This window comes from Girardinichthys multiradiatus, chromosome Y (assembly GCF_021462225.1).
Source record: "Girardinichthys multiradiatus isolate DD_20200921_A chromosome Y, DD_fGirMul_XY1, whole genome shotgun sequence".
NCBI lineage: Eukaryota > Metazoa > Chordata > Actinopteri > Cyprinodontiformes > Goodeidae > Girardinichthys > Girardinichthys multiradiatus.
In genome coordinates, this window is record NC_061818.1 from 3,320,766 (window position 1) to 3,392,854 (window position 72,089).

Consider the following 72,089-nt stretch of genomic DNA (forward strand, 5'->3'; position numbering starts at 1 on the left):
GTGTGTGTGTGTGTGGGTGTGTGTGTGTAAAGTTGGCTGGCCTTCAGCGGGTGCAGGAAGTGAGGCGCGGAAGTAGACAGACAGAGGCAGGAAGTGGCATGGTCCACAATTTTTAAATTCCGGCAGTAATCCCTATTTACAAAAAAATTGCACATGCCAAAGTTCCAGTGCAAATGGAGGGCAGAGGTGTCTTCTCCAGTAGCAGCCAAACAAGTGATGGAAACAGGCACCTTAAATACTGTTTCACTAACTGGTAAAACCACTAAGGACATAAAACTAACTAGAACCCTCCGTAAACTAAAACTAAAAACTAAACTAAAACTTTCCTTTTTGATAAAGCTTATAGTTAGAGTGGCTTAGGTTATCCTGAGCTATCTCTGTAGTTATGCTGCTATAGGCTTAGGCTGCTGGAGGACATAATGACCACTTTCACCCTCTTCGCTACATTCTCACACTACTCTCTAATTCTGCATTATTTGCTGTTATATCAGCTTTTAACTTTATGTTCTCCCTCTTTTCTCTTCCTAGAAGCTACACCTGGCCTGACCCTGTGTCTACCTGTGACACCTTTCTGGAGAGGGGCATCATCCAAGCTTGTGCTGGCAACAACTTAACACTCACCCTCTACCGATGATCCACATGGCCCTGTCTTTCAGTGTTTAACCCTTTCTCTCTCCTAGACATGGCAATTGACTGAGCTTTTACTGTGACTAACTCTATGTGCTCTCTTTCAGACCCTAACCTTGAAAACTGGCTCAGACTTTATCTGTTCTTTCTTTCTAGGTGAAACAACTAAAGGAGCTACATCCATTAACATTTACTTTTCTTTTCTTTTCCATAGAAAGGACTCCTGGATCAGTGCTTCTTTGCTCTCTTTGTGTCTCTGCTCTGTTCACTCAAACCCCCAGTCGGTCATGGCAGATGGCCAAGAAAGGGATGTCATCAAAGTTCATGTACATGTAAAGATAGAGAGACAATACTTTTGGCAAAACATTGTATGTTTTGGATCATCAAGTTGAAAGACCAGATGATTACCTATTATTAGTTTTCTGGCAGGGGCCACCAGATCTTCATTTTAAATCACCCAAGAAAAATAGATACATGTCATGAACTTTTACCAGGGTTTTCGGGGCCTTTGGTGCAGGGTATCACAGAGCCTGCACTAGATGAAGCAGTGGGCATGGGTTACTTTTCTGGATATTCATTCAATGTTTTGTAGCAGACCCACTTGGAGTGTTTGCTTTGTGTGACCAATTGACAGTTCCATTGAAAGTCCTAGGAGAGTTTAGCAAACTCCACTAATATTTATGACGTTAGGAGAGAAAGTTGTTTTGCAGCATGGGTGTAAAATGACCAATAGGCATGTAAGCTACACGTAGTAGTTGTTATGGTGACTTGGTGATACCAAGATGCCATTCTATGTGGCAATTTTTCAAAAGTCAAGTGGTCTTAACTTAGCAAAACGAGCCCCTGGGTCACGTATTTATACCCCATGGAAAGGGAAAGTAATGACCCAGTGATTAGAGAACAGGACATTTGGGTCCCGGAGAGGCCACAAGTACCCTGGTTTGGGGCTGGTGTGAGATGTGGCAGGACAAGAGATTCATACTGGTGCCTTAGTGCCCATTGTCTCCTCCCTTACATATGCAACCCAACACAGCAGTAGGGTACTGGGGTGTGGTACAATGGGCTTTGTGGGTATGGGGGGAGACATTGGCCATGTCCTGCACCTCAATTTTAATGTAAATCTCTGAATGCGCCATGGGGAGCCCAGTACAGGGCTGCCTGCTTTTGTGGGGTGTTGTTTGTATGGTTGTTCGGGTAATGTGGTTGGTCCCTGTCTAGTGCCCTATAGCTCCCAGAGATGTGTTGGGCTGGTTGAGGGCAGCAGGGGCTGAGCTGGGCCCTGGTGTGTATCCATCCTTCTAGACCTCTAGGGGACTGGCTCCCCAGGGTGAAATACAAAATACAATCTGCCCCTCCTAACTTGGTCCCTCCGGGTTCTAACTGCTGTGTTGAGCTGGTGCCTACCCAACCTGTAGGGGGCTCTGGGAGGTCTCCCTTGCTTGGTGCTGGGAAGTCTTGCTGCCTGAGCTTAGCACTGACCCTGAGTGGCTAGGGGGTACCGGTTCCCAGGCTTGGCCTGTGTGGCTGGGAGTGTGGCTGGGTCAGGGGGCCTTGGTGCCCTGCGTCTAGCCCTTTGCCTCTTTGTAAGTAAGTTCTGCTCTGTTGCGCTTATAGGCAGAGGCTGGGGTGGCACTGTATGTATGGGGAGTGTGATTGAGTGTATGATGTCCGTTGTTGTGTGTCTTTACATTGGGTGTGTGGGTGTTAATGTTTTTGTGTGTACGCATGATAGTGGGAATGTGTGATTGTGACTGTGTGTGCCTCTATTTGTGTAAAGTTGAGTCTTGGGCTATTCCCTCTCTTGGATCAGATTAGGCCTGTTATCAAATGTGGGGCTTATTTCCTCCAGCCACCGACCCCCTGCTGGTGGACAGTGTCTCTGCCCGCTAATGTATTGGTGGTTCTCGGTGTCCAGTGCTCGGTGCTTTGGTGTGTGCCGGCTCACTCCCGGTGGCTGTTTGCCAGAGCCTGGGCCCCCGGGCTCTGTCGGGCATCTGCTTGTGGATGATGTGCCTCGAGGTCTTTGGTCTCTGGGTCCATGGCTGGATCTGCTCTGGCATAAATGGCTGTTGGCGAGGCCTGTGGGGCTTCTGCACTGTGGCTGCTGTGGGGTTCCCCTGGGCATTAGCCGTAATGCTCCACTTGTGAAAGTAAATCTGTTAGGTTTCTTATTGGCACTCAGACAGCAATTTTGAGCACTACTCTGCTGGAAAGGCCACATTACAAAAACAAAAAATCATTAAGAATCCAAAGTGCATTCATAAATTCTCAAAATATAATAGAGGAAGCATTTTGTGACAGAAATACGATATCTCATGTCCTTAGACTGATGACTTTTTCAAAAGAAAAAAGGTAACTCCTATTTTGAGAGTAAACAGAGCACTTTAATGTAAATTCTATAAATTCAGAAAAAAATCCATGCTGTGCCTGAAAATTCTCAGAATATTTAAAATTGACCATGTATACATCTGCAATAATTTACATTGCTTATTATGTCTCTACATTTAATGAGTGTCATTAATACAACATAAGTCAATAATGACTAGAATTCGTCACTATTACTTGTATTTATTTATTTTTTTTACAAAATATTACTTGTTTCTGAGTTAGAGAAAACGAAGGAAAATATACAATTGAAAGAATTTCACCGTGTTGGCTTCATAATTATATTAAGCACATAATGGACACATCTATCACACTATAATGCTTTCTGTGTGCAGTGTTGATGATGAGGAGGAGGAAGAACAGACCTCCTACTCCTCTGAGGATACCAGTACTCTTGAGAGAGACAGATGGAGAGGGAGGAGTCAGCCACAAAACAGGAGCTGCAGCAGTTGTTTCACTGGCAAGCCAGTAATCGTGAACATGATCTGTCATAAGGCCTATAACAGCTCCACTGGTCAAATTGAAAGCTAATGTGTCTGTGCCACTATTGTGAATAGTTTATTGTAATAGTTTTTTTATGTTAATGTTGTCTTTTTGCATTGAACTTTTTTGTATCTTGATAAAAAATATTATTTGAATTTGTTTTCATACGTTTTAACAAAGTAAAAAACATTTTTTGTTGTTTATTGCACTTTTTACTGTTTGAAGATGGTCTTATGAACAATGTGCTCATAGGTATCTGGCACACTTAGAGATTTAATTGCTCTACAGTAGATAGTTTATTTTGATGTACATATTCTCTTTTCTCAAAATGTTTTTTTTTTCATCCTTAGGGGTTGCAATTCTTTGTCCAGACATAAACCTTTAGGGCTAATGTGCCCCCCTATAATTGAGAATGCATGAAACTAAATATATGGGCATTAAACTTCCTCCTCTATTATGATCTGGAAGTTAGTCCAAAATGAGAAAACATGGTAGAAATATAGTCAATTACCTTTTATGCTAGTTTGCGAAAATAGTTTGTGCCTGCATAGCTTCAATAACTTCAAAAAATGTGAACATTTTTCCATTTTGTTTTGTTTGCTGAACCTGTAGATGGTATGTACTGAGTTTCATCTCAATCAAGCTTAAATGAAGAAGGAGATAGGAGAAGATATGTTATGGAGTTTAAACTAAAATTCAACATGGAAGACTCACCATCACCTCCAGCTTCGTCTATTACTCCTCCATGCGGCTCTGCTCCACCAATGAGCGTCAAGTCCGCATTTCTCCCAGGCCAATCATCCTTCAAGGTTCCGCTTTATAAGATCTTCATCCATGGAACCCTCCGTTCTTCAGCTGAACTTTGACCCTCCTCCACCCCATCTCCACCATCTGGCTTTGAAATGCCTTCCAAATCTCCTCAGGCTTCCACTCCACCACCAGGATCGGATCCCAGGGGGATGACACCTATAATTCTAACCCTAAGAAGTTCATTGAAGGGCATGTCATCCTCAGCATTTACTTCTTCCACTGGGGTCCGAGAGCCAAAGAAATAAACATTCACTGATAAACTTTTCTAATTGCATCCTTGTCTTCTCTTTGTGAGTCTTTCCAGGTTGAATTGCCTTTGCTGTGACATAGCAAAACATTTTTGTTAGGTATTAAGTCACATGATGCAGAATCACCCAAGGAACATTGTGCTATAATGTTTTTGAGTGTGACCTATAGTTTAGGAGTTATAAGCCAAAACACATTGTTTTTCGTATTCGTGCTCTCTAGTTTTTGGGCGTTCTAAATTTTTATATCTGAGTAGCAGTCACGTTTTTTTATGCGCCTGCAGGATTGGAAACCCTAGGAATAAACAATAATGAAAATATTAATGATAAATACCATTTAAGTGCAATTTTGAGGAAAAAATAATGAAAGTGTGTGTGTGTATTCATATGTGTGATTAAGCAATAGTTTATTATGTTAGTATCCAGAAAAGTTTGAAAGAGAAAGCAAATAAGTAAATTAACCAATTAATGGAATTTTAAACTTATAAATTTATGTTTCTTGGAACACACACACATTTCTAGCATTTTTTCCTAAAAGTAAAAAATCCCTGAAAATGATTTATTTTTAGTAACTGAATTCACTAAGTGAAACACATATAGATTAATTACACACAAGCATTTTCAAACCTTTATTTCTGTTAATTATGATGATTTTCACACACTAATAAAAACATTAATGATTAGAATATTTTGTCAGATGAATTTTTTTTTTAAACAGTAATGTTTAAAAATGACTGAAAAGTATGTTTAAGACCTGCTTAAAATACATTTTAAAAGGTATTTTCTGACAAACAAGCTTCTTTGGAATGCAAATTCTAATTTTTTTAATTTGACAATATGCTGCAGCAATAAAGATGAACTGAATCATGGCTTTTTTCACATCTTTACCAGGGGTGTCAATATGTGCACTGCATGCACCTACTTGTTTTTTATTGTTAACTCTGATAACTGAGGTTATATTTGTATTCTTAAAAATGAACAAAGGGTGTTGGACCTGCCCAATGCAGTTTCCATATCGTTTAGTGCTGACTAAAACACTCTTAAACTGTTAGCTTTAACATTGGCAGTAGTCTTTGGATCAAGATCAAGTTCAAGAATATGCAAAAGTCCCTAAACCTGTTGTTTGTGGACATGGCATTGCCTACCAGAATAAACTTTTATCCTATACAGTAGATCCCCAAGCCTTAAAGTGGCTAATTTACACTTTATTGCAACTTCAAATTGCATTTTCTGGTTAATGTGTATATTTTTGTATCACAATTGATTGCTTAAAGGACTTTGTTTTGTTTGTAATTTATTATTTTATTATTTTGTTGTCTTCAGACATTCATCTTTCCATTGAAAAAGAAATCTATATTACTGAGAAACAGAAGACCTAATGGAAAGAGGAATTAGACAGGCAATCACGGGGTTGCTTAATGTTCAATACAACCCAATACAGTGCTACAAGCCTGGCGTCACCAGCACTCTCTGCTCATGTAAATGTCTGGCATCACTCAGGCAAGCCTGTTGTCCAAAACACTACTTCTGTCTCCATGTGTTTGTTTGTGCAAGTGTGTGTGTATTTGGTTGATTTAGATGGAGCCGTGGAGGTAGAGACACATAGTTGTGGCAGTTTCAGCTAAACTGCAAAATCAATACAAAGTAGATCTGAATGAAAGGAGTGAACACTCATCTGTATGTGTATTCCTATACATATGTGTTTGTCTGACTGTATTTGTGCTTTTGAGTGCATGTGAACCGGCCAGTAAGCCACATTGACATAGCAATACTGGTCATAACATCTCGACTGTCTGCAAGGAACAACAATAATGCAGTTGTCACCATGACTGCAGTCCCACTTGTTGTGAAAGACTGGAATTGGGTCAGAGTTACCATTGCAAAATGGGCAAAAAATATTAAAAAAACTGAAAGGGAAGATATTATTTACATTATTTTTCAAGCTTTTTTGTCCCGGTCAGTTTTAGTTTGTTCTTAAGGTTCTGTATTACTCTTGCAGATTTGAGTGTAGTTTTTAAATCTAGTAGAAACACAAACACATTTACAATTAATTATATTGATACAGTTTATAGGTATGAATTTCTCTATCATAAATGTGCAGAGTGAACTCTATGTAATTATACCCAACATGATGCTCAGACCTTGGAAAACTGTCATTGGTAACCAGTGGTCATTAGGTGCAGGAGCCAGAGGATATGCCTGACTTTTTCATTGTCTGTCATTTTGACTGACAGGGTAAAAAAATCATGTCTTTATCTATTTTTTCCTGTCATTTATTTTTTTTAAATGATTATAATTAATCATTCAATAGCATTAATTTTCATTTGTTTTAATATCTGCTTGTTCATGCATCATTGGCTTTTTTATACATATTGCAGAAAATGTTTCCATCCTCCCTCCTCAGCAAGTAGAACTCCTGCTCCCTCTGAACACTGTCCTCCCACCTAACATTCTTGCTACTGCTTGCTCACTCCATAGTTGCTGAGGGCTGACAGCTTGTTTGTTCTTCATCTTCCACTGGATCAGTCACTCTTTTTTCACCTATTTTATCAACACCATCGTTGTTATTGTGCGTTTGAAGAAACGTCTGACACTCAGCTGCCGTGACATTTTTTCGGGTGAAGCCATCAATGATATGCATCAACAGCTAATTAATGAGCTAATTCGCCACCAAGTAGTCAGGCATGTGAATTGCAACCTGTCAAAATGACAGATGGCCTTCAGATTTTTCCATCACCATTTTAAAAAAATTGTGAAAAATGGAAAATATACGATCAAGCCAACTCCTGGGTGGAGAGCAGCTTTTTTGGCCTATTTTGATTGATACCTGTTGGAATAATTGTAAATAGATTTATCTTATATTTTTTCCTTTTCTATTAACTTTACAATTTGATCTTTATAACCTTTCATGCTGTATGTGTGAGTAAGGTGTGATGAGTTTCATTTTACTCTTAATGTTACCCCGGTCCTATTTAGTGCCTTATTTTGATAAATGCACAATGCTTGTTTTATACATAACATGTAATCACCGCAACAGGTAAAAATATAAAAAAAAATTGAGTTAATAAAAGAAACAAAACCAACTAACAGGAAGTAACTTCAATGTGAATAAGCTTTTGCTGAAAAGCAAGATCTGTGCTTGCTGCAGTAATTTGACCTTTTATATAGAAAAGAAAAAGTTTGATTAATGTAGCTGACTCTTTTTTTCTTCTTCCAGCTGCCTTCTTTAAGGATGTCCGCAGTGGATCATCTGCCTCTTTTTGGTTTACCCTTAGCATTGCACTGTTACAATTTGAACATATCTTGTCCCTTGTCAGCCCTGTCAAATTTTTATTATTGGTTATTTCCTAAATGTTTTGATCAGATCTTTTACTTATTTGGATTATGGGTCCTCTTACAAAAGTTAACATGTGACATTGTAACAAATGAATAAGCTTAGATCTAAACTATTCCATCATCGTTTTGGCTGTATATTGAGAGTGGCTTTGTCACCCCTGTTAAAATGCCAGGTAGGTGTGTTGTAAAAAATATTTGACCATAATAGATAATTGAAAACATTTTTCCTTCTATAATGTAACATGTATCCTGTAGAATTAAACCGAACACATCTGTTCAGAGGGAAAAATGGGAAAATTAAAAAAGCTGAAATAACCTGGTTACATAAGTGTGCACACCATAAAATAATACTTGATTGAAGCACATATGAGTCTGTTTCAGCATTCGGTCTTTTAGATGTCACACCCTTCATCAATTATTGTGAATCTGATTAACTTGAAATAAAGTTCAGTTGCTCTAGTTAAATTTTTGTGAATTTTCTTGTTAAATTATAACCAGGTTGCAAGTTGAACTTCAAAAATGTTAAAAGAAAAATCAGGAAAGGACATTTAAACTCAAATAGGCTCTTCATCAGCTGATCAAACATTTATCACCATTACAGAGAGAAAAATAAATAGAACTAAGGACTTCCGTAATCTCCTAAAATCTTTCCGAATTTAAAGATGGAAAGCCTTTTTGCCCTTGCATCTGACGGCCATGGCAGTGTGATTGCCTGACAAACGACATGAAGCAAGATTTATACCAAGTTTATAACTTTTTGAACCTATGGCCTTAAACGTTTGATTAGCTGAAGAATAATCAGTCAGTCAGTCATTTTCTACCGCTTATTCCATAGTGGGTCGCGGGGAAGCTGGTGCCTATCTCCAGCAGTCTATGGGCGAGAGGCAGGGTACACCCTGGACAGGAAGAATAATCTGTTTGATGTTTAAATATTGTTTACTTATCTACGTAATACTTTTGTCTCTTGCTCCTGTTTCTTCCTTATAGATTCAAAGCTCTTACATACAACCTAATAAAATGCAAATACTTTGTAAGTTTTCCATTGCCTGGCCCAGCAAAAGCAGTCTTCAAGAGAGAAAATGTGGGACATCAATGACAATACAAAAGCAACATTTCTCTTAAATTTGTATCAAAGACAAAATAGAAACTGGTCAAGCAGGCTGCCAAGAAACTGACAACTAAATTTTAATATTTGGGTCAGAATTCCAAAGTAATTTTTACACAAAAATATCAGTGAGAAACCATAAAAGATAGCCACACCCCTTGTAAAATATGGTGCTGCTTTTAACCTGGTGCAATGACAATTTTGAATTATTTTATTTAAACACTGAATTTTTATTAGTCCTGATATTTCTCATTTCCATATTGATAAAGTAAATATAGTGATTTATGAAAGAAACATAGGAAAGACGGGGCTATTACAACGTTTGCAAAAATGGTTGTGTACATAATTTGACACTATCATCCTAGAATGGCTCTTAGTGTTTAAAAAAATTGGGAAGATTTTTTTTCATTCATTCATTCATCTTCTATACCGCTTATTCCATAGTGGATAACAGGGGGGCTGGTGCCTATTTCCAGCAGTCTGCGGAAACACCCTGGACAGGGCGCCAACCCATCACAGGGCAACACAGAGACATACAGGACAACCAACCATGCACACATCTATTTACACCTAAGGGCAATTTTGAGAGACCAATTTACCTAACAGTCATGTTTTTGGACTGTGGGAGGAAGCCGGAGAACCCGGTGAGATTGTTTTTCATTCTGTGTAAAGAAATAGTTAACCAATCAAAAAATATTTGATTTTACTGTGAAGGAAACATCCAGAGATTCTCAAACAGTGTGCGAAAGATAAGCAACAATTAACAAAGTGCAGTTTGATCAGTGTAGTAACTGCAGTCAGGCACATGGAGCCCTGGAGACAGAGACAATTAAGGGAAAGACACACAATGTTATTGACTTGCTGTTATTGACAAGCAATAATGTTATACTAATGCATTGAGTGTTAAGAGCAAAGAAAGGTACTCAGTGAATCATGGGAAGATTTTCGATAAACTTGGCCAGCAGCAGATTTGCCAAGAGATGGTTTGCTTCAGTTGAGCCAATCCGATAATATTCATCATAATATCAGAAGATTTAGGACAATTTAAAATAACCTAAAACACACACTGATTGCTGATTTCATGGTAGAGGACTCCAAAGGCTCTTTAATTGAACACAGTTAATCTTTGCTGCCAAAAAATCCCAGCGAGACCCCCATATATTTTTTATTGGAAAATCCACAACAAAATACTTTATTTTCTATACTAGATAACTGATTGATTTAAAAAAAAACATCCAAGAAATCAGAAAAAAACCTTTAAATTTAGTTGTATTTTGATTCTTCTTTTCTTCTATTATTTACTGCAGTCTGTCACAGAATGACTGTATAACATATCAAATTCTATATGGGTAATCACCAGTGAATACATTACAACTCTCCTGAAGGCACCACTCCATAAGGTGCTTATTTAGGTGGTGCAGTATCTTTGCCCTGTTCTGTAACATCTTTTTTTGCTGAAGGCGCAGATGTAACTGATGTATTTTTCTGAGTGAAGAACATAGTTATGGGGAGTTGCTGGGACTGCTTTTTATCTTGGTAAGAAGATTTTCATAAAGCGATGGGCCACCCTTGATTACATACAGTAAACAAATTGTTATTGTTGAGCCACTTGCTTGAAGTTCACGGGAGAGGGATGAGACTGATGCTATAGTCCTTGAGCCAATCAGCGCCCAGAATACATGGGCAGAGAGATTAGAAAAATACAGGTAGAGACCGCCACCATAACGTGGTGGAGGGGTTTGAGTGCTCGAATGATTCTAGAGGCTATGTTGTCTGGGGCTTAAATGCCCCTGGTAGGGTTTCCCATGGCAAACAGGCTCTAGGTGATGGGTCAGACAAAGAGCGGTTCAAGAACCCCTCATGACGACTACTAAATTGAGGCACGTGACGTCGCCCGGTATGGCGGAGCCGGGGTCCCACCCTGGAGCCTGGCCTGGGGTCAGGACTCGTCAGAGAGCACCCAGTGGCTGGGTTGCTCTTCGCGGGACCAGGCCGGGCCAAGGCCGAATGAGAGACGTGAGGCCATCCCCCAGTGGGAACACCACCTACAGGGGGAACCGTGAGGGACCGGTGCAAAGGGGACTGTGCGGCGGACGAAGGTGGAGACCCTTGTGGCCCGATCCCCGGATGCTTAGGCTGGCTCTAGGGACGTGGAATGTGTTGTAGAAAAATTTGCATTCAGAGACTGATGATTGTCACTTAGAATCAGCTTTATTAGAATCTTGCAAGAGAGAAGGATTTTACAGCATTGGAGATGTGCTCAGTAGTGCTGCCAAATCTTTCTGACTAGACAAAGTAAAAGTTCTTCTATAAGCTACAACAGTTTTCAAGGTGCCTCTCATGAGACCTGTTGTCCTAGACATAACCTTAACAGTGTAACATACATACAGGTCCTTCTCAAAATATTAGCATATTGTGATGAAGTTCATTATTTTCCATAATGTCATGATGAAAATTTAACATTCATATATTTTAGATTCATTGCACACTAACTGAAATATTTCAACTCTTTTATTGTCTTAATACGGATGATTGTGGCATACAGCTCATGAAAACCCAAAATTCCTATCTCACAAAATTAGCATATTTCATCCAACCAATAAAAGAAAAGTGTTTTTAATACAAAAAACGTCAACCTTCAAATAATCATGTACAGTTATGCACTCAATACTTGGTTGGGAATCCTTTTGCAGAAATGACTGCTTCAATGTGGCATGGCATGGAGGCAATCAGCCTGTGGCACTGCTGAGGTCTTATGGAGGCCCAGGATGCTTCGATAGCGGCCTTTAGCTCATCCAGAGTGTTGGGTCTTGAGTCTCTCAACGTTCTCTTCACAATATCCCACAGATTCTCTATGGGGTTCAGGTCAGGAGAGTTGGCAGGCCAATTGAGCACAGTGATACCATGGTCAGTAAACCATTTACCAGTGGTTTTGGCACTGTGAGCAGGTGCCAGGTCGTGCTGAAAAATGAAATCTTCATCTCCATAAAGCTTTTCAGCAGATGGAAGCATGAAGTGCTCCAAAATCTCCTGATAGCTAGCTGCATTGACCCTGCCCTTGATAAAACACAGTGGACCAACACCAGCAGCTGACACGGCACCCCAGACCATCGCTAACTGTGGGTACTTGACACTGGACTTCTGGCATTTTGGCATTTCCTTCTCCCCAGTCTTCCTCCAGACTCTGGCACCTTGATTTCCGAATGACATGCAGAATTTGCTTTCATCCGAAAAAAGTACTTTGGACCACTGAGCAACAGTCCAGTGCTGCTTCTTTGTAGCCCAGGTCAGGCGCTTCTGCCGCTGTTTCTGGTTCAAAAGTGGCTTGACCTGGGGAATGCGGCACCTGTAGCCCATTTCCTGCACACGCCTGTGCACGGTGGCTCTGGATGTTTCTACTCCAGACTCAGTCCACTGCTTCCGCAGGTCCCCCAAGGTCTGGAATCGGCCCTTCTCCGCAATCTTCCTCAGGGTCCGGTCACCTCTTATCGTTGTGCAGCGTTTTCTGTCACACTTTTTCCTTCCCACAGACTTCCCACTGAGGTGCCTTGATACAGCACTCTGGGAACAGCCTATTTGTTCAGAAATTTCTTTCTGTGTCTTACCCTCTTGCTTGAGGGTGTCAATAGTGGCCTTCTGGACAGCAGTCAGGTCGGCAGTCTTACCCATGATTGGGGTTTTGAGTGATGAACCAGGCTGGGAGTTTTAAATGCCTCAGGAATCTTTTGCAGGTGTTTAGAGTTAACTCGTTGATTCAGATGATTAGGTTCATAGCTCGTTTAGAGACCCTTTTAATGATATGCTAATTTTGTGAGATAGGAATTTTGGGTTTTCATGAGCTGTATGCCAAAATCATCCGTATTAAGACAATATAACACCTGAAATATTTCAGTTAGTGTGCAATGAATCTAAAATATATGAATGTTAAATTTTCATCATTACATTATGGAAAATAATGAACTTTATCACAATATGCTAATTTTTTGAGAAGGACCTGTAGTCGGTTACACACTCAGTCATGGCATTGATGTCCTCTCCATGTGGCTGGCACAGTGTGTCCCAGTCTGTAGCCTCAAAGCAACCTTGCAGAGCTTCTTCAGCTTCCTGTGACCATTTTCTCACAGTCCTCTTTATCACAGGTTGTCTCTGAACAAGGGGCTTATATTTCGAGCAGAGAAAAACAAGATTGTGATCTGATTTGCCTAGAGGAGGTCGTGTTGTAGAGATGTATGAGTCCTTGACATTTGCATAAAACAAATCCAATGTTTTGTTTTCTCTGGTAGAGCAGCTGACAAATTGTTGAAACGTTGGAAGTGTAGCAGAGAGTGAAGCATGGTTAAAATCACCAGAAATTGCCACAAAAGCATTGGGGTTTTGTGTCTGTAGCTTAGCAACAACTGAGCTGATGGCATCACATGCAGTGTCAGCAACAGCGGAAGGTGGAACGTAAACTGTTACCAAAATAACACTGGTGAACTCTCTGGGTAAATAAGATGGGTGAAAACTTACTGCTAAGAGTTCAATATCTGGATTGCAGAGATGACACTTCACAGTAACATGTCCTGGATGACACCATCTGTTGTTCACAAATACCGCCAGTCCACCTCCTTTACATTTGCCGCTCGTCTGTAAATCTCTGTCTTCTCGTATGGTTAAAAAGCCCGGTAGAGAGACGCTGGAGTCGGGGATACGATCCTGCAGCCATGTCTCAGTAAAACACATAATATTGCATGGCTGGGTCCTTTGTAGGGCTTGGAGTTCATCCAACTTGTTTCCCAACGATCTCACATTGCCCATCATAATCGACGGAAGAGATGGTTTGAACTTCCTCCTTCTCTCTCTTCTCTTAGCTCCTGCTCTGCATCCACGGCGTCTCCTTTTCAACTCATCAGGGATTTGGGGTTGTAGCTGAAGTATTATTTAAGGTTTTGAGATATTAATCAGGTGCTCCCGGTTGTAAGAAACAACCCCGTTGCCATGGCAATGCATCATAACAAATGTCCAAAAATAGAAAGTATTAAGAAAAATCCTCCAAGCTGCACAGAATCCGACACTGGAGTGGACAGTCATAAAAAAAAAATCAACTGTATCCACCACAAGAGGAATAGTTCCTAAAAAAGAATAAATCAGAATCAAAAGTAACAGAGCTACTCCAACCTGCTGCCACCTTGAGCGGCGCAATTCTAGAATACAATATATAAGCGATGTCTAGATAAATCAAGCAGATATTTCACGTCTACATAGTTATATTCCCACACTAAAAACATTGTAGAAGTTAATTTGTGTCACAGAAAGTGTAATTTTCCACAATTTACACACAGCTTTTGCTGCTATGTTCCGCCATGGCTTCCCCTGCTTCGACCCGCAATGAATGATGGGAAATGATGGGCCGCGAAGGATACTCACGACCCATCCTTCAAATCGGGCAAAATAAGGACACATTTGTCGGCCGCATTTGAGGGAGTCATGATTCATGAATCGGGACAGCCTTCGTCGCCGCGCTGTAACGTAATCGGCCTACAAATACGGCCTTCGAAGGATGAAGCCCCTGAGGCAGACTTCCGGGTCAGCCTCGGCATTGGAACATTCCCTTTCCGGTTGATATTCTGAAATGTAAGTGTTTTCAAAAATGTAAATTTGTTTTGTGAAATGTAAATTTGTTTTCTGAAATATAAATTTGTTTCGCATCTTGTTAAATTGTTTTCTGAAATGTAAATTTGTTTTCTGAAATGTAAATTTGTTTTCTGAAATGTAAATTTGTTTTCTGAAATATAAATTTGTTTCGCATCTTGTTAAATTGTTTTCTGAAATGTAAAAGTGTTTTCTGAAATGTAAATTTGTTTTCTGAAATGTAAATTTGTTTTCTGAAATATAAATTTGTTTCGCATCTTGTTAAATTGTTTTCTGAAATGTAAATTTGTTTTCTGAAATGTAAATTTGTTTTCTGAAATGTAAATTTGTTTTCTGAAATGTAAATTTGTTTTCTGAAATGTAAATTTGTTTTCTGAAATATAAATTTGTTTCGCGTCTTGTTAAATTGTTTTCTGAAATGTAAATTTGTTTTCTGAACTGTAAATTTGTTTTCTGAAATGTAAATTTGTTTCGGTACTTGTAAAAGTGTTTTGCACCCCGGCCACCGTAGTGTGGCATTGACAGTTCGTGAGACAACAGAAGCAGATCTTGGATTACCTGAGAGTTCATCTGGCTCACATCAGAAGCTCACCATTTGGATCGAGTGTTTCATAACGCCGGTACCGTGAGTGACAAAACAACCTGTCAGCTTAATGATGCTGATACAGGTTGCCTAACTTTATGTGCCGCCGAGCACAGTGTTTGTTTTGCTTCCTTGTGTGTATAAAAATCACGAAATGGAGTTTTTTCTTCTATTAGTTTTTTGGATGGATTGGACTGGCGAGAGGGAAATCCTGGACTGGCTTATTTTTTGTTTGAAGTGAAAATGACTGAATTGAGGAAATCACGAGCCATGTCCTTTAAGTGAAGAGTTAATTTCTTATTGTATGGACTATTATTGATTTTTGTTGTTTTGCTGTGGACAATTGAAAATTGTGGTTGTTGAGTTATTCTTAATCATGTTTCGGGTGATGAGCATGTCTTTGCTTTTTTTCCGTTGTGCGGGGTTTTGGATTGAATAATAAATATGTCAGGAGAGAGACCTGGCTGGCACCCAGAAAGAATGTTTCAAACTCTGATTCCATAATACCGCTACAGTAGTAAAAGGTGATATGTTCTGAATGATGGTTTGATCATACTTAGTTCCTGAGGATGTCCTGTCCTAGGAGAGATGTTGTCATTTATTTGCTGGGCCTGAGATTGGCAGAGTCGAGGTGCTGTGTGTCTGTCAGGTTTTACTTTCAGGGTGAGGATGAGAGGCAGGTAATTGTTTTTCAGTGCAGCAAGCTAAAGCTTACTTTATCCATAGAATGGGAGCCAAACCATGAACACAATGAACACAGGAACACTTACAGTATCAATGATCAGAGATGGTTAATGGTTACGATCCCTGAAGTGTAGAGAAAGAAATGGAAACCTTCTGTCTTCTCTGCCACTCCTTGACGAGCTCAGATGAGCTGAAGCTGGAGCTTATTAACATTCCAGCCTGCCTTCAGGAGGACAGACTGCACTGACACACAGACACATGCGCACACACATAGACGTACACATCCGTCAGCAGATATGACAGCATATATTCAGGGGTGGGAAGGGCCTGGGCAACTGCCCCCCTGCTTTAAAGCCTCGCCCCTCAAGCTGCCCCCTCACTTTTATGTCCTTAAAACATACTTGTAAAAACTTGATAATTTCTTTGTCCAAAAGCATCTTATAGCCTTAAAATTATAAATTAATTTATCAAAGATATATAACTGTAAATATAATCTTAGGTCACTGACTAACTCATTTATGGTTCTGTATAACACTGTCTATCTCCCATGCTAGTGTGTTACTGGCACATGTATAAGCCAGTTTGTCTGGAACCTGGAGACTGGAGCCACTGAGCCACCCGAGCGTCTCCTTGTGAAGTTAGTTTCTATAGGTGATGTTTTAACAAAAAGTTAGTCAAATAAAGTTTGTAATAAATGGTTTGAAACCTTCATTAATCACTTGCTATAGACCTCTTCTGGAAATAATCTTGCTAACTTTTTACATTTTGATGCTTACAAAATGCAGACCACAATGAAAAGGAAAATTTAAAGTGGAGACATTTTTTATGGCAAAGTAGTGAGGGATGGGAAGGTAGAATAGAAGGTGAGAACTGAGGAAAGAAGAATGATCGAGAGACCAGGAGGTGAGAAAAGATTAAAAGACAGGGGGAATGAAAGACAGAAGACAGTGCAGTGGAAACTGATGCAGTAGAAATGAAAGGCACAGAGTCAGGGAACCCAGTCTATATTATAGCTGGACCACCTATTATTTATTTAATCTGTATAGATTCAAGGCCAGAGAAATTAGATGTTACAATGAAATAATAACTTTTTATTAATTGTACACGTGTGTTTTGAAGCTAGATAGGTCAGGCTTAACAAATGTGATGAATTTATGTTATCAGGAATTATAAAAAAATGAACACCAAGCAAATCCCATAATACAGAAACACAGTAAAGCTAGTAAGGTTAGGTAATTGTCACTATTTATATTTTCTTAGATATATTAAAATGCAAATTGTGATGCAGCCCAATTTAAAGACAATGCCTTAAACATTTCACAGAATGGTACAATTCTTGGCCATGGCTGGAAAATTCTATATTAAAGAATGCAGTAAAATGGCCTGTACTTGTATACTTTATCAAGTCCCCAGAGACCGCAAAGGGCTTCACAATACATACAGTCATCCACCCATTCATACACACATTCACACAGGTAAGCTACATTGTAGCCACAGCTGCCCTGGGGCAGACTGACAGAAGTGAGGCTGCCAAACACAGGTGCCACCATCAGTAGGCAAGGCGGGTGTCTTGCCTAAGGACACAATGACTGAGATGGACATAGAGGAGCTTGAACCAGCAACCCACCAGTTACAAGACAAGCCCCTGCCACCATCGCCATGGTCACCCCAGTATATTGCTTTGCACGCAGACACTTTGCAGTTTCAAAAACTATTGTATTCATGTCAAAAAATGCCTATAGCAATTTGAAGAAGACTAGTTTTAAAGACAATGATTCAGTGTACATTCCAAGTCAGATAAACATGCCATGACAGCATGGGGTGAGTACAAATATATGTCCAAGAAAGACATCTATACTGAGAGTGATGGGAAATGCTAGTAAAAAAATAAGTTATTGAAAACCAGACTTACATCAAAACTCTCGCTGAAATTTTGCCACTCAAAACATTTCCCAACAAAGCCAGGATGAAACAGAAACCTGAAAAAACAAGTGACATGTCTTTAAGATCTTTGATCTTATGAGCAATCACGATGCCTAAGTGAAAAGACAGCTCCCACAAGGTCCCAGAAATAATAATAAAAAAATAAAAAACACTCAAAATGAGGTTCTGGGATGTTTAGCTGAAATTGTGAGAGAGGACATTATCAAGGAGGTTCAAGAAAGTGATTTTTGTATTTTGGTAAATGAGACAAAGGAAATAAAAATAGTTTCTAGTTGTAAAATATTATTATGATGGTGTGGTTCGGGAAAGCTTCCTTGAATACCAGAGTGTAGAACACTTGGAAGCTGCCAATTTAACAGAGAAAAACAGTTTTTCTTTAATTTCTGTAAAGGTATGGGCTGCAATTGAAAGATAACTTGGTGGGCCAAGGCTATGGTGGGGATGCGCAAGTTAAGGAAATTGCCAAACATGCATTCTTTGTTCACTGTAGTGCTCACTGTTAAGTAGCCGGAAACTGCATGTCTTTTACTTTGCTAGAAAGATTGTAGGTATTCATTTCAGGCTGACAAGTTGTAAACAAGTGTCCTAAAAAATAAATGTTCACCAGCATGAATTATCAACATTGAGTGACACCTGATAGACTTGTCACTATGCTGCATGTAATATTAATTTGTTACTTGTGTATTTATTTTATCTTGGGGATCCTTGTTTTGTTATTTATACCTACATTTGATATATTTTTTCTTTGAATAAATAATCATACAACAAATAGCTTTAAAGTATTTTTGAGGATATTTTTTGACTCCATTTACATGTAAGGGATTTTATTATTCAATGTGGAATTCCCGCATTGTCACCCTGCCGAGACCACTTGGCCTTCTTTTGTCCCCCCATGCAAAAGTTTCTAGATGCATCACTATATACACTTAGGGGCCTGATCTTCAAATGGTTTTCTGTGTACAAAACCACATGCAAACCTGCTTGTGTCCATAAAGCTGGTCTACAAACCAGGGGCTAAACAATTTGCATGTGTAAAATCAGTGGAACAGCGGGCACAAATCCTTTAGCATGTTTGCCTTCATGAATATGCAAAACATATGATAATGACTCAAACGCGCAAATTTATGGGAGGAGGATATGCTAATTAATTTCCTTACCACCTGCAATGTGATTTATCAAACCTGAAACGGATTGCCGTGCTAGTTTTGCATCTAGTGCATTTGAAATGCAGGTACTAACTGACTTCCATTCATTTTCAACCCTTTCTATGGCCTTACCCCGACCCTACCCCTAAACCTAACCATTATCAGTACATACCTAATCCTAATCCTAAACCTAACCTAAACTCAATTCCCACCTTAGTCCTAAACCTAACCCCAAGCGAAATACCAAGTGAGGACCATGAAATTGTCCTCACTTTACAGCAAACGGTCCTCACTTTGCTGGTGAAATACGAAAAAGGGTTCTCACTCAGCTGCACAAATGGAAGAACACACACACATTTATACTTATGAATTCATCAACTGAGATTTGAGATGGAGTTGTCAATATTTTTTTTACTTTGCTGAAGTTAGTAAAAAAGTCCAGTTTCATTATAACATTGTATCTGTTTGATTTATCAGGGTTATAGATATGTTAAACTTTTATTTACAAGAAATTTGTTGAATCAGCAAGTCAACACACTGTGCATGTGGTAAACTGGTAAACACCATTTACTTTTTTATTGCCTAATCAAACTAGCAGAAAACAAAATGCTGAACCAAAATAACAAAAGATACAGAGAAAACATATGTGGGTAAAAAATACTTTCATCCACTGAAAAAAAACAGCTATTTCAAGTTCATAATTGTGATTGTTTTTAGAAACCTTTGTTTATTATTCTATTCCCGCAGTATTAAAGTTATTCTATAGTCTAGAAGCAAGAAGAAGAGTGTGGCTGGAGAAAGAAGTAAATAAAGGAGAGCAGAACACTGAAAAGGAAGAGAAACAAACAGGGTGAAGGACAAATGGAACAAGGGAGGGAGTTTACTGTAGTAGGTGACTGAGGGGCAAACATAGGGGAGGAATGAGAGAGAAGAACTGGGTCAAAGTCCACACTCATGTTTTATCCATTACTTTTCAGGGTCACATTTTGGGTCACTGCTGTGTGTACGAATGTGCTTGAGACACAGTACTCAACCATGTCAGCAGATTGTATCACTTTAAACAAATATGTCTTTCTGCCTCTTTGCTTTTCTGCCCTAAAGAAAGAAGAGGACGAGAAGAAGGAGAAGAAATAGCTTAGACCTCCATGAAGAAGATAATTGCAAATAGTGGCTTCTCTTCACACTTGTGTTGCTCCAGTTTCCATGACAGGAGCAGATAACGGGAGGAGGCATTTGGATTTGACCGCAGGCCGACCTTCTCCCTGTTACCCTCTCACCTCTCCTTCACCTTCCTCTCATCATCCTTCATCTTGGACAGAGGAGGCCCCATGTGCACTTACACACACACTCAAGCTTGTCCGTTGAGTGACCTCTTCTCTGCTCAGTACAAATGCCGAAGGAATGGCTGGTTACACACTCACACAAACAACATACTGTGAACAGGAACAGTGGATTATGAGAAAGAAAATTTTGAAAACCAAAATATAATCAAAGAAGAGCACATCGGATATTCCTTTCATCACTCTGTGTGTATGTCAAAAATTATAAAAGTATGGAAACCAGAAGTGTGCTATTCACTCATAGAAAGCATTCACATACTCACACAGGAAGACATATGGGGAGTAAGCACAGTGAAATCAGTGTATACACACGCAAAGTTTTGAGGCAGACACACATTGAGATGTCAAGGTGTTTATGTGATGCAGATGTTGGACAGGAAGAAAATAACATTTAGTGACACAAACACATTAGACCCAGGAGGCATATGGTCATATCAGTAGAGCTGAATACTGTCTTAACATTTTAAAAGATTTTTCTAAAATAAATCTATGTGTTATGTACAATCACCAAATTGGGTATTGAGAAGAGTCATAAGAAGGTTGGACTTCAAATCAAACTTCACACACACACACACAGACACACACACACACACACACACACACACACACACACACACACACACACACACACACACACACACTTTATCTAGTCTAAGAAATAAGTAAGTAAAAATCTATTCAAATTCAATTGAAAAATACTTTATTAATCCCAAAGGGAAATTAAATGTTGTTGTAGCTCATATTGTGCATGTTTCTTCAAAGAGCCGTTGTAGATGCTGATGGCTGTGGGCAGGAAGGATCTCCTGTAGTGCTCTGTCTTACAGCACATCTGAAGAAGCCTCTGACTGAAGCCACTCTGTTGTTGTAGGACAGTCTCATGAAGAGGATTCTCAGGGTTCTCCATAATGTTCTTCATTTTATGAAGAATCCGTCTTTGCACAATGATCTCCAGAGGTTCCAGAGGAATTCCCAGAACAGAGCCAGACTTCATCAGCTTGTTGAGCTTTTTTAAGTCCCTGGCTCTGATGCTGCTTCCCCAGCAGATGATGGCAGAAGAGATCACACTTTCCACAACAGACTTATAAAAGATATGCAGCATCTTGCTGCAAACACCAAAGGACCTAAGCTTGCTCAAGAAGTACAGTCTGCTCTGTCCCTTCTTGTAGATGGCTTCACAGTTGCATCTCCACTCTAGTTTGTTGTCCAGGTGAACACTGAGGTATTTATACTCCTCCACCACCTCCACTTCTTCTCCCATGATAGAAATAGTTTTTGACTTATTCCTGTTTCTCTTAAAATCTACAATCATCTCCTTTGTTTTAGTCACGTTCAAAATGAGATGATTGTTTCCACACCATACCACAAAGCGGTCCACCATCTTCCTGTACTCATCTTTTTGTCCATCTCTGATCCACCCAACAACTGCAGAATCATCCGAGTATTTCTGCAGATGAAAGGAGTCTGTCTTGTACTGGAAGTCTGAGGTGTACGAGGTGAAAAGGAATGGTGAGAGTACAGTCCCCTGTGGTGCTCCTGTGCTGGTGACTACCTGGTTAGACACACAACCCTTCAGTCTCACAAACTGTGGTCTGTTTGTCAGGTAGTCTTTGATCCAGGAGATTGTTGAGCCCTCCACCTGAGTCTTCTGGAGTTTCTGACAAAGCAAATCAGGTTGGATTGTGTTAAATGCGCTGGAGAAATCAATGAACATGATCCTCACAATGCTGCTGGCTTTGTCCAGATGACACTGGGTTTGTTGAAGCAGATGTATTCAATTCAATTCAATTCAATTCAAAAATACTTTATTAATCCCAAAGGGAAATTAAATGTTGTTATAGCTCATATTATGAAGGTTTCCTGAAACAGCCGTTGTAGATGCTGATGGCTGTGGGCAGGAAGGATCTCCTGTAGCGCTCCGTATGATCATCTGTATGATGTATGATGGCATCTTCAACTCCAACTCCACAGCGATAAGCAAACTGAAGGGGGTCCTGATAGTTTGGTTTGCTTACTCAGGTGGGCCAACAGGAGTCTCTCTAGGACCTTCATGATATGGGATGTCAGGGCAACAGGTCTATAGTCATTGAGGACTGATGGGTGAGTTTTCTTTGGTACAGGAACAAGACAGGAGGTCTTCCACAACACTGGAACCTTCTTCTGGGCCAGGCTAAGATTGAAGAGGTGCTGCAGAATCCCACAGAGCTGCTCTGCACAGGCCTTCAGGACTCTAGGGCTGACACCATCTGGACCTGCAGTCTTATTTCGATTCAGTCTCTCCAGTTGCATCTTCACCTGACTTCTTGAGACACACAAGTGGAAGTGGGAGGCAAAGGGAGCATCAGCATCTTCTGATATGGTTGAAGGCAAACATGTAGAAGCAGAAGGGTCCATGGCTGAGGTGGAAGATGAAACATTTGAGGTGTTACTGGACAGCTGTGGGTCCTGTGGGTCAAAGGAGGGTGGGATGAGGATGCTGAGCTTGTTTCTGAACTGAACCTATTGAAGAATGTGTTCAGTTCATTGGCTCTGTCCAGACCTCCATCGGTCTGATCATCCTTCTGCTTGAAGCCTGTGATCTTCTTTATCCCTGACCACACATCTCGGATATTGTTTTGCTGAAGCTTGCTCTCCAGCTTCCACTTGTACACCTCCTTGCTGTTTCTTATCTTGACTTTAAGTTGCTTCTGTATACTCCTTAATAATTCTCTGTCTCCCTCCCTAAAGGCTCTTTTTTTCTTGTTAAGCAGGTCCTTCAGGTCACTGGTGATCCAAGGTTTATTATTGGGGAAGCATCTCACGGTTCTGGTGGGGACGATGTTATCCACACAGAAGTTTATATAGTTGGTTACACATTCAATCATGGCATTGATGTCCTCTCCATGTGGCTGGCACAGTGCTTCCCAGTCTGTAGCCTCAAACCAACCTTGCAAGCCTTCTTCAGCTTCCTGTTACCATTTTCTCACAGTCCTCTTTATTACAGGTTGTCTCTGAAAAAGGGGCTTATATTTCGAGCAGAGAAAAACAAGATTGTGATCTGATTTGCCTAGAGGAGGTCTTGCTGTAGAGATGTATGACTCCTTGACATTTGCATAAAACGAATCCAACGTTTTGTTTTCTCTGGTAGAGCAGCTGACAAACTGTTGAAACGTTGGAAGTGTAGCAGAGAGTGAAGCGTGGTTAAAATCACCAGAAATTGCCACAAACGCGTTGGGGTTTTGTGTCTGTAGCTTAGCAACAACTGAGCTGATGGCATCACATGCACATACGCGTTGGCAACAGCGGAAGGTAGAACATATACTGTTGCCAAAATAACACTGGTGAACTCTCTGGGTAAATAATATGGACGAAAACTTACTGCCAAGAGTTCAATATCTGGATTGCAGAGACGACACTTCACAGTAATATGTCCTGGATGACACCATCTGTTGTTCACAAGTACTGCCAGTCCACCTCCTTTACATTTGCCGCTCCTCTTTAAATCTCTGTCTGCTCGTATGGTTGAAAAGCCCGATAGAGAGACACTGGAGTCGGGGATATGATCCTGCACCCATGTCTCAGTAAAACACATAATACTGCATGCCCGGAACTCTGGCTGGGTCCTCTGTAGGGCTTGGAGTTCATCCAACTTGTTTCCCAACGATCTCACATTGCCCATCATAATCGACGGAAGAGATGGTTTGAACTTCCTCCTTCTCTCTCTTCTATTAGCTCCTGCTCTGCAGCCACGGCGTCTCCTTTTCAACTCATCAGGGATTTGGGGTTGTAGTTGAAGTATTATTTGTGCTTTTGAGATCTTAATCAGCTGCTCCCGGTTGTAAGAAACAGCACCGTTGTCATGACAATGCATCATAACAAATGTCCAAAAGTAGAAACGTCTTAGGAAAAATCCTCCAAGTTGCACAACACCCGACATCGGAGAGGACAGTCGTCCAAAAAGAATCAACTGTATCGACCACAAGAGGAAGAGTTCCCAAAAAAGGATCAATCAGAAACAAAAGCAACAGAGCTACACCAACTTGCTGTCACCTTGAGCGGCCCAATTCTAGAATTGAATGTATGTAGTTAAACATACTATATTTTTAGTTCTTCATGTTGTCAAAAGAAGAAAAAGAAAAACAATCTACAGCTTCATCTCATAGTAAAATATGTAAAAGTAACCTTTATATCAAAATCCATGGTATCCATTGTATGTAAAGATGAATATATTGTCTAAAGCAGTGGTTCTCAAATGGATCAACCATCTCCTGTTATTGACTGATTCAGGGAAACATTTGAGACAGTTTTTTTTAATTTAGTCACTTATTCGAACATTAATCATATGGCTGAGATTACAATCAGAGTAGTCAGTAACAACCATTTTTAACAAACTATTAATGTTTTCATGAAAAATATATAGAAACAAGAAAAGTGCAAACCACCAGCCAAGACAGGAAATAACAATGATGAAATTCGCTCTCCTGTTCAGGCTATAAGCAAAACACTATAGGGAAACACAACAAACTTGGCCGTTCACCTGAAGAAGAAGCACAGCATTTTACTAATACAATATGCACAAAGAATATGTAGTTATTGTTTACATTTGTTCTGACTTTTTCAGCTGAATCTCTAGCTTAAATGTCTTATTTTATTTTGATTGAGAAAACATTGTTGCCAAGAAGCAGTGGATACTGGATCCAGTAGCTATGATGCAAAATGACTGAACTGCATTTGCAGTTTGAAGAATAGGTTAAGTGGTGACCTAGGTTTGTCAGGATCTGGGTTTGTGTTTGTGTTTTGTGCTTGCTACATGTGCTCATTCTCAGGTGGTGCTGGAGCTCTCAGGTGTGCTGGGTGACAGGTGTGACTTATTCCACTGATTGCCAGGAGGAGTACTTAAGCAGGAGGCTGCCAGCACTTCAATGTGAGAGTGGTATAAACTCGAGCCACACTCTACGTCTATGCTTCGTTCTTCGACCTCGTTTAACTTTGTTTTTTGCTCCTCTGCAGATTTTGAAAGCCTGAGCTTTGGATCTATGTCACTGAGTTTTCTGGACTACGTTTCTAGAAGTTACTCTGGAGGATCAAGCCTGTCTTCGTTCTGAGGATTCCTATCCTGTGATCTACCTGCGTTTGGATTCGCACCAAGCTGGCAGCTTCCTGTCCTCTTCGTCTCATGAGCCAAGCCAGAAGCGTACCTTATCCACCCTCCAACGTAAGCCACCGCACATTGAACTTGTTTACGGTAACCTGAGCTCCACAGAACAGCACCAAGTTAACTCTCTACGGATATACCTGCTTAAGTCCTGGATCCTGAATCTCAATCCCCCTGGCGACCTGACCATCATAACTCAGTAAGCTTGATCTCTGTATCAAAATAACTATTTGCTCTTAGTTTCGTTTTTCCCTCCGTTACCTGTACTCATCCATTCTCTTCACTTCTCTCTTTACGGTGAGATATTTCGTCCGTTTCCGTTCCTGACTATATCTTCAATAAACAACCTTTATTTTACTTCCTCCTCCTGAGTGTTCTCTGTATGTGGGTCCAAGTTATTTTCAAACTTAATGACAGAACACTCTCGCCAACAAGACCCAGCAGAAGCACTCAGGAGGACTCCCTCTGAACAGGCTAACCAGATCCAGTTTCATGATTCCTCTCTTCGTTCCCTTACAGAACAGCAACGTCAAACCAACCTACAGATAGAACAAATCACCACCATGTTACAACAAACGCTACGTACTTCATCCATCACTCCTCCAGATGGCGCTTCTGCATTTCCGGAATCCTTTCAGTCACCCCATTTTGGTGACGTCACATCCCCTAGTCCGAAGAAATTCTCTGGTGAGGTAGGAAACTGTGGGGGCTTTTTGCTTCAGTGTTCTTTAGTGTTTAACCGGTGCACCCACTCTTTTCCTTATGATAATGTAAAGATATCATATATAATTGGATTACTGACCGGCAAAGCTTTGCAGTGGGCTGAAGCCCGTTTCCCTGATTGCAGGGAGTTTGGTTGTACTTTTGATGACTTCATTAAAGAATTTAGAAAGACTTTTTCACCTGTATTAGACAAATCCAGTGCTGGCTGACTAAGGGCCTTAAAACAACGTCACAGACCCATTACTGAGTTTTCTATTGAATTCCGTACTTTGGCAGCTACATCTGGCTGGAATAATGAGGCTCTAAAGACTACCTTTTTGCACGCCTTAGACAATCCTCTAAAGGATGAATTAACCATGGTAGAGGAGCCTCCTACTTTAGATGAGGTTATTTCATTAGCAACTAGGATAGATAACAGAATAAGAGAAAGAAGAAGAGCCCAAGCAGAAAGGTCATATTTTCACCCCCAGTTAAAGAGTAATTCTCCATCCGTTGTCAAGGCCTCATCACAACAATCAGCTACCAAACCCGAGCCCATGCTGTTAGGAGGAACCCGCTTATCTTTTCAAGAAAGACAAAGACAAAGAGTTTCTAGGCAGTGTTTTTACTGTGGTTCCGCAGATCATTTCGTAGCAACCTGTCCTGTCTGCCCTTTGCCATTACAAGACAGGGTCCACCGGCTTTGAAGGGGGGGTTGGTGGACCAAGCTCAGAATAGTAAAGACCCCAGATTCAGCTTATCTGCGAGGATTCTCCTGGTTACAATAACATAATCCACATCTAGACTGGTCAAGGTGTCGTATAGAGTCCTGGTCTGCTAACTGCCATTCATCTTGTCTAAGATCAGCGTTCACACCAAATCTACTCCCACAAGCTAGCAGTGAGGACGAAGGAATCGATTTGACTCCTGTACCTCAAGAATACCATGACCTGAAGGGAGTGTTTAGCAAGAATAAGGCTCTATCATTACCTCCTCACAGATTCTTTGATTGCACAATTAACATTCTCCCCTGCGCCTCTAGCAGACTCTACAACATTTCACGTCCTGAGCAGAAATGTATGGAAGACTATATCAATGATTCTTTATCAGCAGGTATTATTCGTCCTTCCTCATCACCACTAGGGGCGGGTTTCTTTTTTGTAGGGAAGAAGGATGGTTCATTGTGTCCCTGTAGGGGTTTAAATCAGATCACCATTAAGCATAAGTACCCACTTCCCCTCATCACTTCTGCTTTTGAACCGTTTATGGTGCCACGCTTTTTTCTCATTTAGATCTTTGTAACGCTTACCACTTGGTCAGGGTCCGCCAGGGGGATGAGTGGAAGACGGCTTTTAAAACACTGTTGGGTCATTTCGACTATTTGGTCATGCCTTTTGGACTGTGTAATGCTCCTGCGGTTTTTCAAGCTTTGGTCAACGACGTTCTCAGGGATTTGTTTTTGAACATTTTTGTCTTCGTATATTTAGATGATATTCTGATTTACTCTAAGAATATGTAGGAGCATCGCAAACACGTTCTTCAACTTCTCCTGGAGAACCGTGTGTTCGTAAAAGCTGAGAAGTGAGTTCCACCAGTCACCTTCCTGGGCTACATCCTTGAGGGTGGACAGGTAGGTTCTGATCCAGAGAAAATAAGAGCTGTACTAGAATGGCCGGTGCCGGACTCACGCAAATCTTTGCAGTGTTTTTTGGGATTCGCCAATTTTTACAGATGTTTCATCAAGGACTATAGTCTCATTTCTGCACCTCTAACAGCTCTAACTTCTTCTAAGATCTCCCTTTCCTGGTCATCCGAACCCGAATCGGCTTGTTGTACCCTCAAGGAGAAGTTCTCTTGCGCCCCCATCTTGGGCCATCCGGATTCCGCCAGACAATTCATCCTGGAAGTCAACGCATCGGACGTCGGGGTCGGAGCAGTGCTGTCGCAAAACTCTGAAGATGGAAGACTTCATTCTTGTGCTTTCTTTTCTCGCAGATTCAGCAATACAGAGAGGAACTACGACGTGGGTGACAGAACTCCTGGGGATAAAGTTGGCCCTTGAGGAGTGGCGCCACTGGCTTGAGGGGGCCAAACATCCCATCCACGTCTGGACAGATCACAGGAATTTGGCTTACCTACAGTCACCCAAAAGGCTAAACCCACGTCAGTCTCGCTGGTCCTTATTTTTCTCTCGTTTCGACTTATGTATTTCTTTCAGGCCCGGACCTAAGAATACTAAGCCTGATGCCCTCTCCAGACAATTCGCCACAGATGATTTGGTGAGGGAACCTGCACCCATCATACCGCCCAGTTGGACAGTCGGGGCACTTAGATGGGAGATTGAGGACACGGTGTTAAAGGCTCAACAACAGGAGCCCGATCCTGGCAATGGGCCACCTAACTGTATCTACGTCCCATCCACAGTACGAGCTCGATTAATTAACTGGCTGCACACAGCAAGGTTTTCGGCTCATCCAGGTGTTAGAAGAACAGCATTGGTTCAAAGAAGGTTTTGGTAGCCAACATTACATAAAGATGTGAAGGAATTTGTTCAGTCTTGTGCTGCTTGTGCTAGGAATAAGATGCAACTGGAGAGACTGAATTGGAATAAGGCTGCAGGTCCTGATCATGTCAGTCCTAGAGTCCTGAAGGGCTGTGCAGAGCAGCTCTGTGGGATTCTGCAGCACCTCTTCAACCTTAGCCTGGCCCAGAAGAAGGTTCCGGTGTTGTGGAAGACCTCCTGTCTTGTTCCTGTACCAAAGAAAACTCACCCATCAGTCCTCAATGACTATAGACCTGTTGCCCTGACATCCCACATCATGAAGGTCCTAGAGAGACTCCTGTTGGCCCACCTGAGTAAGCAAACAGTAAACCATCAGGACCCCCTTCAGTTTGCTTATCGCTGTGGAGTTGGAGTTGAAGATGCCATCATACACCTGCTTCAACAAACCCACTGTCATCTGGACAAAGCCAGCAGCACTGTGAGGATCATGTTCTTTGATTTCTCCAGTGCATTTAATACAATCCAACCTGATTTGCTTTGTCAGAAACTCCAAAAGACTCAGGTGGAGGCCTCAACAATCTCCTGGATCAAAGAATACCTGACAAACAGACCACCGTTTGTGAGACTGAAGGGTTGTGAGTCTAACCAAGTAGTCAGTAGCACAGGAGCACCACAGGGGACTGTACTCTCACCATTCCTTTTCACTCTGTACACCTCAGACGCCTGTCATCTGCAGAAATACTCGGATGATTCTGCAGTCGTGGGGTGGATCAGAGATGGACAAGAAGCTGAGTACAGGAAGATGGTGGACCGCTTTGTGGCATGGTGTGGAAACGATCATCTCATTTTGAACGTGACTAAAACAAAGGAGATGATTGTATATTTTAAGAGAAACAGGAATAAGTCAAAAACTATTTCTATCATGGGAGAAGAAGTGGACGTGGTGGAGGAGTATAAATACCTCAGTGTTCATCTGGACAACAAAATAGAGTGGAGATGCAACTGTGAAGCCATCTACAAGAAGGTACAGAGGAGACTGTACTTCTTGAGGAAGCTTAGGTCCTTTGGTGTTTGCAGCAAGATGCTGCATATCTTCTATAAGTCTGTTGTGGAAAGTGTGATCTCTTCTGCCATCATCTGCTGGGGAAGCAGCATCAGAGCCAGGGACTTAAAAAAGCTCAACAAGTTGATGAAGTCTGGCTCTGTTCTGGGAATTCCTCTGGAACCTCTGGAGATCATTGTGCAAAGACGGATTTTTCATAAAATGAAGAACATTATGGAGAACCCTGAGCATCCTCTTCATGAGACTGTTCAACAACAACAGAGTGTCTTCAGTCTGAGGCTTCTTCAGATCTGCTGTAAGACGGAGCACTACAGGAGATCTTTCCTGCCCACAGCCATCAGCATCTACAACGGCTCTTTGAAGAAACCCTCATAATGAGCTACAACAACATTTAATTTCCCTTTGGGATTAATAAAGTATTTTTGAATTGAATTGAATAAGTCTTGTAACCAGCCCCCTGCAGGTCTTCTTCAACCTCTAAGCATCCCAAGTTGTCTCTGGTCTCACATAGTTTTATATTTTGTTACTGGTCTTCCTCTCTTTTCTGGTATGACAACTATTCTTACTATTGTAGACCGTTTTTAAATAGCCTGCCATCTCATTCCTCTCAGAAAACGTCCTTCAGCCCTTCAAACCACCAAACTCCTAACTAAACACGTCTTTCGTCTCTATGGAATTCCACAGGACATTTTTTCTGACTGAGGTCCACAGTTCATTTCGCAGGTTTGGAAACAGTTTTGTTCAGTTCTCGGAGCCAAGATTTCATTAACTTCAGGTTACCACCCACAGTCTAATGGTCAGACTGAAAGATTAAATCAGCAGCTAGAATCAACCCTACGATGTCTCACGTCCACTAACCCTTCTGACTGGTGCGCCTATCTACCTTGGGTAGAGTATGCTTTAAATTCTCACATCTCCTCTGCCACCGGATGTTTGCCTTTTGAGGCCTCACTAGGCTACCAGCCACCCTTCTTGCTGCTGATGAAAGAGTAATCACTGTGTCATCCGTCCACCAACATGTCCGCCGCTGTAAGACCATTTGGAACTCAACTGTCCAGAGCCTCAACCGCACTGCAGATCAAAACAAGCGTTTTGCTGACCGCAAACGCAGACCTGCACCGGAGTATCAACCTGGACAAAAGGTTTGGTTGTCAGCACGTGATGTGCCCCTTAAATCCATGTCTAGTAAGCTTTCACCTCGTTTCATTGGACCCTATGAGATTGAGACGGTAATTAGTCCGTCTGCTGTTCATCTTTGCCTTCCTGCAAGTCTTCGTATCCATCCCACATTCCATGTTTCTCAGATGAAGCCAGTGGTCTCAAGTGACTCTGCTCCTCTGCAGATTTTGAAAACCTAAGCTTTGGATCTATGTCACTGAGTTTTCTGGACTACGTTTCTGAAAGTTACTCTGGAGGATCAAGCCTGTCTTCGTTCTGAGGATTCCTATCCTGTGATCTACCTTCGTTTGGATTCGCATCAAACTGGCAGCTTCCTGTCATCTTCGTTTCCTGAGCCAAGCCACAAGCGTACCCTGTCCACCCTCCAACGTAAGCCACCGCACATTGAACTTGTTTACGGTAACCTGAGCTCCACAGAACAGCACCAAGTGAACTCTCTACGGATATACCTGCTTTAGACCTGGATCCTGAATTTCATTCGCCCTGGCGACCTGACCATCATAACTCGGTAAGCCGATCTCTGTATCAAAATAACTATTTGCTCTTAGTTTCGTTTTTCCCTCCGTTACCCATACTCATCCATTCTCTTCACTTCTCTCCTTACAGTGAGATATGTAATCCGTTCCTGACTATATCCTCAATAAACAACCTTTATTTTACTTCCTCCTCTTGAGTGATCTCTGTATGTGGATCCAAGCTATTTTCGAACTTAATGACATGGTTAGGTTCTGTTGAATATGTTTGAGACACTAAAAAAAGGTTAAGAGTTTGCACAAAAATCTGCTTTAATGTAGGTAAAAAAGGGACTTAAAGATCTTTAACCTTTGTTTTATAGGATGTGAATCTTCTGAACCTAAATCTCTTGTTTGTTTCTTGAAAATGAAAATGAAAAATGTGAGATTATAGTAAACAAGTGATCTATTTATCTTTTTTCTTAATTAAGGAGACTGCTGTTCTTGATTGAAATCACTAATGCTTGTAAGGGCTTAGAAATAAAATGGTCAAATCATATTTGAATTGCTTGTTGTGAGTTGATGTAATGTCAATCTTTCTAGCAATGATTGTGTTAGATGGGCATATGATATCACATCATATTGATCACTAACTTGTAAACGATTGTGACATACTTTGTGATTTCGGCAAACATCATATTGTCATCCAAACAAATCAATATAATACTGTGTTGTGATAAAGCTGAAAATTTACAACCTTGCTGCACATTGCCAGTTATGGATTTTTAGACATACATAAAGAAAGTGGATTCAACAGTGTATAGGCTGATGGAAAATTATGGTTGAATTCTAGAATTGCACCGCTCAAGGTGGCAGCAGGTTTGAGTAGCTCTGTTACTTTTGATTCTGATTTATTCTTTTTTGGGAACTATTCCTCTTGTGGTGGATACAGTAAAATTTTTTTTGGACGACTGTCCCCTCCGGTGTTGGATGCTGTGCAGCTTGGAGGATTTTTCCTAATACTTTTCTACTTTTGGACATTAGTAATGATGCATTGCCATGGCAACGGGGTTGTCTCTTACAACCGGGAGCAGCTGATTAATATCTCAAAAGCTCAAATGATACTTCAACTACAACCCCTAATCCCTGATGAGTTGAAAAGGAGACGCTGTGGATGCAGAGCAGGAGCTAAGAGAAGAGAGAGAAGGAGGAAGTTCAAACCATCTCTTCCGTCGATTTATGATGGGCAATGTGAGATCGTTGGGAAACAAGTTGGATGAACTCCAAGCCCTACAAAGGGCCCAGCCATGCAATATTATGTGTTTTACTGAGACATGGCTGCAGAATCATATCCCAGACTCCAGCGTATCTCTGCCGGGCTTTTTAACGATACGAGCAGACAGAGATTTAAAGAGGAGCGGCAAATGTAATGTGCAGTATTAGAGGCAGTGGAGGCAGTATTAGTGAAGAACAGATGGTGTCATCCAGGACATGTTACTGTGAAATGTAATCTCTTCAGTCCAGATATTGAACTGTTGGCGGTAAGTTTTCGCCCATATTATTTACCCATAGAGTTCACCAGTGTTATTTTGGCAATAGTTTACGTTCCACCTTCCGCTGTTGCTGACACTGCATGTGATCCCATCAGCTCAGTTGTTGCTAAGCTACAGAGACAAAACCTCAATGCTTTTGTCGCAATTTCTGGTGATTTTAACCACACTTCACTCTCTGCTACACTTCCAATGTTTCAACAGTTTGTCAGCTGCTCTACCAGAGAAAACAAAACGTTGGATTTGTTTTATGCAAACCCTGAGCATCCTCTTCATGAGACTGTCCTACAACAACAGAGTGTCTTCAGTCAGAGGCTTCTTCAGATGTGCTGTAAGACGGAGCGCTAAAGGAGATCCTTCCTGCCCACAGCCATCAGCATCTACAACGGCTCTTTGAAGAAATATGAGCTACAACATTTAATTTCCCTTTGGGAATAATAAAGTATTTTTGAATTGAAATGAATTGAATTGAATTTTCTTTTAGGCATTCCAAAAAAACAAGGTTTGAGTTAGATTTGTAGAAAGAAGAAACATACCAAAGCTAAGAAGCTGAAAAGAATCTTTCATTCCGAAGGCTATGCTCTTGAGATTGTCAAAAGCAGAGTTTATGATAATGAAACTATTATGTAGACTGTCAAGATGTATATCAATACATGTCAAATGACTATCTTTAAAGTGAATGGTCATTAAAATGATCTTTTCCTGCTAGGCTAGAATATTGACCTTCTGAACATAAATGAATGAAAGCTGTTAGGAGTGCGTACTTTAGACGTTTAAAGAAAACACTTCTCCGGGCAGTGAAATTCTTATATAGTCAACGTTATCCAAGTGTTATAAAATTCTCCCTCTCTAAAAGGTAAACAAAAACTTCAAAATAATAATAGTTCACTAATGGCCTTAGTATAATAAACATGTTCTGAAAACACACAGCATTCAGACATTCCTCAGTGGAGAAGTTAATATGGACTTTGTGGACACAATTATAGGACACAACTCTCGATCTAGCTGATGGGACAAGCGTCTGCTTGGACTGGTGAATGTATTGGGCATGTGTAGCTGCGGTTTCAAATCCGGTCTTCTTCAGGGTAGTGGAAGGGAAACCACTACGTAAACAGAGACAATCCTTCTCTTCTTAGGGAATCTTTGGCTTAGATTCTTTTCTGAAGGATCTCAGACAGTCAGTTTGAGGCGGAAAGTCTTATTTTCTGCCGGGGTATGGTCACTGGATACACAAACAGCAGACCGTACTTTACTTTGGATCCAAGGCTGCTTCGAAAATGCAATGTTTCACTCAGCCAGCGAGATCAGGATGTTCATGTGCATGTCCCCACAATGCAGCCTGTGTAGAGCTGCAGAAAAAGGAGAAAGAGAGCTGCTGCGCCTATAGAGTTTTGTAACTCGATGACATCATGGAGAATAAACCTATGACTCCTCCTTCCTTGGAACTGTCATAAAAATGGATTAATACTTTTAATACTGGGATCCAGTATTTTTGTTGTCTTTGTGTTGTTAAATTCAATTCAGTTTTATTTATATAGCGCCAATTCACAACACATGTTGTCTCAAGGCACTGTACAAAATCAATTCTGATTGAATCTTACAGATTTCAAGTTGGGCACATACATTCCAAATAATACTAACTACCAAACAGTGCAGTCAGATTCAGTTTATTATTTAAATTGGTTAAAAGGTTTTCTATTTGAGGAAACCCAGCAGATTGCATCGAGTCAGTGACTTGCAGCATTCACTCCTCCTGGATGAGCATGTAGCAACTGTGGACAGTCACTTACATTGGCTTTGCAGCAATCCCTCACAATGAGCATGCATGTAGTGACAGTGGAGAGGAAAACTCCATTTTAATGGGAAGAAACCTCTACAACAGGGATCCCCAATTAAAATAGCAGGAGGTCCACTCCATCCCTCATCCAAACACTTTGGGGTCAGCACATTTTTAATTAATCGACAAAAATATTTTGTTTTATTTTTATGTGATATTTAATTAACAAAAGAGTTTTGGTTTTTTAACTACTAATCAATTTTTCATATGCCTACGAACTCATAAGCTGAACAGAAAAGTGCAATCCAATTTAAGTACCAATATTAAGCGCACTTTAATGGCACAGTCGAGCTGGGTCTGTACAACTTATAATAGCAACAATAATTCTGCTCTCCTTGTTGTGCTTGTGGCTGGCAGGGCAATTTGCTTAACCTTTTCCTTAAGTTCCTGTCCTTCTTTTCCATCTTAAAGTGTTTCTGCCGCAGCGTCCATGCGCTCTTTGATAATTTCCCAAAATCCACTGTATTCACAGTGAGCAGTCGTATGCTTACTGTTTTGCTGTAATAGACCGTATGCTTCTGTCGATTCATCTTTAAATGTGCGATTTTCATTGTCCGCTTTACGTATTTTGGATGAAGTCAAGTTCTTTTACTCACTCATCTGTGCACCACCAAGTCATTGTACTATCAGCAAGTGTGAGCTCCCAAGCTAGTAACTTAGCAACCCACATTGAAGGACCCGGATATCTCCTTCTTTGTCATTTTGTTGGCGTACAATGATGTGGTGCATTACTGCCACCAGCTGGCTTGAAGTATGGACCAGAATACCGCTGACTTACATACTGTCTGTCGCGCCTGTTCAAAAGTTAGACGCGGCAGTCGGCAGGAATTAAATGTTTATATCTACATAGTAAATGAGAAAATGCTTTGCGGTTAGGGTAGCAGCAACAGCCCTGACTGAAGCAGCTCATTGCCTGACTTGCATCACGTGCAGCCTCTTGCCAGACGCTCCGCAGGGCTATACCATATTAACTCAAGTGAAGTTGGACACTGTTGGACAACATGCAACAGAATATAAATGTTTAAGCGGCCAACTGCCTTAACCATCTTGAGAGAACCGAGCAGAGACACAAAAAGAACACAGAAGCACTAATCCAATAGTACTTTCTACAGGTCCTTCTCAAAATATTAGCATATTGTGATAAAGTTCATTATTTTCCATAATGTAATGATGAAAATTTAACATTCATATATTTTAGATTCATTGCACACTAACTGAAATATTTCAGGTCTTTTATTGTCTTAATACGGATGATTTTGGCATACAGCTCATGAAAACCCAAAATTCCTATCTCACAAAATTAGCATATCATTAAAAGGGTCTCTAAACGAGCTATGAACCTAATCATCTGGATCAACGAGTTAACTCTAAACACCTGCAAAAGATTCCTGAAGCCTTTAAAACTCCCAGCCTGGTTCATCACTCAAAACCCCAATCATGGGTAAGACTGCCGACCTGACTGCTGTCCAGAAGGCCACTATTGACACCCTCAAGCAAGAGGGTAAGACACAGAAAGAAATTTCTGAATGAATAGTCTGTTCCCAGAGTGCTGTATCAATGCACCTCAGTGGGAAGTCTGTGGGAAGAAAAAAGTGTGGCAGAAAACGCTGCACAATGAGAAGAGGTGACCGGACCCTGAAGAAGATTGTGGAGAAGGGCCGATTCCAGACCTTGGGGGACCTACGGAAGCAGTGGATTGAGTCTGGAGTAGAAACATCCAGAGCCACCGTGCACAGGCGTGTGCAGGAAATGGGCTACAGGTGCCGCATTCCCCAGGTCAAGCCACTTTTGAACCAGAAACAGCGGCAGAAGCGCCTGACCTGGGCTACAGAGAAGCAGCACTGGACTGTTGCTCAGTGGTCCAAAGTACTTTTTTCGGATGAAAGCAAATTCTGCATGTCATTCGGAAATCAAGGTGCCAGAGTCTGGAGGAAGACTGGGGAGAAGGAAATGCCAAAATGCCAGAGGTCCAGTGTCAAGTACCTACAGTCAGTGATGGTCTGGGGTGCTGTGTCAGCTGCTGGTGTTGGTCCACTGTGTTTTATCAAGGGCAGGGTCAATGCAGCTAGCTATCAGGAGGTTTTGGAGCACTTCATGCTTCCATCTGCTGAAAAGCTTTATGGAGATGAAGATTTCATTTTTCAGCACGACCTGGCACCTGCTCACAGTGCCAAAACCACTGGTAAATGGTTTACTGACCATGGTATCACTGTGCTCAATTGGCCAGCCAACTCTCCTGACCTGAACCCCATAGAGAATCTGTGGGATATTGTGAAGAGAACGTTGAGAGACTCAAGACCCAACACTCTGGATGAGCTAAAGGCCACTATCGAAGCATCCTGGGCCTCCATAAGACCTCAGCAGTGCCACAGGCTGATTGCCTCCATGCCACGCCGCATTGAAGCAGTCATTTCTGCCAAAGGATTCCCGACCAAGTATTGAGTGCATAACTGTACATGATTATTTGAAGGTTGACGTTTTTTGTATTAAAAACACTTTTCTTTTATTGGTCGGATGAAATGTGCTAATTTTGTGAGATAGGAATTTTGGGTTTTCATGAGCTGTATGCCAAAATCAACCGTATTAAGACAATAAAAGACCTGAAATATTTCAGTTAGTGTGCAATGAATCTAAAATATATGAATGATAAATTTTCATCATGACATTATGGAAAATAATTAACTTTATCACAATATGCTAATATTTTGAGAAGGACCTGTATAGCAAAGAAAAGTGAAACATTAATGGTCATAGCTCCTTTAGATGCTTCATCTAGGAAAGAAAGACAGCTAAGCAAATGAACTCTGAGCCAGTTTTCAAGTCTAGAGTATGAAAGAGACCACATACAGTTAGTCACAGTACAAGCTCAGCCAGTAGCTATGTCTAGGAGAGACAGGGTTGAACACTGAAAGACAGAACCAAATGTATAATCTGTATAAGATGAGCAATACGTTTTTTGCAGCAGCAGCTTTGCTGATGTCCCCCTCCAGGAAGGTGTCACAGCTAAACAGAGAGCTATAGGTCAGATGTAGCTTCTAGAAAGAGAAAAAACAGAGAGAGAACATGAACTTAAAAGCTAAAATAAAAGCAAATAACATAAAATTGGAGAGTAGTACGAGAATGCAGCAGAGTGAAAGTGGTCATTATGTCTTCCAGCGGTCTAAGCCTATAGCAGCATAACTACAGAGATAGCTCAGGATAACTTAAGCCACCCTGACTATAAGCTTTATCAAAAGGAAAGTTTTAAGCCTAGACTTAAAAGTAGACAGGGTGTCTGCCTCACGGACTAAAACCAGGAGCTGCTTCCACAGGAGAAGAGCCTGATAACTAAAGGATCTGCCTCCCATTCTACTTTTAGAGACTCTAGGAACTACCAGTAAACCTGCAGTCTGAGAACAAAGTGCTGTGTTAGGAATATATGGACCAATCAGATCTCTGATGTATGATGGAGCTAGATCATTAAGGGCTGTGAGAAGGAGAATTTTAAATTATATTCTGGATTTAACACAGAGCCAATGAAGGGAAGCTAAATTAGTATTTCTCTTTTTAATTTTCATCAGAACTCTTGCTGCAGCATTTTGGATCAGCTGAAGCCTTTTAATTGCATTTTGTGGACATCCTGATTGAAGACTTACAATAGTCCAGCCTTAAAGTAACAAATGCATGGACTAGTTTTTCAGCATCACTCCTGGACATGATATTTCTAATTTTGTCAATATTCCAGAGATGAAAAAACGAAATTCTAAAAACTTGTTTAACATCTGATTTAAATTATTCCAGTTTGTTCATGTAAATGATAAATCATGTTTAAACTCCAGGGTTAATTGTGGAGTACCACAGCGTTCAGTACTTGGGCCAATTCTCTTTACTATATATATGCTTCCAATAGGTAAAATTATCAGGCAGCATAGGATAAATTTTTACTGTTACGCTGATGATACTCAGCTTTAATTATCCATAAATCCTGATGAGCTCAACCAGTTAGATACACTACAAGCATGTCTTAAAGACATAAAAACTTGTATGCCCTTAAATTTTCTGCTTCAAAATTCAGACAAGACAGAAGTTGTCGTCTTTGGACCAGAGTCTTTAAAAAAGAAACTGCTTAGTCAATCACTTAAACTGGATGGCATTAAATTGACCTCTGGTAATAAAATAAAAAACCTTGGTGTTATTTTTGACCAGGACATGTCATTTAAATCCCATATTTCTTCTTTCACCTCCGGAACATTGCCAAAATTAGAAATATCCTATCCAGGAGTGATGCTGAAAAACTAGTAAATGCATTTGTTACTTCAAGACTGGACTATTGTAATTCTTTACTATCAAGATGGCCACAAAATGCAGTTAAAGCCTTCAGCTGATTCAAAATGCTGCAGCAAGAGTTCTGACGAAAATTAAAAAGAGAGATCATATTTCTCCTATTTTAGCTTCCCTTCATTGGCTCTCTGTTAAATCCAGAACAGAATTTAAAATTCTCCTCCTCACATATAAAGCCCTTAATGATCTAGCTCCATCATACATCAGAGATCTGATTGTTTCATATGTTCCTAACAGAGCACTTCGTTCTCAGACTACAGGTTTACTGGTGGTTCCTAGAGTCTCTAGAAGTAGAATGGGAGGTAGATCCTTTAGTTATCAGGCTCCTCTCCTGTGGAACCAGCTGCCAGTTTTACTCCGTGAGGCAGACACCCTGTCTACTTTTAAGGCTAGGCTTAAAACCTTCCTTTTTGATAAAGCTTATAGTTAGAGTGGCTTAGGTTATCCTGAGCTAACTCCGTAGTTATGCTGCTATACTGGTCCTTCTCAAAATATTAGCATATTGTGATAAAGTTTATTATTTTCCATAATGTCATGATGAAAATTTCACATTCATATATTTTAGATTCATTGCACACTAACTGAAATATTTCAGGTCTTTTATTGTCTTAATATGGGTGATTTTGGCATACAGCTCATGAAAACCCAAAATTCCTATCTCACAAAATTAGCATATCACTAAAAGGGTCTCTAAACGAGCTATGAACCTAATCATCTGAATCAACGAGTTAACTCTAAACACCTGCAAAACATTCCTGAGGCCTTTAAAACTCCCAGCCTGGTTCATCACTCAAAACCCCAATCATGGGTAAGACTGCCGACCTGACTGCTGTCCAGAAGGCCACTATTGACACCCTCAAGCAAGAGGGTAAGACACAGAAAGAAATTTCTGAACGAATAGGCTGTTCCCAGAGTGCTGTATCAAGGCACCTCAGTGGGAAGTCTGTGGGAAGGAAAAAGTGTGGCAGAAAACGCTGCACAACGAGAAGAGGTGACCGGACCCTGAGGAAGATTGTGGAGAAGGGCCGATTCCAGACCTTGGGGGACCTGCGGAAGCAGTGGACTGAGTCTGGAGTAGGAATATTCAGAGCCACCGTGCACAGGCGTGTGCAGGAAATGGGCTACAGGTGCTGCATTCCCCAGGTCAAGCCACTTTTGAACCAGAAACAGCGGCAGAAGCACCTGACCTGGGCTACAGAGAAGCAGCACTGGACTGTTGCTCAGTGGTCCAAAGTACTTTTTTCGGATGAAAGCAAATTCTGCATGTCATTCGGAAATCAAGGTGCCAGAGTCTGGAGGAAGACTGGGGAGAAGGAAATGCCAAAATGCCAGAAGTCCAGTGTCAAGTACCCACAGTCAGTGATGGTCTGGGGTGCCGTGTCAGCTGCTGGTGTTGGTCCACTGTGTTTTATCAAGGGCAGGGTCAATGCAGCTAGCTATCAGGAGATTTTGGAGCACTTCATGCTTCCATCTGCTGAAAAGCTTTATGGAGATGAAGATTTCATTTTTCAGCAAGACCTGGCACCTGCTCATAGTGCCAAAACCACTGGTAAATGGTTTACTGACCATGGTATCACTGTGCTCAATTGGCCTGCCAACTCTCCTGACCTGAACCCCATAGAGAATCTGTGGGATATTGTGAAGAGAACGTTGAGAGACTCAAGACCCAACACTCTGGATGAGCTAAAGGCCGCTATCGAAGCATCCTGGCCCTCCATAAGACCTCAGCAGTGCCACAGGCTGATTGCCTCCATGCCACGCCGCATTGAAGCAGTCATTTCTGCAAAAGGATTCCCGACCAAGTATTGAGTGCATAACTGTACATGATTATTTGAAGGTTGACGTTTTTTGTAGTAAAAACACTTTTCTTTTATTGGTCGGATGAAATATGCTAATTTTGTGAGATAGGAATTTTGGGTTTTTATGAGCTGTTTGCCAAAATCATCCGTATTAAGACAATAAAAGACCTGAAATATTTCAGTTAGTGTGCAATGAATCTAAAATATATGAATGTTAACTTTTCATCATGACATTATGGAAAATAATGAACTTTATCACAATATGCTAATATTTTGAGAAGGACCTGTATAGGCTTAGGCTGCTGGAGGACATAATGACCACTTTCACTCTCTCTGCTACTTTCTCATATTACTCTCCAATTTTGCATTATTTGCTGTTATTTCAGCTTCTAACTTTATGTGCTCTCTCCTGTCTCTTCCTAGAAGCTACACCTGGCCTGACTCTGTGTCTACCTGTGACACCTTTCTGGAAGGGGGCATCGTCCAAGCTTCTGCTGGCGACAACTTAATGCTCACCCTCTACCGATGATCCACATGGCATGGCCTTGTCTTTCAGTGTTTAACCCTTTCTCTCTCCTAGACATAGCTACTGACTGAGCTTCTATTGTGACTAACTCTGTGTGCTTTCTTTCAGACTCTAACCTTGAAAACTGGATCAGAGTTTATCTGTTCTTTCTTCCTAGATGAAACGACAAAAGGAGCTACATCCACTAACATTTACTTTTCCTTCCCATAGGATGTACTCTTAGATCAGTGCTTCTTTGTTCTCCTTGAGTCTCTGCTCTGTTCTCTCAAACCACCAGTCGGTCATGGCAGATGGCTGCTCACACTGACCCTGGTTCTGCTGGAGGTTTTTTCCTGTTAAAAGGGAGTTTTTTCTCTCCACTGTAGCTACATGCGTGCTCAGTATGAGGGATTTCTGCAAAGTCAATGCCAGTGACTCTCCACTGTCTCTACATGGTCATCCAGGAGGAGTGAATGCTGCAAGTCTCTGATTCGATGCAATCTGCTGGGTTTCATTAGAGAGAGAAACTTTTTATCCAATTTGAATAAATAACTGAATCTGACTGCACTGCTCAATGGTTAGGATTAATTGGAATGTATGTACCTGACTTTTGTGAAGTTCCTTGAGACAACATGTATTGTGAATTGGCGCTATATAAATTAACTGAATTGAATTGAAATGACATGTTCTGGTCAAAAATGACACTGTGTTTTACTTAACTACCGGAGGTCAATTTGATGCCATCCACTATAATTGATTGACTAAACAGGTACAGCTATGCCAAGGCCGTCACCATTAAAGAAAGAAATCCTTGAATTCTCACATGTGGAGTTCTGATGATCAGGCTGATGAGATCCTGTGAGCCGAGCAGCCTCCATTAAAGTGCGTTTAGATCGACTACGATTTCAGCAAATCTTTTCGCCTCATTTGTGTGCTGTCACTCGCCTGACATTTCGGCAGCAATTCGTGGGACCAACGAGTGACAACACTCCACTCCATTCACAGAGTTATCAAATAGGAGGAGCTTTTATCTGCTGCTTGCTGGGTTTAACTCAACATGGAGCGAGTCATGGTGCTTTATTTATGGAAAGTCGAACAACGCCGCTGGCGTCGACATCCCTGGGTTCACCAGAGATAGAACCAGTTTGGAGAGCACCACCTACTCCAGGAGCAGCGTCTGGGTCTGGATCATGGTCACTTTCAATGGTACATCCGTCTATATAGGACCCAGATTGAGGACCTGCTGCCCCGCGTTGGGGGACGAATCAGCCTCCGGGACACCAACTACAGGCGCTGCATCCCCTCTGCAGAACACCTGTCTATCTGTCTTCAGTGAGTAAATAAATCTCAGCTCAATAGATAAACAGCCAAATTGTACTGCCCACATCTTCTAAATATGATAAACATTTTTGTGTCTAAACATATGGACGAGGACCACCAACATACACAAGGCAAGAGTTGATATGACAACAGAATGTTGCATGAAAGCGTATTGAATAATTATGTAATAACGGCTGATCAGCGACCTAGGAATCAGGCTTGTTGGCATATGCATCTGTAAATTAAATACTTGTGAATAAAAGATCATTTCCTACATGAACATAGATATACCATGAGCATTTGCTGTGAATTTCATACTTGTATGACAACTGCTGTGCTGAAAAGAGGGCTATAGACGCGACGCAAATTAACTGAAAAGTTCAGATCTTTCTAGTAGCCCCCGGACCCAGGAGGTGGTCCCCTTCATTCCTGAGTGGAGACAGGCAGATCACCTGAGCATCAGTCTAAACTAATGCCAGCACCGCCAAAACCCAAATGACCCAGGCCCAGACCCCAACCCCCGCTCCGACCCCGGCCCCCAACCACCCCGTAACCATCCAGAGAGGGGGCAACGAACAAAGGAGGGGTCCACCCAGCCAACCAGAGCCGTCCCAGGGTGAAATAGTCTCTACCCCCCCAATGAATACTGATCTCAACCCCATGAGCCCCCCAACCCCCATGAACCCAACATAAATTTCCCCACAGGGCCACCCTAAACCAGGACACAGATATAGAACACACGCCCCTCCAAACCTAAATGCCATGAATCCCCTCCCCACAGCGGCACACCCCCACAGATGAGCTCCATCCCTGAAAAGCCAATGAAGACACATCCACACAGCACAAACACGTACGCAACCCGCTCCAAGCACCCCCCCCCACATCCCGTTGCATTCCACCCTCAACCACACAACGCACCACGACGGCAAGACAGGGGCCCTGCACAATGCCACCCTAGCCTTCGCCCACAAGCGCAACAAAGCACCGTACTCACAACAGACCCCGACCCCACACCAAGATGGAACAAATTCCCCCGGCAAAAGCTCCCTAGCTGGTGGCACGCACCACCATTAGCATCACCATTAGCCTTTAGCTCCTCCTTGCTCACCCCAGGTTTAGCAGCAGCATTAGGATTTAGCTCCTCTTCGCTCTCATCATTGATTGCGATCTTCCTTGTCAGATTTCTCTTAGGCCTCGGCATGTCCTTTGTGTTTTTGATGATATAACTAGCTAGAACCATATTAAAAACATTTCAGAATATAAATAGTGTAGTTTTACCCTATGGAAGAAACAACAATTGCAAGTTAATCTACAAGATTTACCAGAACTTGCTCTGCGGCAGGGTTGCCTCTACGCTAATATTTTCTTCCCCCCACAAGTTGTTTTAAATAAATAAATCTTAATATTTATACTGGCTAAGAAAAGCAGCATTTATAAGAGCCCCTGTGTATATTATGGTCTGTGTGTGTTACCATGACTTCTTCAGCACCAAGTATTTCCATACAATAAACAGCAAGAATCCTCAAACTGTCATTACTTCTGCTCAGTATGTGTGTTTGTGTGTCTGACCTCCTGATGAACCACTCTGATAGCTATGCCATCAACTCTGTGCACGTGAATACACTCGCATGTGCACTAAAACATACAGTCTGTATGAACATGATGAGATACTTAGACAGCAGCAGTGTGAAAGTGATGTGTGTTTAATGTTATCCAGTTCCTTTAATCTACTGCTTGCTGTACAGATGGGAGAAACAGATGGTAGTTCTGCCACATAGAGAAAGGGAGAAAGAATTCACAATAACTTTAAACTTAGTTAACATAAACTAGTAAGTAGAATACCAGTCAAACAAATGGCAAATACTGCTCCTAATCATGGTTCTGGCCTAGTGTGATGACAATGCATAACATTACACAGTAAATTAATGCATGCTTTCATCACTACATGTTTTTGTGTTTCATGTGAACATATGTAACCTTAAGCCATGTATTGTGAGGAAAACACTCTACAGCACCCTAGCCATTTCTAGCATTTTTAAGGCACCCCTGACCACGACATGTTATATTAACAACAATGCTTAAACATGAACTAAGAAAAATGCTCAGTGAAATGTGTAATTAACATTCTTGTAGTTTAACTAACTGATTGGATTGATCAAGATTTATAGAGTATCATCAGTACAACAGTGGAAATTTATCCCATGCTCTCTCAAATTTACCAAGTAGATGCATATATCCAATTATGAGAATTGGCTTAAGCGCTGAACCCTGTGGTACTCCATAAGTAACCCTGGAATTTTTGTAAACCAAAGGAAGACAGAAGCATGAAGTAATGAACCAGACAGAGATAAAAAGCTCTTCTCCGGTTGTTATCTCTGTATTGTTTATTCTAATATTCTGAGATATGGAGTTTTGATTTCCATGTGTTGTAAGATGTAATCAGTGGCAGAACTATTGAGCTAATTTACTTAAGTAAAATACCAATGCCAAACTGTAAAATAAATAAAAATTAAAAAAACAAGAACGTACGTATTGAACATGAAATAAAAATACTCATTGCACATTAAAATATTTCCTGTCATTGTGAAACCAAAGACTGCTGCATTAATGTATATGTTGCATTTTACTACTGTAAATGTTTTAGCTCATACTGTTGGGTACTTTAATTTACAGCAGTGCATCATAATAAGGATCACGCTTGTAGTATCCCTGTCCTTTAAAAACCATGTATCTCTACAAAGCCAACTTCTTATGAGCTTGAGGAACACCTTTCTATCCAAGGGAGTGGCAAATGTATCTTTAATAGAAGAAAACTTTTCTCAAACCAGAAAGGAACATTTTATCATTCAGTCACAAACATTCAAAATCAAAACATCTAAAGATATGTTGTGTATACATGATTATTTTAAGATGCAGTGAAGAATATGGATAAAATTTCATTAAAGGGAAGTACTAAAGCACAAGTACCTCAAATATGTTATAAAATGGCTTTTTTATGGTTTACTATTCACCATTTTAGAAGACAAAACGGAAATTGTTGATATTTGAATTTTTATTTCTTAATTTGACCATCTGAGTTTTTTAATCTTGAAAACAGAGAAATTATGCACATGTGATGATGGCACCATGGCGTACTGCAGAATGATGGACAAATTCAATTTGGAGCCTAAATCTCTCTCTCTCTCTCCGGTGAAGTGATGGGCCTGTCCAGTAGGCAAATGACAGTCCTCTTCACACTCCATGTCTCTGAAGCTCATCTGCTTTTTCCAAGTCCATCCTGAAGTATTTTCCACATTTAAATATGCATGGGAAACTGAGAAGTTAAGGGAAATGTGTAACATAAACAACAATTGACAGCTAAGACCAAGATTTGCGGTGACAGCATTTTGTGGAGTTTACTTTTTGATTAAACTGCTTGTAATTTTAACTGTTTGGTGTTTGTAGAAATGGTTTATATCAGCTTTAGCCAAGACTCTGACGTCTTAGAGGATACCACACGTCTATGTTTAACTAAGGGAACGTAGAGCATTGAATATTGGAAGAAATAAGCCTAATTCCTCTCCAGGTTCCAGGGGAAGGATGGGGCTGAATAAATTAAGATCCCCCTCTGTAAAGACCTTATCAGTATTTAACACAAAATCAGATAAGAAATTTGAGAACTGATCTAAAAATTAGGAGTATGGGCGATGGGCGATACTAGACAACTAATAGATGTATTTCTTTGCTTTGCAATTTGGATGAGAAAAACTAAAGGTTATATATTGAAAACAATTCTAGACTACTTTTTACTAACATATCCCTCTTGATGCAGCCAGGTTTCAGGCTCCATGCTTGATAAAGGGCCTTGGCTATCTTCTGGTCCCCGGATTTAATTTCAGAAATCTGTTCACCTTAGTGGTGCCATATATCTCATAGAAGCTTGGGTTAGCAGATCTCAACAGAGATTAGTTGTGTGTTCAGTTTTGAGTTTATTTATTTATATAGCGCCAATTCACAACACATGTCTCAAGGCACTTCACAACAGTCAGGTACATACATTCCAATTAGTCCTAACCATTGAACAGTGCAGACAGAGTTAGTTATTTATTCAAATTGGATAAAAAGTGTTTCTGTCTAAGGAAACCCAGCAGATTGCATCCAGTCAGTGACTTGCAGCATTCCCTCCTCCCGGATGTGTCCTTTCTAGATAGGTTTTGCTGGCAGAGAGTGTACAGGAAAAGGAGTGTTTTCCAAGAGGGATGTATGTTCCAGCAGACTGAGCCCAAGGAAGTGCCGTCCCCATTTTAGTGGTGGGTGAAATCCAGACCAAGAAATGAGATAGAAATTGGACCAGAAAGCCAAATCAGGCAATGTCAGGAAAGAAACCTGGAGAACAATCTGCTGACTCTTTTTTAGTGTCATGACAACTGTAGAAAGCAGCAAAAATTATTATTTCTAGCAATAATATAGGGCATTAAATACTTTTCTAAATATTTCTAAATGACCAATTGCACATGCAATTCTGAGACGTCCTACACGTTAACCCAATAGTCTCTTGAAAATCAGATGAGAAAAAGGTCACCATTCACTGAGAAAAAAAAATTGGTCAGAACAGAAGGTCTACCTTGTAACATGGTGGCAGAATGTAGGAGTAGAGTTAGATATAGCAGTTAACATGTGTTGCGGAGAAGCTTGGGAAAGAGTGACAGCTTACCAATTTCCATATCTATTTTTATAATACATTTAGAAACCATACAATGCCGGGTCTCCTTGGTATTACATTTAACATTCTTACATGAGTAGCTAGCGTACTGAATTCCCTTTGCCTGGATCAAGTTTAACACCTGAAGCCGTGATGCAGAAATCGAGAAAGGTGAGTTCATTCAGGCAGAACTGACATTTTTTTGTTTTCACGAAGAGGCCTGCAGCTTGTAGTCTGCTTAGAACTTCATCGAGGTCAACAAAGTGCTGCTCAAAAGTTGGAGAGGCAATGACAATATTGTCAAGGTAGACTGCACAAGTTTTGTAGATGAGGCCGGCAAGGACAGAGTTCATAATTCTCTGAAAGGTTGCGGGAGCATTACAGAGTTCAAAGGGTAGCACGTAAACTGGAAGAGGCTGTATTGTGAAATAAAGGCTGTTTGGTCTGGATTCCTCCGCAACTTGCCAATAGCCTTCAGGTAAATCCATTGAGGACACAAACTACTCTTTTGCCAAACGGTCTAGCGACTCGTCAACTTGTGGCAAGGGAAAGGAGTCCTTTTGAGTGACATGGTTAAGACCACTAAGCCCACACAAAATCTTAAGTCAATTCCTGGTCTATTAATGATGACTACAGAAGCAGCCCAGGGACTTGTAGGACGTTCAATGATGCCATCCATTTGTCACACCGGTTCTTTAATGACACATTTCTTAGCAGGTGATGTGTGATAGGGTGGGAGGTTTACAGCTCCGCCAGTGTCCATTACATGATAGGTGAGTGATGTTCGCTCAAGATGACCATTAAACATAGGACCGAACTTAGACAGAAGGTCAAATAAAGCTTTTTGTTTTGTCCTATTGAACGTTGGCCTCAGAAACCTTTGTTGCAAGGTTTGAGGGTTAAGTGCTCATCTCCTAGGGAACAGGGGATGTCATCCATAAACACCGTTCATAAAGTCTATCCTAAGATTTAAAGGAGTAAACATGTTTTGGATCATACTGGTAAAGGTTCTGTTAATGTAGCCAATATTTAGAAAATATTTATTTAATATTATCGAGGTTAACTGGTGGGCCATTTGGTACAGTTTAAATGAGAGTACAGTTGCAAAACCTAAACTGTGTCATTGCTCTGTTGAGCGATCCATTCGCTTAGCTCTCAGTGGAAATGAGGTGATCCCGTTGTCCTCAGTACATAAGGCAGCATTGTTGGTTACTGTAGAACCTAATCTGTGTTTGCCTTGTTTTAGTCCAGTTCAGTTATGAAAAAATATTAGCTTCAACCAAACCCTCAATTTGTATGTTATACCCAATCCCAACCAAATTATTTAAGAAAGTGTTTGAGTGTGAGTTTGGTTACCGCCCCCATTTTAAATATGGTTAATCTATCCTTAGTAAACATACCTCAGGCTGAGGTATGCTGTAATTAAACTTTTACTAATGAAATTTCTTGATCAAAATGAATTACTAAACTACAGTGTGGGAGCATTTACACAGTAATGACCTGCCTGAAGAGTTTCAGCCAAGTTTCAGAGCTCATCATAGCACCGAAACAGCACTGGTGAAAGTTACTAGTGATATTCTCATTATCTCAGATAATAGATTTGTGTCTGAACTTGCCCTGTTAGATCTCAGTGCTGCAATTGATACAGTCGTTTCATACTAGGCTGATTTAATTCTTATTTGTCCGACAGATTTCTGTTTGTTCATGTTAATAATAACTATTCTACATACTCCAGGGTTACTTGTGGAGTACAACAGGGTTCAGTGCTTGGGTTAATTCTCTATCAGAATCAGCTTTATTATCATTTGTAGAGACAAACAAGGGATTTGACTCCGTTACACTTTGCTCTCAATAATAAAGAATATCTTTTTTAAATGTACATATATACATAATTGCCTTTACAATGGAATATATCGTGAGATAAGTCCAAGTGTGCGTGGTGTTGTTCTGGAACTCTGACTGTCAGGTGTTTATCAGAGAAACAGCCTGGGGGAAGAAACTGTTTCTGTGGTGGCTGGTTTTAGCAGACAGCGCCAACCTGAAGGTAGTCTAAACAGTTTGTGTGCAGGGTGTGTGGGGTCCGTAGAGATTGTAGCTGCCGTTTTCCTGATCCTAGGCCAGTGTAAGTCCTGGATAGAGGGAAGGTCAGCCCTGATGATTCTCTCTGCAACCCTGATTGTTTGTTGCAGTCTGGACCTGTCCTGTTTTGTGGATGAGCCAAACCACACTGAGATGGATGAAGACAGGACAGACTGAATTATGGCATTTTAGAAAATGACCAGCAGCTCCTGTGGAAGGTTGTACTTCTTGAGTTGCCTCAGGAAGTACATTCTCTGCTGGGCCTTCTTCTGAACATTGTCTATGTGTGATGACCATCTAAGGTTTCGAGAAATGGTGGTTCCTAGGAACCAGAAGTAATCCACAGCAGACACAGTGTTGTTGAGGATGGTGAGGGGGTAGGTGGGTTGATGTTCTCCAAAAGTGCACCATCTTCTCCACAGTCTTCAGTGAGTTAAGTTCCAGGTGGTTCTGACCATACCAGTGTACCAGCCGATCCAGCTCCTGTTTGTGCGCAGACTTATCACTGCCCTGGATCAGTCCAATAACAGTGGTGTCATCTGCAAACTTCAAGAGTTTCACAGACGGGTCTGCTGAGGAGTGGGGAGAGAACACACCCCTGGGGGGGCGCTGGTGCTGATGGCTCTTGTATGGGAGAAGATGCTCTCCAGCCTCACCTGCTGCTGCTGGTCCTTTAAGAAGCCAGTGGTTCAACACCAGTCGCTCAAACGATGTCATGACCACAGACGTCAGAGCGACAGGCCTGTAGTCATTTAGTTCTGTGATGGTGATTTTTTTTGGGTACTGGGATGATGGTGGAGCATTTGAAGCAGGAGGGAACCATACACAGCTCCAGTGACTTGTTGAAGATCTCAGTCAAGATGGGTGCCAGTTGGTTGGTGCAGGCATGATGGGGAGACATTATCTCCCCACCGCGGTTCCTAGAGCCTCTAGAAGTAGAATGAGAGGCAGATCCTTTAGTTATCAGGCTCCTCTCCTGATAACTAAAGAATCCGCCTCTCATTCTATGTCTAGAAACTCTAGTTATCAGGCTCCTCTCCTGTGGAACCAGCTCCCAGTTTTAGTCTGTGAGGCAGACACCCTGTCTGCTTTTAAGGCTAGGCTTAAAACCTTCCTTTTTGATAAAGCTTATAGTTAGAGTGGCTTAGGTTATCCTGAGCTAACTCTGTAGTTATGCTGCTATAGGCTTAGGCTGCTGGAGGACATAATGACCACTTTCACTCTCTCTGCTACTTTCTCATACTACTCTCCAAATTCGCATTATTTGCTGTTATTTCAGCTTTTAACTTTATGTTCTCTCTCTTTTCTCTTCATAGAAGCTACACCTGGCCTGACTCTGTATCTACCTGTGACACCTTCATGGAGGGGGGCATCGTCCAAGCTTCTGCTGCCAACAACTTAATGCTCACCTTCTACCGATGATACACTTGGCCCTGTCTTTCAGTGTTTAACCCTATTTTTTCTCCTAGACATAGCTACTGACTGAGCTTTTACTGTGACTGTGTGTGCTCTCACTCATACTCTAACCTTGAAAACAGGCTCAGAGTTTATCTGTTCTTTCTTTCTAGGTGAAACGACTAAAGGAGCTACATCCATTAACATTTACTTTTCCTTCCCATAGAAAGGACTCCTGCATCAGTGCTTCTTTGTTCTCTTTGTGTCTCTGCTCTGTTCTCTCAAACCCCCAGTCGGTGGTGGCAGATTGCTGCTCACACTGAGCCTGGTTCTGCTGGAGGTTTCTTCCTGTTAAAAGGGAGTTTTTTCTCTCCACTGTCGCTACATGCATGCTCAGTATGAGGGATTGTTGCAAAGTCAATGCCAGTGACTGTCCACTTTTGCTACATACTCACCCAGGAGGAGTGAATGCTACAAGTCACTGACTTGATGCAATCTGCTGGGTTTCCTTAGATAGAAAAACGTTTTAACCAATTTGAATAAATAACTAAATCTGACTGCACTATTGGATATTTAGGATTAATTGGAATGTATGTACCTGACTTAAAATCTGTATGATTCGACTGATTTGACTTAGCTCATTTTAAAGTTACCCACCTTTCACGCAATGCAACAGGACACAAACACTCGCCAATTATTTTTACCTCTGCCTTCCTCCCTCCCTGTTGGATGGAGTAGGGGAGTCAGGTTTAGCCTAAACCTGCTCAGTTATGGTTGAGGTGCAAACACACCCTCCATTTCTGCTACCTGTGCGACCACTTCTCTTTTATAATGGTTATAATCAGTCTGACAGAGAGAGGTGCCCCCAATCCTTGTGGTTTTTAGTATAACAATGGCCACCAGTGGGCTCTAGATGGACAAACTTTATCAGTTCATTATTTTACTTAGTACCCCTACATATAGCCCATTCTAAAATGGCCAAACTCTAACACTCAGTAGTTTATTCGAAACTCCCCAACAACCTCGCACCATTCCATGAAGTGCCTGCCTTGAGACGACATCTGTTGTTAATTGACGCTATATAAATAAAACTGAATTGAATTATCAGGTCCTGAGGCCTTTTTAGTTTTCAGGTGCTGAAAGAGCCTATTATATCTTCCTCTGAGATCTAAGTGCAGGCATGGGGTCTAAAGGTAGGGCGGTGATTGGTGTATATGGCTGGGTTATATGGCCTAAAATCAATGTCTCGATATATTGAGCAGTTCACCTCGATAACGATAAATGGACGATAAACACTCTCCTGAATAAAGAATGTGATAGGCCAGCATAAATAATTCACAGCCAGTTATATTGATGGTATGAATCCCCTGGACTGGTTTTTCGCAATTATTTTTATTGCCACTTTAATTGACTTAAAGACTACTGCACCTGCAAATAAATGAAGTAACAATCACAATAACAGCTAAATCATCTCAATAGATGCCACACACAAACAGAATATAACAGCCAGTCACCCCCCAAAGATAAATCTATTAAGATAACTATGTTTGTGCCGTTCTCGGTAGTAACAGTGACAAGGTTCTCTACTGGTACTCTTTACTATCTAGTACTGTCCCTCAAAAATAAAATGAAGCCACCAATCTCTGTTATCCGACATCGGGATCATGTGCATGGACACGTGGGTCTTTGCAGCCAACAACAGAACATCTGCCTTTGAGGACAGTCATTATAAAGCGCATGTAAGGTAAAACCTGGCGAGACGTGATTCTCTACTGAAAATTAAGTGGGTGAAGCTCCGCTTCAGTTGCTAGTCAGGGACGGGAGCCAGGTAACGTTGCTAGGTGCCAGTGTAATTGTGAGGTCACAATTACACAGCTTTTGAAACCATGCGTTTTCTAGAACAAATAAAACATTTATTTATAGCCAAAAAACGGCTGAATGTTTTTTTTTTTTTGCATTTGGATTGTTTGTAGAAGCATTAGAGACCCAAATGGAAGAATAAAAACTATCAAAAAGTGAATTTTGCATGATAGGTCCCCTTTAAGTGCAGTAAATGTTTTGTACTGCACTTGTGTTTTCAGAATTCTATATGTACATTAATAAATGTTAAAACTAGACCTCTAACCCATATGTTGTGCAATAATGTATTTGGTTTGGCTATTAGCAACAATTAATAACGGTAATTAATAATTAACAATTATTAACAAATTATTAATAAAGTTGGAATATAAATTTTTTCAACAAAATAACTAATCAGAGCACTACTGCTGGATAACAGGGATTTGTTTAACTATTAGCAGTTATTAATAATCATAAATAACAATTACCTATTAATAGAATTAATAATATAGTTAGAATATACAACTTTTATTGAGACTAACAAATCAGGGCACCCCCTGGTCAGGAATCATTAACTTTCACTCCATCAGGTGTTGTCCTGTGAATACCAACCCAATTTGGTGTGGTATTATAGAGCAATAGATGAAAGAGGAGATACAGTGCCTTGCAAAAGTACTCGGCCCCCTTGAACTGGTCAACCTCTTGCCACATTTCAGGCTTCAAACATAAAGATATAAAATTCCAATTTTTGTGAAGAATCAAGAACAAGTGGGACACAATCGTGAAGTGGAGTGAAATTTATTGGATGTGTCAAACTTCTTTAACAAAAAAAAAACTGAAAAGTGGGGCGTGCAATATTATTTGGCCCCTTTACTTTCAGTGCAGCAAACTCACTCCAGAAGTTCAGTGAGGATCTCTGAATGATCCAATGTTGTCCCAAATGACTGATGATAAATAGAATCCACCTGTATGTAATCAAGTATCTGTATAAATGCACCTGCTCTCTGATAGTCTCAGGGTTCTGTTCAAAGCGCAGAGAACATCATGAAGACCAAGGAACACACCAGGCAGGTCCAAGATACTGTTGTGGAGAAGTTTAAAGCCAGATTTGGATACAAAAAGATTTCCCAAGCTTTAAACATCCCAAGGAGCACTGTGCAAGCAATCATATTGAAATGGAAGGAGTATCAGACCACTGCAAATCTACCAAGACCCGGTCGTCCCTCTAAACTTTCATCTCGAACAAGGAGAAGACTGATCAGAGATGCAGCCAAGAGGCCCATGATCACTCTGGATGAACTGCAGAGATCTACAGCTGAGGTGGGAGAGTCTGTCCATAGGACAACAATCAGTCATACACTGCACAAATCTGGCCTTTATGGAAGAGTGCCAAGAAGAAAACCATTTCCCAAAGATATCCATAAAAAGTCTTGTTTAATGTTTACCACAAGCCACCTGGGAGACACACCAAACATGTGGAAGAAGGTGCTCTGGTCAGATGAAACCAAAATCGAACTGTTTGGCCACAATGCAAAACGATATGTTTGGCGTAAAAGCAACACAGCTCATCACCCTGAACACACCATCCCCACTGTCAAACATGGTGGTGGCAGCATCATGGTTTGGGTCTGCTTTTCGTCAGCAGGGACAGGGAAGATGGTCAAAATTGATGGGAAGATGGATGGGGCCAAATACAGGACCATTATGGAAGAAAACCTGTTGGAGTCTGCAAGAGACCTGAGACTGGGACAGAGATTTATCTTCCAACAAGACAATGATCCAAAACATAAAGCCAAATCTACAATGGAATGGTTCACAAATAAACATATCCAGGTGTTGGAATGGCCAAGTCAAAGTCCAGACCTGAATCCAATCAAGAATCTGTGGAAAGAGCTGAAGACCGCTGTTTACAAACGCTCTCCATCCAACCTCATTGAGCTCGAGCTGTTTTGCAAGGAAGATTGGGCAAGAATTTCAGTCTCTTAATGTGCAAAGCTGATAGAGACATACCCCAAGCGACTTGCAGCTGTAATTGCAGCAAAGGGTGGCCCTACAAAGTATTAACGCAAGGGGGCTGAATAATATTGCACGCCCCACTTTTCAGTTTTTTATTTGTTAAAAAAGTTGGACACATCCAATAAATTTCACTCCACTTCACGATTGTGTCCCACTTGTTCTTGATTCTTCACAAAAATTGGAATTTTATATCTTTATGTTTGAAGCCTGAAATGTGGCAAGAGGTTGACCAGTTCAAGGGGGCCAAGTACTTTTGCAAGGCACTGTAACAGAACTGGCATTTTGGAACAGCAAGCTCTGCACACATATATAGAATAAACACAAACAATGACTTTCCAAAATAAAATCATTCATTCCAAGTTAAAATATTTCAATCAACAAACTATTTAACTAGGCTAAGAACGCTAAACTAAAACTACTGAGCAAACTAAAAGAACGTGGATAACTTATAAATTAAATTAAAAAAAGGAACAGGGACTAAACCATGACAAATAAAAGTATGCAATGATACCACAGTTCTGTGTGGATTTTTATGTTTAAGAACCAAGGTTGGTCTTGAGGTATTTGGAATTAAGTCAAAATAAGGCTCAATGGTCATTAGTATTAGCTAAGCAGGTAGCCTGCTAGCACTTAAATCGTTTAGCTTTTAGCACCAAAAACAAAGCAAAACGCAGTGAAATTACAATATTTAGATTTAATCATAAACTAATTTTCTATGCCAAGACACCACCTCTTAAGTGAACCATTCTGATGAACAGGAGGACAGGAGTTCCAAAGCGTAATGACTTGTGTGGTGGGTGATGAACAAAGAAGACTGCTGTCAGTAGTCTCATGGAATAGCATCTGCTTCCTGGATCGGCACGCAGGAAGGTGTGTGTTCAACTCTGGCAGTTTCAACACTGTCCTCTCTCTGGGCAGTGGAAGGGGAAAGCCACTTTACTCTCTGTGTTTAGAGACATCGTTCCCTGGGGGAACCTCTGGCTCAGAAAGAAAGATTTAACTCAACTTGTCTGAATAACCCCCGTGATATGAATGCTGAATACACATACAGCAGATCATAACTGAACTTTTGACCAGTTTACGACCAAGAGAACACAAACATCAGATCATACTCAACTGTGGATTCAAGATTTGAAAAGGCACTCCAACATTCATGTGCGCAAACCTGGGTGCGCGCCAATGTTTTGTACTATGTCATGGAGATTCCAGCTATGACTCCTCTTTTCTGGGCTGTCCTAAAAGTAGAATAATGCCGTACATTCTGGGATTCAGAGTTTTTGCCAATCTCTTTATTTGTGTAGTATAGATGTTGTTCTCCATCCATGGCTGGCCCTAATGCATCCTTAAGAGGAAAATGGTGACACCGAAAAGTTAGCTTTAAAGTTCATTGCAGAAAGATAAATTGCTCTTTTCCAACAGAAAATGAGGCAATCCATTTTCCTGACTCGCTCCTCCAAAACACCCCAAAGTGGCTCAATAATATTTAGATCTGGTGACTGTGCAGGCCATGGGAGATGTTCAACTTCACTTTCATGTTCATCAAACCAATCTTTCACCAGTCTTGCTGTGTGTATTGGTGCATTGTCATCCTGATACACGGCACTGCCTTCAGGATACAATGTTTGAACCATTGGATGCACATGGTCCTCAAGAATGGTTCAGTAGTCCTTGGCAGTGACACGCCCATCTAGCACAATTATTGGGCCAAGGGAATGCCATGATATGGCAGCCCAAACCATCACTGATCCACCCCCATGCTTCACTCTGGGCATGCAACAGTCTGGATGGTACGCTTCTGTGGGGCTTCTCCACATCACAATTCTCCCGGATGTGGGGAAAACAGTAAAGGTGGACTCATCAGAGAACAATACATGTTTCACATTCTCCACAGCCCTGATTTGCGCTCCTTACACCATTGAAACTGACATTTGGCATTGGCATGAGTGACCAAAGGTTTGGCTATAGCAGCCCGGCCGTGTATATTGACCCTGTGGAGCTCCCGATGGACAGTTCTGGTGGAAACAGGAGAGTTGAGGTGCACATTTAATTCTGCCATGATTTGGGCAGCCGTGGTTTTATGTTTTTTGGATACAATCTGGGTTAGCACCCAAACATCCCTTTCAGACAGCTTCCTCTTGCGTCCACAGTTAATCCTGTTGGATGTGGTTCGTCCTTCTTGGTGGTATGCTGACATTACCCTGGATACCATGGCTCTTGATACATCACAAAGACTTGCTGTCTTGGTCACAGATGCGCCAGCAAGACGTGCACCAACAATTTGTCCTCTTTTGAACTCTGGTATGTCACCCATAATGTTGTGTGCATTTCAATAGCAAAACAGCAAAACTGTGCTCTTACCCTGCTAATTGAACCTTCACACTCTGCTTTTACTGGTCCAATGTGCAATCAATGAAGACTGGTTACCAGGCTGGTCCAATTTAGCCATGAAACCTCCCAAACTATAATGACAGGTGTTTCAGTTTCATTGTCCAACCCCTGTAGATATAAACATTTTATTTCTATCGGCTGCCGCGTTGGACTTTTGAACAGGTGCTACGGAGACCTACGTAGGTCAGCTCTATTCTGGTTCACACTCCAAGCCAGCTGGTGGCAGTAATGCATCACATCGTTGTATGCCAACCACCAGAAAATGACAAAGAAGAAGATATCCGTGTTGTTCAATGTGGGTTGCTAAGTTACTAGCTTGGGAGCTCACACTTGCTGATAGTACAATGAGTTGGTGGTGAACAGATGAGTGAGTAAAAGAAGATGGCTTCATCCAAAATACGTAAAGTGGACTATGAAAATCGCACATTCAAAGATGAATGGACAGAAGCATAGGGTCTCTTACAGCACAACAGTGAGCAGTGAACAGTTCCCTGTGAGTACAGTGGATTTCAGGAAAACACAAAAAGCCTTTCACTGATTGGGAAATGATCACAGAGTGCATGGAAACTTTGGCAGAAACACTTTAAGATGGAAAAGAAGGACAAGAACTTAAGGACAAGGTTAAGCAAATTCCCCTGCCTGCCACAAGCAAAACAAGGAGAGCAGAATTATATCAAGATGTAGTGACCCAGCTTGACTGAGCCATTTAAAATATGTTTAATATTGGTACTTAAATTGGATTGTTCTTTCCTGTTCAGCAGATGATTTCATGGGCATGAATAATTGATCAGTAGTTAAAACAAACCTCTAGTGTTAATTAAATGTTAAATGAAGATGAAAGAAAATATATTTGTCTCTTGATTTAAAATGTTTGGACCCCAAAGTGTTTGGAGGAGGGAGGGAGTGGACCTCCTGCTATTTTAATTGGGGGTCCTTGTACTACATGGAAAAAAAACTGCCATTGATGAAATTTCTCCCATTCCTATTTTATTTCACATCATTATTTGTATTTTTAGTAAACAACTATTCATATTTCTCTCATTTCCTTTTTTTTATGTATTCAGAGTAGTTTGGAATCCTGGTTAGTTACATATAATCAGCTAACTTGGATAAATTTTTATGAACTTTAAAATTCTACCTTAATTAAAGAATATTTCCAAAAAATGTAAACAAAATGTAAAATCTGATGTGTTGGTCCATTGCAAATAAAGACAAACCATAACAGACTAATATACGACTTGCTCCTTTGACATGAGCAATCCCATAACAGGTGGTTAAATCTGTATTTCAAGGCAGAGAGGCAGGGTTTTGCATGAATTCTAATTCTAATGAAGAATCCATAAAATGAAATTGATCTTTGAATTAGCAGACAGAGTGAGGCGATAGTGATTAGTGTGTTCAGCATGGCAGAGCTAATTAGTGCACCAGCCGCTCATCGTGAATGTGTGTGTGTGTGTTTGTGCATGTTTGTCCTTGTGTGGATTTATGGTCCTTGGTCTTAGACTTTAATTTCCTTCTCCTCCCGACATGTCAGAGGTTGTAAATTAGTAAGACACAAGCATACAAACACACTCACTCAGGCACATGTAGACAAACCATCTGCGCATGGGGAAACATAATTTAGAGCCCACTGTGTATGTGTCCTGATTCACTCTAATCATTTTCTCATTTGACTTTACAGCAACCTTTGTGGTAATAACAGAGATAAACTCTGGATTCATGCAACATCATCAGTGCAAAGGTTTAACTGTTTGTTGACAAATATATTTTGAATTTACATAGGAATGTTTAAAATTATTTAAACTTTATTTTGATTTGTGTTTGTTTCTAAAAAATTATTAGCATACACTGCAGAAGGAGTTATGAATTTAAAATGTCCTTTCTTCTCTTTCTGGTTAAATATATTTCTTCTTTTGGTTTTACTTCCAATTTGTGTGGACATACTCCTGTATGGCTTAATAGGAAGGCTGACACAAAAATTAAACAACAGAAAATATGGATGCGACTTACAAATAATGATGGTCTGCCTTGCACCTGTGTGTTACGGATGTGCATCTGTGATTTATTTATTTACATTGATGTCATCAATAAAGATCATTGCAAGATCACTGTGTAGTAGTGTTAATTTAAACTAGCAATGATGTCTATGTCTCTAAACCACCAGGAATAATAGATTTTGGTGCATTGTGATTAAAAAGTGGGTAAGTCAGTATGATTAATTATGGGGACCTTTGTTTTGTTTTACTAGCAAACTTCTAAAAGTTAAATTTAAATTTTTTATTGAGATTTTTACTTGTTTTACCTCTACAAATAAGTCATGAGTTATGTAACACATAAATGACACTAAGAACTAACAAATAGGCAAACAAATAAGTTGAAATGAATAGATAAAACAATAAAAAAAAAATTGTAATTAAACATAAAACACGGAGCGCTACAGGAGATCCTTCCTGCCCACAGCCATCAGCATCTACAACGGCTCTTTGAGGAAACCTTCATAATATGAGCTATAACAACATTTACAGGTCCTTCTCAAAATATTAGCATATTGTGATAAAGTTCATTATTTTCCATAATGTCATGATGAAAATGTAACATTCATATATTTTAGATTCATTGCACACTAACTGAAATATTTCAGGTCTTTTATTGTCTTAATACGGATGATTTTGGCATACAGCTCATGAAAACCCAAAATTCCTATCTCACAAAATTAGCATATTTCATCCGACCAATAAAAGAAAAGTGTTTTTAATACAAAAAACGTCAACCTTCAAATAATCATGTACATTTATGCACTCAATACTTGGTTGGAAACCCTTTTGCAGAAATGACTGATTCAATGCGGCGTGGCATGGAGGCAATCAGCCTGTGGCACTGCTGAGGTCTTATGGAGGCCCAGGATGCTTCGATAGTGGCCTTTAGCTCATCCAGAGTGTTGGGTCTTGAGTCTCTCAACGTTCTCTTCACAATATCCCACAGATTCTCTATGGAGTTCAGGTCAGGAGAGTTGGCTGGCCAATTGAGCACAGTGATACCATGGTCAGTAAACCATTTACCAGTGGTTTTGGCACTGTGAGCAGGTGCCAGGTCGTGCTGAAAAATGAAATCTTCATCTCCATAAAGCTTTTCAGCAGATGGAAGCATGAAGTGCTCCAAAACCTCCTGATAGCTAGCTGCATTGACCCTGCCCTTGATAAAACACAGTGGACCAACACCAGCAGCTGACACGGCACCCCAGACCATCACTGACTGTGGGTACTTGACACTGGACTTCTGGCATTTTGGCATTTCCTTCTCCCCAGTCTTCCTCCAGACTCTGGCACCTTGATTTCCGAATGACATGCAGAATTTGCTTTCATCCGAAAAAAGTACTTTGGACCACTGAGCAACAGTCCAGTGCTGCTTCTCTGTAGCCCAGGTCAGGCGCTTTTGCCGCTGTTTCTGGTTCAAAAGTGGCTTGACCTGGGGAATGCGGCACCTGTAGCCCATTTCCTGTACACGCCTGTGCACGGTGGCTCTGGATGTTTCTACTCCAGACTCAGTCCACTGCTTCCGCAGGTCCCCCAAGGTCTGGAATCGGCCCTTCTCCACAATCTTCCTCAGGGTCCGGTCACCTCTTCTCGTTGTGCAGCGTTTTCTGCCTTACTTTTTCCTTCCCACAGACTTCCCACTGAGGTGCCTTGATACAGCACTCTGGGAACAGCCTATTCGTTCAGAAATTTCTTTCTGTGTCTTACCCTCTTGCTTGAGGGTGTCAATAGTGGCCTTCTGGACAGCAGTCAGGTCGGCAGTCTTACCCATGATTGAGGTTTTGAGTGATGAACCAGGATGGGAGTTTTAAAGGCCTCAGGAATCTTTTGCAGGTGTTTAGAGTTAACTCGTTGATTCAGATGATTAGGTTCATAGCTCGTTTAGAGACCCTTTTAATGATATGCTAATTTTGTGAGATAGGAATTTTGGGTTTTCATGAGCTGTATGCCAAAATCATCTGTATTAAGACAATAAATGACCTGAAATATTTCAGTTAGTGTGCAATGAATCTAAAATATATGAATGTTAAATTTTCATCATGACATTATGGAAAATAATGAACTTTATCACAATATGCTAATATTTTGAGAAGGACCTGTAATTTCCCTTTGGGATTAATAAAGTATTTTTGAAGTGAATTGAATTGAATTGAATAAAATTCTGCAAAAATGTTTTAGAGCTATGGAAGGGTTGTAAAAAAAAGTTGGTCTCTTTATAAAAATTAGATTCTTAAGTCTGTTATGATTTCATGCAGACTTGAATTTCAAGTTGATTGATAATCACTTCTTTATAAAGTGGAACTCATAGATCAAGATCACATGATGCAGTCAATGGTTACAAGAGTTGCACTGAAACAGTTTCAAAATAACAATACAGCTGCTTGTAATGAGTCAGTATTATAGTGCTTCCTTGGAAGTAAATTGTTTTTAACAAAGGTGTGTTGTGTCAGCATACCCCTGGTAAAAGTGATCAGTTGCCATGCTGATAACATTCTGACTTGATCTTTCATATCGAGGTTCATTAGTTTACTTGTAAATACAGCCATATTAAAAGCAAAAGACAGATGCCCCAACATTATGTGTGCATCAGAGCCAGTTTATTGTAAAGTGTGAGTTATTGTTCAGATGAAACTAGCAGAGACTGGAAATATTACACGAGACCAATAACAAACATTTCTAATATATAAATCAGAATCAGAATCAGAATCAGAATCAGAAAAGCTTTATTGCCAAGTACGTTTTTGGACATACAAGGAATTTGTTTTGGCGTAGTCGGTGCAATACAGTACAAATTAAACAGTATAAACATATCTACAATATAATATAAATATGGGGTAATAAAAAGTATGTTTAATACCTGCTTAAAGGTTATTATTTTCAAAAGGTACTTTTATTCTGACAAAGGAACCTCATCAAAATGCATATTCTAATTTATTGAATTTGACACACAGTTTCAGTAGAGTTGATTTAGGTGTTTAGCATATAGATTATTAAAGTTATTTCTAAAGCCAGTTAAGTCTTAGAAGTAACTGGCACTGCACAATCTCAAATATCAGCTAATCAACAGACCTTTACTGTCAGGAATAATGGAAATAGGGTGTAACAAGCTCATTTTCTTATTATTGAGTAAATTTATGTTGTTATGGACAAATTTTACTTGTGCCGCCAATTTTAGGGAACCTGTAATAACTATTTTCAGCGCTACTTTAGCCTGCTCTTAGGCAGTAGCTAATGAGCTAGTTATAGTTTAGTTATAGTTTCTATTAAACTTTCTGAGACATGAGATGTTTAAACTGTTTAGTGCACAAAACTTCAACTTTGGTGTTAGCAGCTTAGTGGACATTTACCAGTGATGTGATAATTTGCAGCCATTAGACTTTTCTGTCTTTCATTTTTGTTTCTCACAAATTTTAATCTTCAGTAAAGGTAACTCCTTTAAATATAAAACACAATTTCCTGAGGAAACCCTTATTTATGAAGGAAAAACAAATGTATCCAAACCAACCTCGCGCTATGTAAAAAAGATATCGCCCACCCTTAAATCATTAACAAACTTTGTTTTACCACATTTTTAGAAACCTGAGTTTCCAAAAAGTAGCCCGGATTACTGCCAAACCTGCCAAATCAAGAGATAACTTTAATAGAACTTCTCTAACAACAGGAAGTAGGAAAAAAGATTTCAAAACACAGCACATCCTGTCCCGACCTGAAGAAAATCAAGAAAAGTAGTTTGAGTCCACAGTTTAGACACATGTGCTTTTTAAAGGTGACCTTTTATACTTCCTTTTAAACATTTGGGATAGGTCTATGGGCTATACAAAACATGTTAATTACCTTTTTCGCACAAAACCATTCTAGAAAATGAGATCTCAAGTCTTCAGTTTCCCCTTTTTTGAGATCCTTTCAGAAAGAGTTGTTTTAGGGCCCTGTCACGTTTATGCAAATTAGCTGTATCTGGCCACGCCCACTACTTCGTACACGTGAAAACAGAACCAAAATTTATAATGGATAAAACATAGTCGTGCGACCATGTACGACTACGTGGTGCCACACAATAAACTGCTTGGCAGGAAAAAGTCTCCACATTGAACTGTTTTATATGTGACACACTGCTCCGAGCAGCCGGTTGCGAGTACACACAGCATCACAGCCACTCTCTGACTTGCACTGAGAGGTGTATTCCTCTTCTTAATCCCTAGTCTGGTTTAATGGCCTTTATCACCACCTTCTTTTCTTTTTGTTTTTCCAAAGCTACATGGCAAATTAGTTCTGCCTCCCTGTCCGATGACACCATGGCAGAAAGAGTGGGAAATGTAAGAATTTGTCACCAGAAATATACAAAATTGGTATGCTCAACTATGAAGACGTAGACAATCGCTGCGGAGTCCACGCTGCTCACAGTACGCCCGTCTATGTTCTGCCCTTAAGACACAACAATAAGTACTTACATTTCTATCATCTGCAGATTTGCCACAAACAGTAGAGACTGAATTTTTCTTCAGTCTAAGTCTCTCTGTAAAACCTGACGTGCACTGATGTGATTTCTCAAAGCAGTCCGTGGTGAAGTGATTCTAATGAAATTAGAAGTGAAACTTGTACTGTCTTCGGCAATGTGGCTGGAACATTGCCTTCAAAAATAAAATAAAATTCAAGTCAATTCAATTTAACTTAATTCAATTCAATTCAGCTTATTTATATAGCGCCAAATCACAACACATGTCGTCTCCAGGCATTTCACAAAGTCAGGTACATACATTCCAATTAACCCTAACCAGTGCAGTAAGATTCAGTTATTTATTCAAATTGGATAAAAAGTTTTTCTTTCTAAGGAAACCCAGCAGATTGCATCCAGTCAGTGACTTGTAGCAGTCACTCCTCCTGGATGAGCATGTAGCAACAGTGGACAGTCACTGGCATTGACTTTGAAGCAATCCCTCATACTTAGCATGCATGTAGCAACAGTGGAGAGGAAGAACTCCCTTTTAACAGGAAGAAACCTCCAGCAGAACCAGGCTCAGTGTGAGCGACCATCTGTCACGACCGACTGGGGGTTTGAGAGAACAGAGCAGAGACACAAAAAGAGCACTGATCCAGGAGTACATTTTCTATGGGAAAGAAAAGTAGATGTTAATGGATGTAGGTCCTTTAGACGTTTCATCTATAAAGAAAGAATAGATAAACTCTGAGCGAGTTTTCAAGATTAGAGTCTGAAAGGGGGCACATATAATTACAGTAAAAGTTCAGTCAGTTGGTATGTCTAGGAGAGAGAAAGGCTTAAACACTGAAAGACAGGGCCAAGGGGATCATCGGTAGAGGGTGAGCATTAAGTTGTTGCCAGCAGAAGCTTGGACTATGCCCCCCTCGAGGAAGATATCACAGGTAGACAGAGTCAGATCAGGTGTAGCTTCTAGGAAGAGAAAAGAGAGAGAACATAAAGTTAAAAGCTGAAACGACAGCAAATAATGCAAAATTGGAGAGTAGTATGAGAATGTAGCAAAGAGAGTGAAAGTAGTCATTAAGTCCTCCAGCAGCCTAAGCCTATAGCAGCATAACTACAGAGATAACTCAGGATAACCTAAGCCACTCTAACTATAAGCTTTATCAAAAAGGAAAGTTTTAAGCATAGCCTTAAAAGTAGACAGGGTGTCTGCCTCACGGACTAAAACTGGGAGCTGGTTCCACAGTAGAGGAGCCTGATAACTAAAGAATCTGCCTCCCATTATACTTCTAGAGACTCTAGGAACCACCAGTAAACCTGCAGTCTAAGAACGAAGTGCTCTGTTAGGAATAATGGAACTGTCAGATCTCTGATGTATGATGGAGCTAGATCATTAAGGGCTTTATATGTGAGGAGGATAATTTTAAATTCCATTCTGGATTTAACAGGGAGCCAGTGAAGGGAAGCTAAAATAGGAGAAATATGATCTCTCTTTTTAATTTTCATCAGAACTCTTGCTGCAGCATTTTCAGCTGAAGGCTTTTAACTGCATTTTGTGGACATCCTGATAGTAAAGAATTACAATAGTCCAGCCTTGAAGTATGTTGTGATTATGAATCTGAGAATATTATTTAATATTAATATTTTAATATTTTATCAAATAATATTTCGGTCTGTTAAGGGTTTTCCTGTGAATACCAGCCCAGTAAGGCAATGCAACATCTCTCTTTCAATGGCCATCTACTGTTCAGTGTGTAACTGAAAATATCTTTTAGCTTCCAGTTGTTATTTCTGCCGGTACAACAAGGTAAGCTGACAAAGAACATCTGAAATCAGAGCATCTCTAGTCGAACACTTAATGACGTTTACCAACTCCTGAATCTTCTCGTCACATGCAGCAAGGTCAAACTGATTTAAAACATCCCGCTCATCTGGAGACAAATGGATGAGCAACTTTTTGCATTTCAAGGTCTGCTGAATTCATCATGGAGTTTGATTCCATAATTCTGGCAGACACTACAAAACAACAACAAAGTTTTGAGAAATTGCTAAAAGCAACAACATCTAACAAATATTTATATTTGACTATACATATACTGCAAACATTTGTATGATTGTAAAACGGGCGCACAAATTGATCATTCAACCTGTGACTTGTGACAACACTATGCTCTAAGTGTTACAATGCTACTACTTTCTCTAAGGATATTTAGTGATTTTAGCATTAATTTTTCACCTTTCTTTGGGAGAACTAGTAATTAGATGCTACTCTTAACCTTTAAGGGAATTTTGTTTAAAATGCAAAGGAAAAAGAAAATTGCTACACCTCCTAAGGGTAATAATTGGAATTTGGATTTTGATACACCCCCCTTTATGGCAGGGTGGATTAGATTAAATTTGGGATTTAATCTGGCAATAAATCCTGTTCTTTCAAAACATAAAACAAACTATAAAGTTCCTGAATGGATACATGCATCAAAATTAGGTCAGATACTAAAATTAACTGCAAACTTAATTCAGTTTCAGATTGTGGTCTTACACAAAACGCAGCCTCTGGATACAGATGTGCAACAACTGTCTGGACAGTGAGGTTAACTGAAGTTAAACCAAGTCTCAAGTTATTGCTTACACAGAAGAAACCAGACTGAGTTAGAACATCTAAAATTTTGCCTATGTAGCAGAGTTGATTGTTACTAGCACGGAGATATTGGAGTTATTAATTTGCCGAAAGTCTAAAATTGTGAACTCCTGGAATGTCACGAATCATAATGTTCTCTTAAATATAATCAATAATATCTGATGTTAGAACTCTGATGTTTTGAGTCCTATTGTGACCAGTGACAGCTGGTTTTAAGCTAATCACTTGGTGCATCAATAATGTGCAGTTGTGGTTTATTCATTCTCATTTATGTACAGTGCAAGCTGTTCATAATAATGTCCACCGGCAGGGACGCCATAATGTAAGGATTATGAATCTGAGAATATTATTTAATATTTAATATTAATATTTTAATATTTTATCAAATAATATTTCGGTCTGTTAAGGGTTGTCCTGTGAATACCAGCCCAGTAAGATGATGGTATTAGGACAAAATAGAAAGGTGTGAGACGAGCTCTGACATTATTGAACAGCAAAAACTCTGCACACACATGGAATGAATTCACACAATTTCTTAAAATACAAGAATGTAAGTCAAAATAAGTCAACTCAAAGTCAAACATATTGCAATCAACAAACTCTTTACTATGCTAAAACAATCCAACTAAACTACGAAGCAGAATTAAAGAATAACGAAGACTCATGGGCTATGTACAATATAAACAATTTGATTAAAGATGATTGAAAACCATGACTAAAAGAGTGATGCAACATTACCATGCAATATTTATGTTTGAGAACCAAGGATTATCTTGAAGAATCTGGAACTGAAGTTAAGTTAGTCTTGGATCTAACTTAGGCAATAATCAGCATACCTTTAGACAACGCTTCACAATGCAAGATCAAATAAAATATTATTTTAATAAAATGTTTTAAAGAATGATCTGCTGAATAAACCCAACCTTCTGGATGACTAATTCTCAATGGTGTCTCATTAGCTGCCTTTATTTATTGAAAGAATATTTAAAGAAATATTATTAAAGGAAATGGTAAAATATTTAAGGGAATATTTTGGAAAATAGCCAAATCTTTCTGGAGAAATGGGGCTTAATGGTGTATACTTAGTTATCAAATTTAGTTAAATGATGTTAGGGACACATTATTTACTGGATTGAAAACTAAACCTTTCAAGGTAAATATTATTTGGCAGCAAGCACATGTCCTTACCTGTTAGCAGTTGAAGCTAACAAAGGAAGCTGATAGCTTAGCACCAGAATCAAACAGACCTTTAAAAATACCGTCAATAAAAGCGTTAAAATGCATAAGCACGGATGGCGCGTTATGATCAATCTCCCTTTAAATAAAGTTTGTCTTAACTTTAAAAACACAAACAAAACCAAATTTAATATTTTGATTCTAGAATTGCGCCGCTCAAGGTGGCAGCAGGTTGGAGTAGCTCTGTTACTTTTGATTCTGATTTATTCTTTTTTGGGAACTATTCCTCTTGTGAACTATTCCCCATGACTGTCCACTCCAGTGTTGGATGCTGTGCAGCTTGGAGGATTTTTCTTAATACTTAATACTCTATTTTTGGACATTTGTTATGATGCATTGCCATGGCAACGGGGTTGTTTCTTACAACCGGGAGCAGCTGATTAATATCTCAAAAGCTCAAATAATACTTCAGCTACAACCCCAACTCCTTGATGAGTTCAAAAGGAGATGCCGTGGATGCAGAGCAGGAGCAAAGAGAAGAGAGAGAAGGAGGAAGTTCAAACCATCTCTTCCGTCGATTTTGATGGGCAATGTGAGATTGTTGGGAAACAAGTTGGATAAACTCCAAGCCCTAGAAAGGACCCAGCCAGAGTACCGGGCATGCAGTATCATGTGTTTTACTGAGCCATGGCTGCAGAATCAAATCCCTGACACCAGCGCCTCTCTGCCGGGCTTTTTAACCATACGAGCAGACAGAGATTTAAAGAGGAGCGGCAAATGTAAAGGAGGTGGACTGGCAGTACTTGTGCACAACAGATGGTGTAATCCAGGACATGTTACTGTGAAGTGTCATCTCTGCAGTCCAGATATTGAACTGTTGGCAGTACGTTTTCGTCCATATTATTTACCCAGAGAGTTCACCAGTGTTATTTTGGCAACAGTTTACGTTCCACCTTCCGCTGTTGCCGACACTGCATGTGATGCCATCAGCTCAGTTGTTGCTAAGCTACAGACACAAAACCCCAATGCTTTTGTGGCAATTTCTGGTGATTTTAACCATGCTTCACTCTCTGCTACACTTCCAATGTTTCAACAGTTTGTCAGCTGCTCTACCCAAGAAAACAAAACATTGGATTTGTTTTAAGGAAATGTCAAGGGCTCATACATCTCTACGGCAAGACCTCCTCTTGGCAAATCAGATCACAATCTTGTTTTTCTCTGCTCGAAATACAAGCCTCTTGTTCAGAGGCAACCTGAAATAAAGAGGACTGTGAGAAAATGGTCACAGGAATCTGAAGAAGCTCTGCAAGGTTGCTTTGAGGCTACAGACTGGGACGCACTGTGCCAGCCACATGAAGAGGACAGCAATGCCATGATTGAATGTGTAACCGACTATATAAACTTCTGTGTGGATAACATCATCCCCACCAGAACCGTGAGATGCTTCCCCAATAACAAACCTTGGATCACCAGTGACCTGAAGGACCTGCTTAACAAGAAAAAAAGAGCCTTCAGGCAGGAAGACAGAGAATTATTGAGGATTATACAGAAGCAACTTAAAGTCAAGATAAGAGACAGAAAGGAGGTGTACAAGAAGAAGCTGGAGAGCAAGCACCAGCAAAACAATATCAGAGATGTGTGGACAGGGCTGAAGATCACAGGCTTCAAGCAGAAGGATGATCAGACCGTTGGAGGTCTGGACAGAGCCAATGAACTGAACACATTTTTTCAATAGGTTCAGTTCAGAAACAAGCTTCGCATCCTCCTCTCCTGCTCACAGCCAAACAGACATTCCATCTTCCTTTGACCCACAGGACCCACAGCTGTCCAGTAACACCTCACATTTTTTATCTTCCACCTCAGCCCTAGACCCTTCTGCTTTTACATGTTTGCCTTCAACCATATCAGAAGATGCTGATACTTCCTTTGCTTCCCCCTTCCACCTGTGTGTCTCAAGAAGTCAGGTGAAGAGACAACTGGAGAGACTGAATAGGAATAAGGCTGCAGGTCCAGATCATGTCAGACCTAGAGTTCTGACGGCCTGTGCAGAGCAGCTCTGTGGGATTCTCCAGCACCTCTTCAACGTTAGCCTGGCCCAGACGAAGGTTCCAGTGTTGTGGAAGACCTCCTGTCTTGTTCCGGTACCAAAGAAAACTCACCCATCAGTCCTCAATGACTATAGACCTGTTGCCCTGACATCTCACATCATGAAGGTCCTAGAGAGCCTCCTGTTGGCCCACCTGAGTAAGCAAACAGTAAACCATCAGGACCCCCTTCAGTTTGCTTATCACTGTGGAGTTGGAGTTGAAGATGCCATCATACACCTGCTTCAACAAACCCACTGTCATCTGGACAAAGCCAGTAGCACTGTGAGGATCATGTTCTTCTATATATTTATTTTATTTCTCCAGTGCATTTAAAACAATCCAACCTGATTTGCTTTGTCAGAAACTCCAGAATGCTCTGGAGTCTCCTGGATCAAAGACTACTTGACAAACAGACCACAGTTTGTGAGACTGATGGGTTGTGAGTCTAACCATGTAGTCAGCAGCGCAGGAGCACCACAGGGGACTGTACTCTCACCATTCCTTTTCACCTCGTACACCTCAGACTTCCAGTACAAGACAGACTACTGTCATCTGCAGAAATACTTTGTGGACCGCTTTGTGGCATGGTGTGGAAACAATCATCTCATTTTGAACATGACTAAAACAAAGGAGATGATTGTAGATTTTAAGAGAAACAGGAACAAGTCAAAAACTATTTCTATTATGGGAGAAGAAGTGGAGGTGGTGGAGGAGTATAAATACCTCGGTGTTCACCTGGACAACAGACTAGAGTGGAGATGCAACTGTGAATACATCTACAAGAAGGGACAGAGCAGACTGTACTTCTTGAGGAAGCTTAGGTCCTTTGGTGTTTGCAGCAAGATGCTGCATATCTTTTATAAGTCTGTTGTGGAGAGTGTGATCTCTTCTGCCATCATCTGCTGGGGAAGCAGCATCAGAGCCAGGTACTTAAAAAAGCTCAACAAGCTGATAAAAAATGCTGGCTCTGTTCTGGGGACTCTTCTGGAACCTCTGGAGAGTATTGTGGAAAGACGGATTCTTCATAAAATGAAGAACATTATGGAGAACCCTGAGCATCCTCTTCATGAGACTGTCCTACAACAACAGTGTCTTCAGTCAGAGACTTCTTCAGATCTGCTGTAAGACGGAGCGCTACAGGAGATCCTTCCTGCCCACAGCCATCAATCAGCATCTACAACGGCTCTTTCAGGAAACCTTCATAATATGAGCTATAACAACATTTAATTTCCCTTTGGGATTAAGAAAGTATTTTTGAATTGAATTGAATAAAATGAAAAATGTTTAGATCATTTCAATCTAAATCTTTCTCTATTTCTCTGCCCAAAACCTATCCTCATGAACCGTGCTTAGGAGTTGTCAGGGCGACGACAACGTTTAAAGAAAGGTCCATTGGGAACAAAGGGTTAGCTTCCAGCTAACCTCCAGAAAAGTGACAGGGTGTCTCGTTCTGTCCTCTGACCACACTGCACGTTACCACGGGATGCAGCTCTTATTGTCGTCCTTTCAGACTGGGGAAAAACCGCTCCACTCTGCTTCGTAGAGACACCGTCTCTGCAGGGAACTCTGGAACACAGTTTGCTTCTGCAGACCTCAGAGAGAATGTAAAGCAATGCTTATACCTTAATCTCCCTTTTATGAATGAATACTGGATTATTTCAACAGTAATTCATCAGTACTTAACTTGTGCATATGATCGCGTGATCTTATGACACCCTTGGATCCAGTTTGAAGAGTTTATGCCTGTTTGCCAGCAAAGAGACATTAGCGTCCAGCCTCGCACAGAGTCCGGATGGTAGAGAAAGACTTGTGGGGGAAGTGGGGGTTTTATGTGGACAGTGGCATCATGGGAAGTTCGTTGTTACCCCCAATTCCTAAGTTGTGCCGGAAGTAGGTTAATGCAATTTATTTTGAAAGTTCCAGAAAAGTCCTTACCGCATTTCCTGTTGTAACTCATAGCTGTGGGTCCCAACAAGTAACAAATGCATGGACTAGTTTTTCAGCATCACTTCAGGATAGGATATTTCTAATTTTGGCAATGTTCTGGAGTTGAAAAAATGAAATCCTAAAAACCTGTTTAATATGGGATTTAAATGACATGTCCTGGTCAAAAATAACACCAAGGTTTTTTACATTATTACCGGATGTCAATTTATGTCTTCAAGACATGCTTGTAGTCTGTCTAACTGGTTGGGCTCATCAGTATTTATGGATAAGTAAAGCTGAGTATCATCAGCGTAACAGTTAAAATTTATCCTATGCTGCCTGATAATTTTATCTATTGGAAGCATATATATATATATATAGTGAAGAGAATTGGCCCAAGTATTGAACCTTGTGGTATTCCACAATTAACCCTAGAGTTTAAAGATGATTTATCATTTACATGAAAAAATTGGAATTTGTCAGACACATAATATTTAATCCCCTGATCCCTACAGCATATTCCAGCCTTACTAAGAGAATATTGTCATCAACTGTATCAAATGCAGCAATGAGATCTAACAGGACAAGTACAGACACAAGTCCATTATCTGAGGCCATAAGAATATCATTATTGACTTTAAGCAGAGCTGTTTCAGTGCTATGATGAGCTCTGAAACCTGACTGAAACTCTTCAAACAGGTCATTGCTGTGTAA